The sequence below is a fragment of the Kogia breviceps genome, chromosome 16 (genome assembly GCF_026419965.1).
Source record: "Kogia breviceps isolate mKogBre1 chromosome 16, mKogBre1 haplotype 1, whole genome shotgun sequence".
NCBI classification, from domain to species: domain Eukaryota; kingdom Metazoa; phylum Chordata; class Mammalia; order Artiodactyla; family Physeteridae; genus Kogia; species Kogia breviceps.
Window position 1 is genome coordinate 21,960,556 of NC_081325.1, and position 65,145 is coordinate 22,025,700.

At 40.7% G+C, this 65,145-nt stretch overlaps 1 protein-coding gene across 1 annotated transcript; it reads right to left on the reverse strand.

Moving 5' to 3' along the window:
• Nucleotides 1-1,790: 1,790 nt before the first annotated feature.
• On the reverse strand, nucleotides 1,791-59,958 carry COG3 (component of oligomeric golgi complex 3). The gene is made up of 23 exons (XM_059041863.2): nucleotides 59,632-59,958; nucleotides 50,884-51,030; nucleotides 48,567-48,628; nucleotides 47,348-47,513; nucleotides 46,486-46,560; nucleotides 45,268-45,360; nucleotides 44,474-44,599; nucleotides 43,121-43,201; nucleotides 39,266-39,309; nucleotides 38,678-38,804; nucleotides 37,996-38,087; nucleotides 36,776-36,915; nucleotides 35,188-35,348; nucleotides 32,234-32,345; nucleotides 27,636-27,760; nucleotides 24,354-24,443; nucleotides 20,591-20,711; nucleotides 17,684-17,772; nucleotides 17,440-17,574; nucleotides 12,677-12,752; nucleotides 7,861-7,988; nucleotides 6,947-7,045; nucleotides 1,791-1,906 (listed from the first exon to the last, which is right to left on the reverse strand). Exons 1-23 carry the CDS (start codon nucleotides 59,803-59,805, stop codon nucleotides 1,877-1,879), a joined length of 2,493 nt encoding a protein of 830 aa, XP_058897846.1. The 5' UTR covers nucleotides 59,806-59,958; the 3' UTR covers nucleotides 1,791-1,876.
• Nucleotides 59,959-65,145: the final 5,187 nt, after the last annotated feature.

Sequence of the window (65,145 nt, forward strand, 5' to 3'; positions counted from 1 at the left end):
GCTCTGTACATCAAATTAAATCAGTCAAGTATTGTACAATAATCATGCCCTCATTTCTTTGGAAAGGCTATTTAAAAATCAAATGTACATATAATATACAAAACTGGATTGTACAGTTTTTCATTAAACACATATTTAAAATAGTAAGTGGAAGTAAATATAATCTTCCTAATTCATTCATTTCCTGTTGAAGAATGAATAAGGACCCTCTTTACCTTCTACCTTCCCAAAATATAGAGTATTAAGCTCTATCAAGCAACATCCATCACCAAGTTAAACTGAGCTGAAAAACAAGTGACCTGTTTAAAATGACAGACATCAGGATAGGTAACCTATCTACACATGGCGGGAGTCTGCTTGAAGTGGACGAGAAATGCTACAGTCTCACAGAATGAGGTCTGCTGACGACATACCAGAACCTCTGTCAGCATTCTATCTCTAAAGTAGTGTCTGCATAACTCAACATGCATTGTGAACCAAAGAGCAGGTTACATTTACTATAACATCAGAGGCAAAACCAATCCAATCAGGAAACAGATATTTGTAGGAAGACTCAGAGATGCGCATAATTTTTCGGACGATCGCTGCTATCGTGTGGTTGATTTTAAGGGATGGGTGGTCTTCGTCATCCTCGTCTCTGTGAGTGAAGTGCATCCTGCTGCCGCAGGGTACAGATCCACAAAGCAGGCTCACGGCACAGCCACCAGGAAGGTGCAGGACGTGAAAATGTTTACGGAAACGGAAGGCAGTGTGCGGAAAGCTGGTGACCGTAACCTTCGCGCACGAGAGACACTATTCACCGGGCTTCCGCTCCTCCTTTATGCGCTCGATTGAAGACGCCATAATTGCTACTTCCCCCTCCCAGACACTGCCTACTGTACCATGAAGAGTCTCATTAAAGATACGGCACGGGGCTTCCCTGGTGGCGCAGTGGTTGAGAGTCCGCCTGCCGTTGCAGGGGATACGGGTTCGTGCCCCGGTCCGGGAAGATCCCACATGCCGCGGAGCGGCTGGGCCCGTGAGCCATGGCCGCTGAGCCTGCGCATCCGGAGCCTGTGCCCCGCAGCGGGAGAGGCCACAGCAGTGAGAGGCCCGCATACCAAAAAAAAAAAAAAAAAAAAAAAAAAAAAAAAAAAAGATACGGCACGTATCTACCATGCGGATGCCGCAGCTACCTGCCTACTTTTGAAGGCTCTGCACCTAAGCAATTCATGGAGTACAGATCCTGGGACCTTACACGAGGTCCCTGCATCTTGCAACTACCTCACATCAAACACACAGAAAGATAACACACCGAATTCCCAGGAAAGCAGAACATGTTCTCAGAAGCACCCAATCTATCCCAAACTAAACTTCAAAGTGATGGGAGAAACATTACATTAAATAGGGTGTAGAAATAACATTTCTGGAAGTAAAAAAATAGTCACTGTGGAATGCTCAGTGGTTAAAAGGATTGCAGTGTTTCCCGCTTTAACAAACCTTTCTCTTAGAAGCTTTCTAATTCGCTGTATTTCTGTAAAGTTCTTTGCACTATTTATTGTAATCTATTTTCATTGCACATTTTTCTTAAGAACCATTTCACTGCGTGCCCACCATAGCTTCCTCTTAAAACCTTACACTGCTTGTGACCATTTAAATGAGGCAGTAATCAGCGCTCATAGATTATAGCTTATCTTTGGCATTTTGATGTTTTCCAAAGAGAAACACAAAACATGTCCCACTTTGCTTCCACTTCATTCTGCGGCCAGCCCGGAGCAGCGGCCCCGCGGCTCTCGGGGAGCCCCTCGCACAATCCCCCGGTGTCCTGCAGGCCGTGGCACTCGGCAGCCGGCTCCTGCCGGACCGGCCATTGACGCACACAGCCCGACGGGCCTGGTTATTTAGAAACTGACAGTAGGAGGTTCAGCTGAAAAGCAAAGAGAAAGGCCTTGTTAGTTCTGCTGTGGAATACCATGCTCAAGATAAGTTGTTTAGATCCTCAAAACAGAATGAGAGGAAAGGTCTGATTTTTAAGAAACCAGTAAACACGGCTGTAAGGTCTAAACTGGACCTGCGGGGCTGATTCTGGAAGCAGGCCCGGGCGCCGCACATCGTCGGGGCTTGTGGGGAGGTATCCCCGAACCTGAGCCCCCAATTCATTAAGAATCCAATCAGGAAGACAGAAAAGAACTACATACCAACACTAACGAGAGACAGAAATGGCTCTAAATAACCGACTTCACCTGCCTCTATGCAGAGTGCGTTTCGAAGAGAGTTGTAAGTAAGCTGAATTCTTTAAATGACTCTTAACTGCACGAGAATAGGCACAGCAGGTGACCTTCAATGCTAACTCGGACCAGGAGCCCCCTGTCCCCTCTGTAAAGGAGCTTGAGACCCAGAGCCAGTCGGGGGAAAGCCAGAGAAATTGCCACTGCGACAGGAGGGGTTGGCAGCCTGCGCTCTGCAAATCTGTCACCCTGGCCTGGAGAGACTTGAGACTAGATGAGCCTGGCAGTGCGCCCTTCTATATAGTAGGGTTTTTGGTAATCAAAATAATCACCCCCTAATCTCGTCTATAAATGTGTACTTCCGGTGAGAGGGACACAAAATCCCCTCTGTGTTTTTCCTGCCAAAAATACAAAACCTGAGTCTAATCATGAGGAAACAGACAACACCAAACATTCTACAAAATAACTGGCCCAACAAGGTCAAGAAAGCCCAAAAAGGCTGTGGAACTGCTCCAGGTTTAAAGAAACTAAAGGGATGTGACACCTGAAAGCAACACTTGGACTGGATCCTGGGCTGGGGAAAATAATTTGAATATGGATGGGGGATTAGGCAATAGTATCAATGTTACATTTCCTGTTTTGATCATTGTGCAGCGTGTAGGGTAAGAGAATTCCTTGTTCTGGTTCCTACTCTATGAGCCTGTGGCCAAGTGACTCAGTCAGCAGTCAGTAATATCAGCTGTTGTTATTAACTGGAAAATGTTAACAGTTCTGAAAGAGGAACAAGGAACAGTGAGCATGATGGTCTCTATTAGTGTTTTTCTTTTCTTTTTTTTTTTAAAAAATTTTATTTCTGGCTTCCCTGGGTCTTCGTTGCTGCACATGGGCTTTCTCTAGTTGCGGCCAGCGGGGGCTACTCTTCGTGGCGGTGTGCGGGCTTCTCACTGCGGTGGCTCCTCTTGTTGCAGAGCACGGGCTCTAGCCACGTGGGCTTCAGTAGTTATGGCTCGTGGGCTCTAGAGCACAGGCTCAGTAGTTGTGGTGCACGTGCTTACTTGCTCTGCGGCATGTGGGATCTTCCGGGACCAGGGCTCGAACCCGTGTCCCCCGCATTGGCAGGCGGATTCTCAACCACTGCACCACCAGGGCAGTCCCTCTATTAGTGTTTTTCAAACTCTCGGCTGCAAGCCATTGGTAGGTCATGAAAATAATTTAGTGGTTCATCAACAGGAGAAAGAAGAAAAGCAAAGCAACTGAGCTGCACATAGTGTGTGTGTGTGTGTGTGTGTGTGTGTGTGTGTGTGTGTGTGTGTGTGTGTGTGTGTGTGTGTGTGTGTGTGTGTGATTATTATAAAACTTTTAAGTTACAGACACAAACTAAACCACATATCTCACTGGCAGGAGTCAAGTGGGAGCCCAGCAACTCTGCATGTTCTCAGCCAGACCCCTGCCTCTCCTCCATCAGAGCTGCTCTCCTCACACCTTTATCCATGCTTATGTCACCCACCACAGGAAGCCCAGGCCTCGCAAGTCATTCCTCTACTACCTCAAGGCTCTTTTCCCACCTCATGGCCCACCCCTCTGAAGTCCTGAAGCCCTGCCCCCTAGCCCTTTGCCAGGACAAGCTTCCCCTGCAGCCTTCTCAAGTGATGGGTGTTTCTCATCCACATGCCTGAAACCACTGGGCCTGGAGGCGGGATCAGAGTCCCCTCTGTTCCTCACTGTCATTTCCAGACCATTCTCCTTCCCTCTCCCAGCACCCTCCCCCAGCTCTGGTTTTCATCGTATCAGACCATGCCACACTTCACTCCTCCATGTACGACCCCTCCGCCATCTCCCAGCCCTGCACTTCTTGCACACCTCAGAGCACTATCACTCTTTTCTAAAGCTACTCCTGTAGGATTTCTTGGTGGTTCCAACATCCAGATAGCTCACCCTTCCAGGCTTAGCCTCAGCTCCTCTCCTCCAATGACCTCATCTTTCACCAGCCACGCCAGCTACTCAGGCCGGGGGCACATCCCAGCCCCATCACTACCTCTAACTGCAACCCCTCCACAGTCCCATCATCAAGCAGCTCACTCTCCGATCGCCACAACCCATCTTCCCAGCTCACCTTCCCTCTCACATTCCAACGCCAATGACCGTTTGACTCGACCAGGACCTGGAACCCACGGTTCCTCCTGCCTTCTCACTCCCTTCCCTCAGCTTCCTCCTGCTCCTCGTCTGCTTGAGTTCCACGGCCATCACTACAGCCACTCCTTTCTTTAACTCTCCTGCCCTCACCCGTCCCTGCCTGGTTCCTCCTGGCCAAAGTACAGCCCTGACACAACCCTCCAGCAACTCCACGTCTACACTCATGCAACTGACAATGACTGGGGGAAAAAAACATGAGACACCTATGCTGAATGCTTTTTCTTGGATTCATAACCAACCACTGAACTCAACCGAACCTTCCTGTGGAATCTTTAGCACCTCCTCACTTTCAGTGGTGACCCTGCTTCCTGTTCCCCTCACAAACACACAGCAGTCAGAGGAGAGCTTCCGTGAGCGCCCATCACGAGTGCCAGCTCCCTGCACGTGCGCCCACACGCTGGGCCTTCTCTCCTCTCTCCACGCTGAACCCTGCAGGCCCCTGACAAAGGCCCCACTCTCCAACTGCCCCTGAGATCACATCCCCCCTTCTCTTCTCAAGGACATTTTCCCAGCAGCAATTCTTCCCTCTCTTTAGATCTTCCCCACGAATATACAAACATCCATTTCCCCTATCTTTTTTTTTTTTTTTCTTTTTCTTTTGCGGTACGCGGGCTTCTCACTGTTGTGACCTCTCCCGTTGTGGAACATAGGCTCCGGACACGCAGGCTCAGTGGCCATGGCTCACGGGCCCAGCCGCTCCGCGGCATGTGGGATCTTCCCGGACCGGGGCACGAACCCGCGTCCCCTGCATCGGCAGGCGGACTCTCAACCACTGCGCCACCAGGGAAGCCCCCTATTTCCCCTATCTTTAACAACAACAAAAAAAAGGATGGATGGATAATCCAATAACAAATTAAAATAGCTATCTGAAATGGGAGAGAGGGAAAAGGCTGGAGGGAATGGAAAGGGAAGCAAGACTTCTCCAAATTTACCTTGTTCCATAATTCTGACTTGGGAATCATGTAAACATTTTACATAATTTAAAACAAAATTAAATCGAAACGAGGGGAAAAATGTCTAAATATTGAAAATAAACTAACTACATGTCAAGTTAGTGGTATAATCACATAGAATATAATTGCTTCAAATGACATAAAAAAGTATCCCGACTGGAGCGTCCCTGGTGGCGCAGCAGTTAAGAATCCGCCTGCCAATGCCAGAGACACAGGTTCGAGCCCTGGTCCGGGAAGATCCCACGTGCCGCGGAACAACTAAACCCGTGAGCCACAACTACTGAGCCCGCGCTCTGCAACAAGAGAAGCCACCGCAATGAGAAGCCTGCGTACCGCAACGAAGAGTAGCCCCAGCTCGCCACAACTAGAGAAAGCCTGCACGCAGCAATGAAGACCCAACGCAGCCAAAAATAAATAAATAAATAAATTTTTTAAAAGAAGTATCCTGACTGTCTACAACCCTAGAACTGCAGAGAAATCATTTTAAAATATGACCCATAGAGCCATACAAAGCAATTCATACAGCCATAAGAAAGAATGAAGTTCTGATACAAGCCACAACATAAATGAACCTTTAAAACATTATGCTGAGAGAAAGAAGCCAGTCATGAAAGGCCATGTATTGTACGATTCCATTTAATGCATTGTCCAGAACAGGCAAATCCACAGAGACAAAGGTAGATTAGTAGAAGGGGGGCGGGATGAAGAATCTGCTAGTCTGGTAGGGGTTTCTTTGTTGGGAGGATGAAAGTGTTCTGAAATTAGATAGTGGTGATGGTTCCAGGACTTACTGAATATACCAAAAACCACTGAATTGCTTACTTTAAAAGAGTGAATTTTATGGTATCTGAATTATATCACAATTTTAAAATGACCCCATTTCTTCTCCAGCTACCACCCCATCTTTTCTCTCCCCATGAAGTAAAACTCCTCAAAAGACTTACCACACGCAATGCCTCCAGTCTCTCCCCCTGCGGGCTCCACCTACAGCAATCGGGCTCTCACTAACCATACCACTCTCCCCCAGTCTCTCTCTCTAGTCCTTACCCTACTCAACTCTTCAACTAAACTTAAAACCAGAAATAAAATACCCTCCATAGCACCAACCTACTTCTACTCAATAAAAGCCTGCTGACTGAACTGAATAAACGAATGATAATAAACACAGACTGAGCTCTCTATTTCGTTTTTTTAATTTAGGAAGAAGAGAGAAAACAGAAACTTCTAACACTTATTCTAATCCCTAAAACACTTTCTTTTTCATCTAAAACATGGGCCTCCTATCATACATACTACAAACAAAATTATTCAGCAATCTAAATACCACTATTTGAGTCTCCCACAAACAGGTTCATTCATCTTAAACACAGCAACCTTCAATACCAGAAAGCACTGAAAAGCAACTGAAAATTCTAACGCCATCACTAAATATGTGAGAGAGCAATTCAAAGCTTGAACTCTTGCTCATCAGAATAAAACAACGTACAATTTTTAAAATTACAACTAAAACACAGTTACTCAAAGACATTATCTACTCAAGTAAAATAACTAAAAGGTTATAAAAGTAATAAGGATCTTCAGACTTTGGACTACCTGTTCCATAGAAGGACAAGCAATGATCTGGATATCTTCAGGGCTGAACTCTTCCTTTAATAAGACATGGAACTTCTGGAAGACTTGCTGAATATTATTCTTAGAAAGAAGAAGAGGCAATTATATTACATGAGTCACTGAAAACATATTCAGTCTTCTTAAACATGAAGAACTAAGAAAGTTAAATCTTACTATGTGCCAAAACAAGTGGAGGAAATGTATCTTCTAGGGCATTACCAAAGATGTTCAATTTGCATTAATATTTTACATGCAAGCACTACCTGTCTAAGACTTATCAGAAAATACTTACTGGAAAAACTAAACTCTAGCAAGCCTTGTCCCCCGCAGAGAATAGTAACAGTCTTCTGCAGCAATTTCTTCCACAGAAGATAATAAAGTTCCCAAACACATAAAATGTACTTTAAAAATCAACCAACGCCTTGGGTAAAGATGTAAGCTCAACACAGAGCTGGAAGCTATGAGTACTAAATTTGCTCTGACATTTAATCCCTCCATGGCCGCTGCAAGCCATTTATTTCCACTGCTCACCAGTAAAATGGGACATAATTCCTGAAATGCTGTTCTTTCACAAGTGCTGGGCCCCATCTCATGTGAGGGTCTGATTACTTATTTATTCATTTACTAATTTCTACTTTTAGGTAGAAATTACCCCTGTGCCACAGGTAACCATAAGGAAATTAAGACAAAATGAGGGCTGGGGGTGAGGTCGGGGAGATATAATCAGACAGACGCACGCTTTGTAAGTCTTTAAAGAATCACAGTGCTTTTTAGTCAACTGGTCTAGAATAGTAGACCAACATTTCAGAATGTTTACAGGAAGGGGAAAATGGTACACAAGGCAAGAACACTCCAAGAGACGGGCCAACATTCAAAGAGATGATCACGATACTCACCCTAACTGGCTTAAACAGGATGAACTCAGTATCTTTATTGGACAGGTACAACGACATGCTTCTCAATGTCAGGGGCAGCTTTGCTTTTATTGTCTTGTAGGCACTTGCCACAAGGTCACTGACTTTTGCTGGAAAGAAATTAACCTCCTTAGTATCACAAATAAAAACAGAAGAAACATTTCCATTTTAATTCAGAGGGGAATAAAAGGAGAGAAAAATAGCAAAAGAAGACTCTTTACTTCCCCAAAGAATTTCTTTCACTTTTCTTATTTATTTATCAAGTTTAATCACAAGCCCTATAAACATCCATTAAGTATCTACTGTATACAAAATTCTAACCCCATGGGCTAAACAGCAAAAGAATCCCCCCCCCCAAGCAAGGCCCAGGACATTCATAGGGATAGTATTATGGTGCCTTCAGAATTTGGAGATAAGATATAAGGTAAAATAAAAGGTCATTTGCAGAGAAGCACTAGTAAGATTTACTTCATAATGAATGAGCTTATTCGTTTGTAGAATTGACTCACAGTAAGAGATGCTCTCTGTCTTATGAGATCATTCAGAAAATACCCAAACATATTTAATGGGAAATAAAAATCCATTTGTTACGTTCTTATATTGTATTATCAGAAAAGGAAAAGAATTCCAGAAAATTGTAACTGAAATAATTAGTAGCCCAGGTGTAATGTCTGAAAAGAAGTACAAAAGGAAAAGAAGAGTCGTAATCTGTATGAAGTATTTCAAAGAGAAAATTACCTAGAAAGCTATAAAAGAAAAGAATGATTAATAATTTCAAAGATGCTTGACCTCACTCATAATTAAAGAAACGCATATTAAAACAACTGAAATATTTCAGATTGGTAAAAATTACCAAGGTTGTGAATATCCACGTCTGGCAGGGGTGTGGGGAAACAGGCCCCCTCATCCTCTGTTGACGGGAGTATAAACTGTTCAACCTCTTGGAAGAGATATTAGGCAATCTCTAGCAAAACTGAAAATAAACATGCTCTTTCACTTAACATTTCTACTGCTAGAAATTTGCCTTATGGACATTTACAAAATACCAAGATATGTGTGTTTATTAAAGAGTGTAAGGAAAAACAAAGTAAAAATAATTCAAATATCTATTAATAGAATTATTAAAGAAATTATGCTTTAGTGATATATTTATTCTACACGTCCATTAAATAGAATGGGTAGAGCTGGATATGCTGGTATAGAAAGGGCTCCGAGATATAGAATAAGTGGTTAAAAAAAAAAAAAAAAGTCAGGGATATTTTGTAAGCAGATAGGGTAAGAGGCCCCCGAAGAAGGAGAACCAGCACTGGCTTTCTTAATGTAAGAGAAGCCATTTGGGCCTAAACCATTTTGTGATCTCAGCCTGGCCACAATGCTTGTCCTTGAACAGGTCTCAGTAATTGATGACCTTAAGGGAAGTGAGGGAATGCAGGAACACAGGAAAAGCAATAAGAAACAATAGGTCGGTAATGAAACAGCCCTAGTTCCTCCTCAAGGGATACAGAGAACAATCGGACACACGTCTTTGAGTTCTGCAGGAAGTAAGGCCCCCATTCGGGTGGAGGATGGAATGACTGTTGACCCCCGTGACTTCAATTAACTAAAGCTTGGATTCTGTCAACCATTGCCCCAGTCCAATGCTGAATTCTCCTCTCTTGAAGCCCCTTCATGAATACATGTACCCTTCGCTTAAATTTCGCCAATTTTGCCATTCGGAGAGACACTGCTTTGGGAAAGACCCCTGGTGTTCTCCGTCCTTGCTGCAAGTAATAAATCCTTCCTTCTCCCACTCTTTGCCTTGGTTGTGTCTTTTGGCTCAATACCCACCAAGAGGCAAACCCATTTTTTCCGGTAACAATAGCATAATCTTATTTGTATAACACATTTCAAGTCCATATATGCTAGAATATACATAATTTGGGGAAAGCAGCCATTAATAGTGGTTACCTTTGAGAGAACTAGTTTAGAGGTGGAGAATAGAATTCTCATTTTATACCTTTCCACAGTTCAAATTTTATACCATGTTAAAAAAAATTTTTTAATTGAGGAGGGTTGTATAAGAGCAGGGTGAGAAGGTGCCAATGCTCTCAAGAAGAAAGAACAAACAATCCAAGAATTCCTTATTTTTCATAAACAGATGAAAGCTCCTTTAAGACAATGAATTCCACTGGCTCTGGTCCTACGGTCACTAACACACTTCAGGGATCGCTGGTCAGTCTTCAGAGCCTAGTTTTATGTGGAGTCTTGTAAATCAAGTATCCTAATTCTTAAAAAGGTATATTTCCCAGAGTAATTAACAAATTGGCATCCTAACTATAACTCAATCTCATGAGTTTAGGATGGAATGACCCCAAGAAGGTGATCAAGTCTGCATGAACCACTAACCCTGGGTTCTAGGGGCCCAAGATAAGTTTCTAGACTCCCTGATGCTCCCACCCCAAAGACTTAAAAATCTTTGACATTGGGGCTTCCCTGGTGGCGCAGTGGTTGGGAGTCCGCCTGCCGATGCAGGGGACACGGGTTCATGCCCCGGTCCGGGAGGATCCCACGTGCCATGGAGTGGCTGGGCCTGTGAGCCATGGCTGCTGAGCCTGCGCGTCCAGAGCCTGTGCTCCGCAACAGGAGAGGCCACGGCAGTGAGAGGCCCGCGTACCGCAAAAATAAAAATAAAAAAAAAATAAATAAATCTTTGACATTTAAGTGTGGGCTTCAAGATCAAGAAAAAGCAACTCCATAGCTCCTTGAGGCTAAATGAGACGGAAGATACAACAACTAGGTAAACTGAAGTGTCACTGCTCCATTTGCCAGGATCTCCTCACTTAGAAAGAAACAAAATGTTTTAAATGACAAAACAGCAAGCCCTATTTCATCTAGCCCTCTGTCGGTTTCCTTTCATCTACTCCTACTTTACTAATGACAATTCTAGTAATACTTAAGAGCATAATACACCTAGCACTGGGAGATCTATTAGGACTCCACTTGAGAAAATGACAGCGCCTATTTTGAGCAGAAGAGAGTCTTCCCAAAGGGGAAAGAAAATACATTAATTATGCATCAAGCCCCTGGGCTTAGCTGTACTAACTATACTTATGACAATTTGGTGGTTTCTACCTATTTTAAGAAAGATTTATCGCACCCAAGAGTTTCATTTACATTAACGTTCAAAATAAAATCAGGTCCTATTTCTAAATAAGCTCTGTAAATGACAAACCTTGAGCCAATAGCCCAACTAACCTAGAGGTGATCAGAATTCCTTCTAGAATCAGTGCTGAGTTACAGCCTGACAAGCCTGCTCCTGACCCTGAGGGGTCAGAACAAGCGGTTACCACCAGGCTCACTATGGTTAGAATTTCCAGTATTGTCAGTAAAAGACTGGTTTTCTGTCTCTTGACAGAATATACTACTGCATGAAGGATGCTCTCTGTCCTTTAGTAAGATGGCGAAGATTTCAATCTCATATACAACACAAAGGTTTAAAATAATAAAGCCAGTTAACATTCACTGTCTCCATCGCAGTAAACAAAAGGCCTAAAGCATGTCACAAAGTTTATTTGCAAAATAAAGCAAATCAATGCAAACCGATATTGACATCATCAAAGTTCACATGACAAATTTTTGAAATAAAATCCTGCCTTCCATTCAAATACCAGTGATAATTCTCTATGCTTACAAATCTTCCTAGGAGATAACACAGCTACTCTTACAACTTCTTTGTTCTACTTCATCTTCGAATTAACCTGAGGTGCTAATAAAAAAAACTGAAAATTTTAGAATGGCCTCAATTCTTTTTCCCAAAAGAAATAAATACCTGACAGACATGCATTCTTTCATTATGGGAAACCAATCACGTTAAAAACCTAATTCTAGTTTTGGGTGCCTGTAGACAGTCAATTTTTTATGCATGCTAAACCAGAATCATTCTTTGGATCTCTCTCACTATGAGCAAAAAGCTTCCTACCAACTTGGACACAGCTCACCCATAATTAAAACACTGATTCTTTCGGCATCTTACCCTTCTTAGTTTCAAAGGATCTCTATCACTATATGGGCCAGGGGATGGCCAGAAGTTATCAATCTAACAAAATGATTTATTCTGGTTTAATGACAACTTAAAATGTCACAACATGGACCAAAAATAACCCACAAAACTAGTTGTGATTTTCAACGTCTAATGTTAAAGAGGGAAAAAAACACCTTTTAGCACAAAAAAATTTACATTTAGGAAAGAGTTAAGACTGGAAACATCTCCAGCACTCTGCCAATCAATGATAGAGCCTGCCAACTCCTAAATGACACCACATTTTTATAATTTTTTTCGAACACTCTAAAACATTAAAGAGGATGTAACTTGCTTAAAATGTAATAATATCCAACATTTCTTCATATAATACTTGGAAACAGCAGCATTCTCTCCATTAATTTCATACTATCAAACACAGTATTTCACTCTAAGACAATAAAAATCAAGTGTACAGAAATCATCACACCCAAAGCGTTTCCATCTAAGCAATATTTTATTTTTAACTGGGTGTGTGTATATGTATATGTATGTATTTATGTATGTATGTATGTGTGTGTATATATATATTTTTTAATTCTTCCTTTCTCGGGATGCTTGTTGAAATGCAAGTTGTGTTGGCTCAATTAAGACCTGTCAGCTCCAAAATGAATCTTGCATTAACCTAAACCACAGCAGGAGTAGGAAACCAACTTCAAGCTGTCGGAGCAGGACTATATAAATGCAAATTAACTGATATCCTAAAAAAAAACGAAATCCCAAGCAGTAAAACGTGGGTACCTGGTTGAGCCCAAGGCTGCTGAGAGAGAGTATACTTGGGTCCTCCCTGACTGGCCATTGTGTTTAGTGCTGAAACCTAGTAGAGGAGACAAAAGGAAAAAAGTTTCATTTCACTGATGACAAATTAAACTAGTACTGCTCTCAAAAATACACCATTTGAACGTATGAAAGCCTAATGATAATCAAATGTGCAGCCCTAAAAGAAAATGCATCATATCTCATAGTCCTTTACAACCAATGAAATATTTTAGCAAAACTGCTTCTGTGATTTCAAGGCATACACTGTTTTGCAAAAAGAAAACCATACCAATGTCCTGAGGCATTCAGCCTGAAACATTTCAGGGTAGGAAGACAAAAATGAAGACCGAGAGAAACGTCAACACAAAACAGGCCTCTCTTTCAGTGGACTGTTAGGTTAACATTAAATTACTATCGTATGTTATTAGAAAAATGTCACAGCAGTTGGACAAAATCTCCTTTATATACCTAGAGGCTCCTTTTCCTTGTTACAGGCAGAGAGAATGTTATTTAAAAAAAAAAAAAAAAGATTTTCAGATATCATCAAAAAGCACATTTGACTAGCCAGTGTGCTAGGTACAAGAATTGGATGCTAACCCTCTATTCACCTCTCTTTTCATTTCTCAGCATCAGTACAGAGAAGCAAAACCATACATTTAGTTCTTGGACAAGAATGTTCTTAAGATGGCAAATTACGGTGCGGCTAGGCTGTAGCTAGGGAGGGTGAAGGACAGAAATGCACAATACATCTGTAAAAAATGGACTGCTAGGTGCCCACGGTCCAGGCCATAACCTTGGCCTCAGCAGAGAGTCTCATTAGAAAAACCTGAACACCAACTTTTTAGATTTCTCATAAAGAAGGCCACACAAATATTTAGGCAGAGGATGGGCACAGACAGGATATACTGTTAACTCAGGCCTCTCCAGCCCTCTCTCTATTTCTACCAAGTTCATATTCCTGGACCACTCTAGGCCTTTGCTCATGTTGCCATGTATAGAAAAATCACCCCTTTCCACTGTCACTCAATTCCTCTCTATGTCTTTATTTTTTACTGTGAGATGCAGCTTTTAAAAGTGAGTCACACATATGATTATAGGTTAGACAATGCTAAAGAAAAACATGTTCATGCTTAGTGTATATTATCCCAAATATTTCCCAACGTAAATATATAAACATACTAATGTGTCTACATTACAAAAGTAGGATCACAGTGCTCTGAAAACTTTTTTCTCCACTTAAATCTCAATCCTGGACATCTTTCTGTATCTAACTGTTCTGCTTTAATAGCAATGGCTGCCTGTTAAGCCACTTATTGCTCCAGAATTTAACCAATTTCATAACGAGATATATTGTGTATAACTATTTTTATACTAAAAGCAAATACAAACTTGTATGCTCATCTCTATCTTCTACCTATATACTTATCTTTTTTTTTTTTTGCAGTGGACGGAATATTTATTTTTTATTTTTATTTTTATTTTTAACATCTTTATTGGAGTATAATTGCTTTACAATGAATGGTGTGTTAGTTTCTGCTTTACAACAAACTGAATCAGTTATACATATACATATGTTCCCATATCTCTTCCCTCTTGCATCTCCCTCCCTCCCACCCTCCCTATCCCACCCCTCTAGGTGGTCACAAACCACCTAGCTGATCTCCCTGCGCCATGCGGCTGCTTCCCACTAGCTATCTGTTTTACGTTTGGTAGTGTATATATGTCCATGCCACTCTCTCACTTCGTCACAGCTTACCCTTCCCCCTCCCCATATCCTCAAGGCCATGCTCTAGTAGGTCTGTGTTTTATTCCCATCCTACTCCTAGGCTCTTCATGACATTTTTTTTTCTTCTATTCCACATATATGTGTTAGCATACAGTATTTGTTTTTCTCCTTCTGACTTACTTCACTCTGTATGACAGACTTCAGGTCCATCTACCTCACTACAAATAACTCAATTTCGTTTCTTTTTATGGCTGAGTAATATTCCATTGTATATATGTGCCACATCTTCTTGATCCATTCCTCTGTTGATGGACACTTAGACTGGTTCCATGTCCTGGCTATTGTAAATAGAGCTGCAATGAACATTGGGGTGCATGTGTCTTTTTGAATTATGGTTTTCTCAGGGTATATGCCCAGTAGTGGGATTGCGGGGTCGTATGGTAGTTCTATTATATGCATCTTTTTTTTTTTTTTTTTTTTTTTTTTTTTTTTAATTGCGGTACGCGGGCCTCTCACTGTTGTGGCCTCTCCCGTTGCAGAGTATATGCATCTTTAAGTTAAACCTCAAGGAGCATTTTCTTCAAAAGTTTTCTCCAATTAGCCCCATCTTTTTTAAAACTCTACAGGATGAAGACAGACTCATTGTCTCATAATGACACTGTTGTATACATCTTAATGTTTACCTATTTTCTATCTTTATTTCCCATTAGGTTATAATTCCTTGTGAACAGAAATTAAATTTATAGGTCAAATTCTATTACACACACTATGCCGAGGAAAAAAAATTAATTTATAGTGTTGCTGAGGAAATTAGTAACACTTCAGAGGGAACATTAAGAATAAACTTGCAGGGCTTCCCTGGTGGCGCAGTGGTTGAGGGTCTGCCTGCCGATGCAGGGGACACGGGTTCGTGCCCCGGTCCTGAAAGATCCCACATGCCGTGGAGAGGCTGGGGCCGTGAGCCATGGCCGCTGAGCCTGCGCGTCCGGAGCCTGTGCTCCGCAACGGGAGAGGCCACAGCAGTGAGAGGCCCGTGTACCGCAAAAAAAAAAAAAAAAAAAGAATAAACTTGCAATACTTTAGCAAACTGCTTGAAAAGAATACAAGTCTGAGTTTTTAGCATAAACTGGTCCCACGAGGGGAAACACTTTTAGCTTAGCTATAAACATGAAATTATACTTCCTTTAAAATGCCTTCATTCAGATTTTTTGCAAAAGCAAAATCTTCACTTCAAATTTGTCACATTTTACTATAAAATAACACTTCTTCAAGCACTGACAAAGTATGTTTACATATATAAGATCATCTTTTGGTCCTCATAATAACCTTAAGTAGGGAGGAGGGATGCAAGAGCTATCTGCACTGTAGAGATGAGCAACTGAGGCTTGGAGAAGCTAAGTGACGACTACCGTCCCGGTCAGGAGGTGCAGAGCTCAGCTTTCCCGCCTCGAAATGCTGCTCTTTCTACTACACCCATGGCTACTCCAAGCCCTACTTAAGAGTTTGTCTCAAGCAATATTCAGTACAATAAAATTCTGGGACATAAAAAAAAGTATCAACAGTTTTTTAGTTTTAGAAAATAACTGACTCAAATGTTCTGATATGAACCGCCACCCCCAACACTTAGAGAACAGTATTGCTCTCCCTAGGGCCATTCAAATACTGAGAGAAAAGGTTATTTTTCAAGGAGCAAGAAACAAGGCAACAGTTCTTCTAGAACCATTTTTTTGTTCTCAAGAAACGTCATTATTTTATAAAATAAAATTTTATAATTTTATTGTTCTCAAGAAATTTCATTAACTGTACCAAAGAATCAGGAAGGATGTTTACACCAGACAGATTAAAATGCTGTAGAAATGTTTATCTCATGTACACATGAGGGTGGGAGGGAGGGAGACGCAAGAGGGAAGAGATATGGGAACATATGTATAGGTATAACTGATTCAGTTTGTTGTAAAGTAGAAACTAACACACCATTGTAAAACAGTTATACTCCAATAAAGATGTTAAAAAATTTTTTTAAAAAGACAGAACAGAGCTAACCAGAGGTCTGCTATAACTAACTTTGCAATATTTGCACACTTTCTCTTAAAACTGAAAAACTCTGCAAGCATACTTAAAAGTCCAAACCAAAAAGCTTCTGTAATAGGAAACACGGTGATTTCTTAGACAGAATCATTAAGACATGGGTTTACTGTCTTCTTTTTTTTTTTAAATAAATTTATTTATTTTATTTATTTATTTTTGGCTGTGTTGGGTCTTTGCTGCTGTGTGCAGGCTTTCTCTAGTTGCAGCGAGCGGGGGCTACTCTTTGTTGCAGTGCACAGGCTTCTCATTGTGGTGGCTTCTCAGTGCAGAGCATGGGCCCTAGGTGTGCAGGCTTCAGTAGTGGCGGCTCACGGGCTCTAGAGCGCAAGTTCAGTAGTTGTGGTGCTCGGGCTTAGTTGCTCCGTGGCATGTGGGATCCTTCTGGACCAGGGCTCAAACCCGTGTCCCCTGCATTGGCAGGCGGATTCTTAACCACTGCGCCACCAGGGAAGCCCCTACTGTCTCCTTCTGCCAAGGTTTTCATAACAGGGTAATTCAGAATGCAATCTAGGGGCTTCCCTGGTGGCGCAGTGGTTCAGATCCACCTGACAATGCAAGGGACATGGGTTCGATCCCTGGTCCGGGAAGATCCCACATGCCGCGGAGCAACTAAGCCCGTGTACCACAAATACTGAGTTTGTGCTCTAGAGCCCGTGAGCCACAACTACTGTAGCCCGCGCGCCTAGAGCCCGCGCTCCGCAACAAGAGAAGTCACCGCAATGAGAAGCCCACGCACTGCAACAAAGAGTAGCCCCCGCTCACCACAACTAGAAAAAACTCACGTGCAGCAATGAAGACCCAATATAGCCAAAAATAAATAAAATAAATAAATTTTAAATGGATTTCTAGTAAAAAAAAAAAAAAAGAAACAAAAACAAAATGCAATCTAGGGAAGAATTCACAATTACCAAATATGCACCAAGGTCTATACCTTTGTCAGGAACTCCTCCAGCTGCTCTACGAACAGCTTGGTCTGTTGCTGAATAAACTGCTCACAGGCCGATTTCAGATGACGGTCTACGTCTTTTTTAGAGTCAAGATAATGTTCTCTTATCTCAGGAGTACCCTTAAAGAGAAGATGACAGTTTCCTCCTGTTTTTATGTGCCTAGAAATTACCAGACATGTAAAGAATATTGTTTATCTCCCACCACCAAGAAAACAGACTCTCTCTCACCTCCAACAAGAACTCTATCAAGGCATTGTTGCTATTCAGCCTAAAAAATCTTGGAACTGTCATAGGATTCAGGATTTTAAATGCTGCATCTGTGAAACAAAATTACTCATCCAGTGAACATGTACAGTTTCAACAAGAAGCCAAGTTACTATTTCAGTGTGTAAACATACACTAGTTCTCTATCACCACAGAGCAAGAGGGGTTTCATTTCCACCAAGTCACCTCCATGAGTGGATAAGGTTAGCGCCAACAGTGGCTACAGCACTCACACATAATTATCTTCTAGAACTCAGAATTGCAAAATGACTATTAATCACAATTATTCATTTATAGGAAAAAAGAAAAAGGATAAATGGTAATCAATACCTTAAAATTTCACTGCTTTACTTTTATGATGCTAAATAGGTTTTTAAAGAAAGATTCATATACTTACCCCGCTTCTTTTGCTTAAGATCTGGCTGGCACAGAAATTTATTCATTTGAAGCAGAGAGAATAAACTAATGTGTCAGCCAGAAAAAAAACACCAAAAGGACATATTTACCCCTTAACCTCCAGACTAATTAGAATCTATGCAAAGTACTAACAGGTCTCATTGATGTTCAAATGCAATAAGGTATAAGGTTAGTCATGAGAGGTTAGAGGATTAAAAGTAAAGATAGCAAGTATTATTAAGTGATAGTCAGAAAAGACCATTTCTTTGCTTTGCCTTGTTAGGCTGGAGAAAGCAAAGCATAAAATGCTTCCAACCCTGGTTTTACAAGTACACACCAGACTGTACTCCCTCCCTTGACCCTGATCTTACTGGGAAAACAAAACACAAAACACACCTCTCTATCAGATTCAGAGTAAAGCTTTAGTAAATGACTCTTTGTTTCTGCTATCTTTTCTATAAGAAACCTGAACAATTGTAGGTGATCGTATGGCAGGATTACATAACCTTCATAAGGTTTTAGGGAAAACATACTTTACACCAAAATTTGCCAAAATTTCAGAGTATTTCATTTTCTCACACCTCAGTGGATCTGTAGTAGAACGAAGCAGCAACAAACTATGAATTAGACAAAAATACGAAAGAAACTAGATCAGCCCTGCTTCATCCCATTACCTAAATAAAGTAAGGACTATCAGTGCCTGGCATTCCTCAGGGTTAAGGCACTATTTCCACACCTCACACTGAAAGGAAAGCAGGAAATCAACCAGAAAGGTTGGGTGATGGCAGCCTCTGATGAGAATAAACTAAAAAAATTATGCATTCTATAAAGGCAAAAGCCAGGAAATCTGGCTGCTGTTTAAAAAAAAATTACAAAGTATATGAATAACATACAGCTTTACTATCTAAATACCACCAGAGGGCTTCTATGGTGGTGCAGTGGTTGGGAATCCACCTGCCAACGCAGGGGACGCGGGTTCGAGCCCTGGTCCGGGAAGATCCCACATGCCGCGGAGTAACTAAGCCCGTGCGCCACAACTACTGAGCCTGTGCTCTAGAGCCTGCCAGCCACAAGTACTGAAGCCCGCGCACCTAGAGCCCGTGCTCCGCAACAAGAGAGGCCACTGCAGTGAGAGGCCTGCCTGCGCACAGCAGCGAGGAGGAGCCCCCGCTCACCACAAATGGAGGAAGCCCGTGCGCAGCAACAAAGACCCAACACAGCCAAAAATAAATAAATAAAATAAATAAATTTAAAAATAAGTAAATAAACAAATGCCACCAGAACCAAAAGGTATTCCCCGTGGTGAAAAGGAGAGTGCATTAGGTAAAGAAAAAGAATAAGCTGTTTTAATACGACTCATGATGAGACGACTTGGCTCTCAGGTGAGTTAAATCAAGTCCACTATTTTATAAGCACAGTCGTTAAGAAAGTAACAACCTGCTCCTCTTGGAAATCCTATTATGTGGAGTTCCTCTAAACCACAGAATACAGAAAGTAATTTGAATGGCTATGAATTTTCTCAATTCCCCCAATACATAAGCGAGAAATTCATTCATTCCATAAACAGACGGCTTAAGGTGTTAGAGCTTAATTCTCTCGGAAATGGTTAAGAAAAGACAAAGTTTAGATAAATTTGTAAGTAATTAACGGAGATGGATATTTATGGTATATCCTTAACTGTTTAAGATCAACATCTTAGAAAATAACTACTTTGACCTTTTAGAAATCATCACTTGTTAATTCAGTCAGAAACAAACCATCAGGACCATGGATCACCTTCCCCAAGACGATTCCATGTCTATTACCAACGCAAAGACCCTATCTACATGATTACTTAACAACCAGCTGATTTAATAATAATACAACATGAGTTTATTTAAGCACCTTAAGCTTACAAAAGCACTTTAGTATGTATTTTCACTCTTAATGATCTTGATACTCTGGTGAAAGCATCATGACAAGTGGATTCTGCTCGTTTTACACAGGGTAGGGAAGCTAAAACACACATTTAAGATCACAAGAGCCAGGAAATGATGGGCCAGGAACAGAACCTGTCTCAGACTCTTAGATAAGTACTCTTCCTGGTTTACCCAGCTGGCTGTCTCAGCTTCTATGAACTAACAAACCCAACTCAATGTTTAAAAGCACTCCAGTTAGCTGACACTCTTAAGTAGTCATTATAGTGATTTTTCATTTTTTAACTGGTTATGGTAATATGTGGCAGAGTCTAAGAGAGGTAATACTCTTTTGCAAGTTGAAATGCTCAGATATAGTTCTCTTCATAAAGAAAATACAGCAAGTTAGATGTAATTAGGATGCTGACAGCTCAGCTTAGTATGGACAAGTAAGTAACATGCTTAGCAAGCAGAGCATGCAAACAAATTGCAGATGAACATAAAATAAACCTATAACCTGTGCTGACACATCTGGACAGGTCAAACACACCCAACTGTGCCAGCCAGGACAATGAAGTACCTCTAGTTTTCTTGAGGTCCAGGGAAATTTCCTTAATGGTGAATTCAGTGTGAAATGGAGCAATTTGTTCACGAAGAATCAAAAGGTGCTTTATTAAGAAAAGTTGTCCATCAATCTGAGTCTAAATTGAGAGACAGAAAAATGGATATTATCACAGATTAAATAAAAATAGGAGCACATAAAACACATGTTATTAATCAACATTACTCTATCTAGGTCTACGGCCCTTAGCCTAACTATATGGTACCACTACTCCTTTGTTGTGCAATGAACTCTTCCCATATTTCCATGTTAGAATTATCTGGAAAAATCTTGCTTCAAAGTCTTACTAACTCTATCACCTGTTCTATTTAGTAAACTCAAGAAAGTAAATCAGACAAGAGGTTGTAAAGCAACACATTTAGAAAGCGAAGTCAAATCTATTCCAAGCTGGTGCAGAAACAGAGGAAACCATGTGGTCCAATATCAGCACAGAGCAGGAATTACGAGTCCTAAGTATGAGCACAACTCTGACCCCTCAGGCTTCCTAGTTCCTCTCAGGAACCTGGCTTTCACTATTTGGTCCAAGCGGTTTCAATATACAGAGTATCAGAAATACTCATATTTATATAAAAGTACAAAAGGAGCCTCCACATGTAAAATGATTGGGGGTTACCATTTTGGATTTTCCTGCCAGCAACAGAGCACTGACTACCTACACCCCCGAGAGTCCCTGCATTTCCTTTTACCCTCTCAGGACTCACCCACAAGAGTCTTGTGATTCAAGCTTAGTTCTCAAGCTCTGACCCAGTCCCCAAATAGTGAGTAATCATAGCCCTCATTTCAGAAAAGAGTCTGTATATTAAGAAGAGCTAGGCTATGTTTGCTCCTTCTTGCTGCTACTCAAGACAGAATCTTACTTTGAAAATATTTTTAATGAAATTATACTGCATTAGGAAATGAATAAAGTTGTCCTTCAGTAAGCAATACAGGCATACCTCAGAGACATTACGGGTTTGCTTCCAGACCACCGCAATAAAGTAATTATCACAACAAAGCTAGTCACATGAATTTTTTTGGTTTCTCAGTGCATATAAAAGTTACATTTAGGGCTTCCCTGGTGGCGCAGTGGTTAAGAATCCACCTGCCAATGCAGGGGACATGGGTTTGAGCCCTGGTCCGGGGAGATCCCACGTGCCGCGGAGCAACTAAGCCCGTGAGCCACAACTACTAAGCCTGTGCTCTAGAGCCCGCGAGCCACAACTACTAAGCCTGTGCTCTAGAGCCCGCGAGCCACAACTACTGAGCCCGCATGCCTAGAGCCTGTGCTCTGCAACAAGAGAAGCCACTGCAATGAGAAGCCCGCACACCACAACTAACAGTAGTCCCTGCTCACCACAACTAAAGCCCACGTGCAGCAACGAACACCCAATGCAGCCAAAAATAAATAAATAAATTTATTTTTTTTTAAAGTTACATTTACACCATACTGTAGTCTATTATGTGTGCAATAGCATTATGTCTAAAAAAACAATGTACATACTTTAATTTTAAAATATTTTATTGCTAAAAATGCTAGCCATCTTTAGCAATAAAGTATTTTTAAATAACCATCGTCTGAGCCTTCAACAAGTCGTAATCTTTTTGCAATAGTAACATCAAAGACCACAGATCACCATAATATAATAATGAAAGTCTGAAATATTGAGAGAATTAACTAAATTTGATACAGACACACTAAATAAGCAGATGCTGTTGGAAAAATGGTGCCAGTAGACTTGTGCAATGCAGGGTTGCCACAAACCTTCAATTTGTAAAGAACAAAAACAAAAAACCCCACAGTATCTGTGAAGTGCAATGAAGCGAAGCACAGTGAGATGAGGTGAGCCTGTATAAACTTTAAAGAGGTCATTAAAGTGACTCCTCTCTGTCCTCTCTCTTCGCCTCCCTCCCTCCTAAAAAAACACATAATCAACATATAAGTACGATTTATTTGATGGAAACTCACTTTGTACTCTGGAACACAGAACATTAGGTAAGTAGGAAATGCTACACATTTTGAATGCTTGCTCTATTTTCAAATGAACTAACAGCTCCGATGGAGAAAATGATATAATATAGATTGAATCTACTGAAGCTGTTGTGATCCAGCTTTGTGTTAGTTTACTAATATACAAGGTACTCAATTTAATATGCAAGAAGAATTTCTTGCCTTAAGAAATTCTCTAAGACATTAAGCCATTTTCATTGATCACTTTTTTAAAAGTTGAAAGGCAAAAAGCATATGAACTCAATCATGAAAATAAATTAGCTAATTCTTACTAAATTGAGGGCTTCCTCATACATACTTAAGCACCTTAAAATATGAAGGAAACCGAGTTAATAAAAGAGCCTTATAGGCAATGAGGGCAAAAGACTGAATAATCAAAAGGCTTTTCATTCCCCCCTTTAAAAAGAGGACAGTGGTACAAGAGGACATAAGCATATGAACTTTTTTTTTCAATTAGGTCATTTTTTCCTTTGATAATCTAAGAAATACATACTCATTGTACAAAATGTGGAAAGTAAAGAAAGTATAAAGAAAAGAAAGAAAAAATCATCTATAGTCACCCAAAAGTTTTCACCACTACTTTTTTTTAACACATATGTTCATTATATAAAGTCATAGTGTATATCTGATTTGTATCCTGTGCTTTTTTTTGCCTTAACATATTTAAGTTAAATTTTATTATTTCATTTTTTAAAATTTAATGTCTGTGTAATATTCCACTATATGGAATATACCACAATTTACTTAACCATTTCCCTAATATTAGACGAATGTTTCCTAATTCTACCTACCATACCATAAAACAATGTGAGAGCTCAAACTTGGAAATACTTGTTAAACTTCAACCTGCCTGTCTATAACTTAACTTTCCATTCTCTTCTAGTCTGTCTGTCAAAATTTCATTTCAACTCTCGATTTCATGAATGGGAACATAGGGTGGTCACAAAGACAGAGCTTTTCTAAGGTCCCAAATTCTTTTATGAGGAGATTTCTGTTTTTTGGTTTTAATTTATCAAAAGTCTTGAAGTTAGAAACCAAGTTTATAAACCTGGAAGTCCAGAAAGGTTCACAGCAGCTATGAAATTCTGGCTGGACACACCCCGGACAGGTTCCTCCCTGTAGGTGGCAACAGGTATTCTAAGTGGAGAGCAAGGCAGAGCAGCACCCTGAACCATACTTTCTGAAAAAAGTCTCAGGGGCGGTGGGAGAAGCACATGTCAACAGCCTTCAGCCCCAGATCCCTTCTTCTTGATTAAAAACTCTAAGTTACAAAATCATGGCAACTACTTCTAGTCACATAACCCACGGGCCACAACTGCCTGTCTTCCAAACTGACTGGCTGATTTCCTCCAAGTGAGGCCATTCAACTGTTTAAAATGTCATCGCAGGGATGATTATAAATTGCTACATTTCCCTGAAAACACTGTTTTGGTATTCCGAGGAAACAGCAGTCCAGTCAGTACCTCCCAGTTGCTAAGGCTAGAACAAGAAACCTTCATCCTATAGAATTTATAACCTAAGTATCACTTCTGGTACTTAGGCAAAGCTGGCACTCTCATATAGAGCAGTCTTTATTGAGCACTAAAATTAGCTTCTCTCAAAGGGCCTCAAAATTAAATCATATTAAACAAATCCTACTGCCAAAATGGCTTTAAATTTCTGTGCCTCTAAATTAATGCTGCATCCCACAATATTACTATAGGCGATAAGATTTCATCTAACACTCCATCAAACCTTCTTTTTGCTGATAGACTCTGATGCTCCAAGTAACGACTGAATGCAGGCCGACAAGGCTTCCTGTGATAATCCTTGGAATACTGCCCTCTGGTGAAATAAAAGAGAAACATCACCTTGCAACACTTCAAAAACAGAAAGAAGGAAAATCGTAGGCTGTGAGTACAGCTTGCTTGCCCTCATCTGGTAGATTAATTTATTACTACCAGTATTCCTCCTGGAGTTTCCTATTCCCATGCAACCTTTCTAAGACCAGCACATAATTTCCTAATTTGCATCTCCCAAAACACTCATGTGACCATTCAACAGTATTTCCTGAGCACCTATTTCATGCAGCTCTGTGCTAGATGCTGGAAGTACAGTGGTAGGTTCACAAGGCAGATGTGATTCTGACCTCATGGAGCCCTCACTCAAGCATGATCTCATGTTACAGGCTGTTTTTTAAATACATAAAACCAACTTTATAACAAGGCCTCAGTAGGAATTCCCTGGCAGTCCAGTGGTTAGGACGCTTGAGCTTCCACTCCCTGGTCAGGGAACTAAGATCCTGCATGCCATGCAGCAGGGCCAAAAAAAAAAAAGAAGCCTCAGTAAATCCACTTCTAAAAATGTACCCCAAGTAAAATCAGTACTGTATTCTAAGATTCATGCACATGGCTCTTCATCACAATATTATTTAAAACAGCAAAAAAACCTGGAAATGACTTAAATGTTCAATGATAGGGGGCTGACAAAATACTAGTAAATCTAAATTATGGAACACTGTGCATGAAATCAAAGAATGCTAAATAGGAGGTGGTGAAATTCTTATAAAACATAATTAAGTAAAAACAAAATCAGGTTACAAGATAGAATGTGAAGCATGATTAATTTAATTCTGCCATTTCTATATCTTCCTAGAGGTGTGGGATGTTGGTCTGAGCAGGGACTCCTGTCAGTTCCCTTGGAACTGATGGATGGGTAGGAGCAAAACTTTTATTATTAGGCCCCGTTCTGGGCTCTGGGCTCATACCTGATGCTTTATTCTCTTTTTGTACTGCTTCCCTAACTTCTGTTTCTCATGGAGCTACTGTATAGTAAGAAGAGATGAGGGCTCCCTCTTGCTGGGAGGACCGAATGTGTGCAGCTTAGGTTGAGGCCCTCTCTTTCCCCTGCTCAGTCTGAATGGGGTCTTCATTGGATTTGTCTCTCCTCACCTTTGACTGGTAAGCTAGAGAGGGAGACGATTTGGATGTAAGCTAGGTGAAAACGTAATGGGCAGGCCTAGGGCAGAAAATAAGAACAGGCAGAGTAACGTCCTTGGGCCTACCTACTGTTTGGCTAAAATTCCTGTTAAGCACCTAAGAGACTTCACCAGGGCCTGTGATGACAATGGGTTCTACGTGGAATGTGGCTCTGCATTATTTCCCGTGGGATCCTGGCTCCACTGTAGGAAGTTTCTGAATCCCAACCTAACATCATCATTCAATACACCTCGTGGGGGGACCTGGGGAAGAAAAATGGCCAATGTCCAAACCCGCCTTGGGAAGAGATCTCAGCAGCTGGGCATCTAACTTAACTCTGCAGAGGTGATCTGGCCTCACCCCTGAAAGTCCCAGAACTGAGCAAAAGGCACTTTCTGGTTGAATTTCAAAATCTCCAAGCACGAGCTCCAGTAACGATGCAGTTTAAAATAGACACCAAGTCGTGAGCACTCCCACGAACCAATGAGTCAACTGCTCAGGCCCGAGGACTCGGGGGCACAGAGCACCTCAGAGTGGGAGGAGATACACACGTACCCTTCTGAACCATATTCTGAAGAAACACTGGCATCTGGACAATTAATTACATGACCATTATATTTAATCACTTCTCTCTTTATATGCTGTTTCAGTTGTAACTATCAAATTAATTTTTTAAAAGTGAATTAGGGAATTCTCTGGCAGTCCAGTGGTTAGGACTCCACGCTCTCACTGCTGTGGCCTGGGTTCAATCCCTGGTCGGGGAACTAGGATCCCACAAGCCGTGTGGCATGGTGCAAAGAAACCCCAAACCTGGGCTTCCCTGGTGGCGCAGTGGTTGAGAGTCCGCCTGCCGATGCAGGGGACACGGGTTCGTGCCCCGGTCCGGGAGGATCCCACATGCCGCGGAGCGGCTGGGGCCGTGAGCCATGGCCGCTGGGCCTGTGCATCTGGAGCCTGTGCCCCGCAACGGGAGAGGCCACAACAGTGAGAGGCCCGCGTACCGGAAAAACAAAACAAAACAAAACCAAAAAAACCCAAAACCCCGAAAAACAAAACAAAACAAAACAAACAAATAAAAGTGAATTAAAATCACTGATTTTTATAAACTATTTGGGGTTTAACACTGACAATAAATAAATGTAGACAAATCTGATCATTCAGGGATTGATATTCATATCATTAAACTGGAATGCTTAAAATAAATGTTACCTAAAATAAATGCACAGTATAAGTTGGGGCTAAAAAAACTAAAAGGGTACTGCTAATTTCAGCAAATAATTAAAATTAGTCCAGGGTTAGAAACACATAATCTGACAACTACTTGTTAAGGAAGCTGATTTAAATTGAGTGCAAAACTAAATTAAAGTAGTTGCATTTAGTACTAAATGTATATTATATCTATGTGACATTGGACATAAGCTTTCTGCATCTCTTTTTCTTCATCTATAAACTAAGACAGATGAATTAATCAGTAGTTTTAAATGTATTTGTAACCACAGACGCCTATAAGAAACAATAAAAGCTATAGGTCTTTTCCTCAGAAAGACACAAATACAAACATACAGACAAAATTTTACACACAACTTCAAGGTGTTCACAGACTACCCAAAGCCCATTAGAGCAGCGGTCCCCAACCTTTTTGGCACCAGGGACTGGTTTCGTGGAAGACACTTTTTCCACGGATGGGATCGGGGGTTGGTGGCTCCGGCGGTAATGGGAGCGATGGGGAGCCGCAGATGAGGCTTCCCTCGCTGGCCCGCTCGCCTCCTGCTGTGCGGCCCCGTTTCTAACAGGCCGCGGACCAGGACCAGTCCCCGTCCATGGCCCGGGGGTTGGGGACCCCTGCATCACAGGATTCTGAGGGTCTACAGAATGCTCAGGTTAAGAATCTCTAAATTAGACTGATCTTAAAGTTATCTCTGTATCTAAAAATCTTATTATTCTCATCTAATACCGAACAAAATATATTATATCAAGATCTTAAAATTTAAATTAAACAAATATTTTAAGTGAAAGAGCAAGCAATTTACAGTAAAGATACAAGAATTTACACACGTACATCTATACATCTGTACAATTTGGAGAGACAGACGAGAGTTCGTCGAACTGTAGGATACCACATTCCATGAAGATCTGCTGGAGAAATTGTGGTCTGCGCCCTAGGACTGAGAGATTCGGTTGAACCTAAAATCCCAAATGGAGAAGAAGACATTTCACACGCGGAGGTCTGTCTTATTTGCATAGCAATTATAAACTGTTAGTTCTCACTAGCTATCAATGGCTGGAGGTATCCATTTTCTCTAGCCTCGCCTTTAATCGAGAATGCCAAAGGAAACCTAAATCAGCGACAGGTGAGATTTAACACACCGAGAACACGTGTGACTACACACATATGTATACTCCAGCCTCACACACTCAGCCCAAGTTGCTTTCTCCAAACTGTGATCAGTCATCTTCATGGACTACATGAGCAGTATACACATCCTGCAGAATACCATGCAGCCGATAAAAAGGAGACGGATCTAGATGTCGTCACGTGGAAACAAGCGTGAGGTGGGCGAGTGACAAGAAAACAAAGCGTGTTAAGCAGGAAGATTAATAATCAAAGCTGGTCTGCCTGACAGCCTGCCTTCCATGTGCTGAACTCCATCACTTATAGGCCTACTTAGTACATCTAATTCCCAAGTGACCAGAGCAGAGTGTCCACCCCCCACGCACCCCACCCAAAAGGCAGCACCAGCAAGCGTGAGGAGGAGCGTGTGGGGAACGTGCCTGAGCAGAGACACGCACCATCACTCTGGTGGAGGGACCAGAGTTCACACGAGCCAGGAAAGCGCAGTTGGGACCATACTTTAGGACAAGAGGGGATACTGAAATATGGACTGGGTATTAGAGCACATCAGGAAACATTACTAAATTTTTTAGTGCAATAATGGTTTATGGTTATGTGAAAGATGCCCTTTTTTTTTTTTTTTTTTGGAGAGGTGCTGAAATACTCAAAGGTAAAGTGGCAGTGATGTCAATAACTTACTTTAAAATGATTAACAAAAATATATACATAATACGATAAAATGTTAAGTATTGAATCCGGGTGGTGGGCACAGGTGTTCATTGCATCATTCTGTTTATTTGAAATTTTTTTAATAATAAAAAAAGAAAAGTAAAGCCAAGCAAAACAGAATTCCTTTTTTAAAAAAAAAAAGAGCTAGGGCTTCCCGGGTGGCGCAGCGGTTGAGAGTCCGCCCGCCGATGCAGGAGACGCGGGTTCGTGCCCCGGTCCGGGAGGATCCCACGTGCCGCGGAGCGGCTGGGCCCGTGAGCCGTGGCCGCTGCGCCTGCGCGTCCGGAGCCTGCGCGTCCGGAGCCTGTGCTCCGCAACGGGAGAGGCCACAACAGTGAGAGGCCCGCGTACCGCAAAAAAAAAAAAAAAAAAAAAAAAAAAAAAGAGCTAGAGGGAATTCCCCTGGCAGTCCAGGGGTTAGGAATCTGTGCTTCCACTGCAGGGGGCCCAGGTTTGATCCCTGGTGGGGGGAACCAAGACCACACAAGCCATGCGGCGTGGCCAAAAATTCTAAAAATTTTAAAAGAGCTAGATGTGCATAAGCTCAGAAGGAGAACTGGGGCTTGCGGAATGGATTTATACAGGAAAGGGCAGAGGGCAATGTTGAGGGCTGGTGCTTTCACTTCACAGTTCTGTAAGCTTAGTTGTTTTTCAAAAGCATGTAATACTTGTAGAATTTTTAAAAGCTCTTCCATAAGGCCTTACCTTAAACTAAGATACCTACGTTATAAAAAATTTCTTAAGGAAAAAGAATAAACTGGACAAATTATATCAGGGTATACTCAGGAGGTTAAGTATCCTTAGTTTCGCTAAGAATTAGGATATCTGCGGTATTCCTCCTTCAAAATAAAGAGCCAAAAAGGTACTCCCAAATTAAAGTTTAGTGAAATAAGTGTATTTACGTAGTTCAAAGCCAGAAGTCAACTTATTTGTTCATTTTTTCACTTTCCTGAGAAAAAGAGTTAATAGTTAAAATAGCTGACTGGGGAGAGTTTACTTACACAGCAAGTCGCCAAGTAAGGTGCCTACTGGCTGCCTGTTCTGAAGAGCCGAGCAAACCCGGTAGCAGGGCTTCTGCATCGGCTCCTGCCGCGGGCCCCCACCACCCTCCCTCTGTGAGCCTGCCGCTGCCCTCGCTTCTCCACGCAGAGAACAACAAGGCCCATGCGTTCTGAAGACACTCATCATCGGCCTCCTCACCCAGTGGGCCCTCCACCAACTTGGCCTGCACTACTCCCACGACATGAACATCACATCACTTAAAGGCCTCACTTCAGAGCAATCTCATTTTCTCACTTCCGACATACCCTGGAACCAGGAGAAGCGATTACACTCTTTTCTTTTTTGCTCCCCTCACCACCAGACTCAGAGCCTTGCTTCCCGTTCCAAATTCCATCTCTATTCTGAACAGCGTCAACCACCACAGGGATGACCCATATGGTTATATCCCTGCCCTTCTCAGCTCCGAAGACCTTCACTTCCACCCCTGCACCCCCTACTCCAGACACAGTTTCTTATGACTTTCTTTCAGAACTACTTTCTTATTACTTTCTACAGACCTTCTTATTACTCCAAACTATTCCATCTCTTAATCATGAAAACTCAGCATCCCGCCCTCTAACCACGATATCCTCCCATTTCCTATTTCTCACCTCTTCACTCAAATCACTCTGCCAAGCCCTCTTCCTTTGGCTTAACCACACCCTCTTCTCTTGCGTGCTTCTGACGCCTCTGGCTGTTCTTCCCCTGTCTGGCCCAGCGCACCCTCTCCCTCCATCTGCCCCTTAATGGCACCACCGGCTAAGACGCTCTCCCCAGACTCCTGTTACTGTCACTCTACTCTCTGTCCTGGCTGACCTCATACAAGTCCGAAGCATCAGCGACTCCTCGATCTTTACCTCTGAATCAGCTGCCTCTTTATAGCTCTAGAGCAGTGCTGTCCAAGAGGACTCTTCTGTGAATCATAAATGTAACACATTAAAACGCCACATTAAAAAAGGTAAAACTAGTGGAACTACTTTGAATATATTTTATTTAATCTAATAGATCAAAAATCTCATTATTTTAACATATAATCAATATAAAAATTACTAATAAGATACTTTTTATTCTTTATTTCATACTAAGCCTTTGAAATTTGTTGTGTATTTACAAACAGCACATTCAGACTAGCCACATTTCACATGCTCTACGGCTACCGTACTGGACAGCATAACTCTAGATCCATTTAATACAGGTCTCTCAGTTGTTCCACATGGACCTTACTCAATCTTCCTGAGACCCCATATCTAGCGTGTCACCAAATTCTACTGATTCAAACTTCTAACTATATCCCTCATCTATACACTTCTCTCCACCCCCCCACCCATCAACGCCCTGGTTCAAACCACCTTTACCTTTCAGATGGAAAAACACAACAACATCCTAACCAGGCTCCACAGTTCTACCAACAACACCTTAATGTAATGCCAGGCATGAGTTAAAGAATAAGCTTTACTGGGGAAAGGCACAAGGCCAGGGTTGCTAAGACAGAAGACAGAGATGTACTCTAGTCTCTCCAGTAACTCTTCAAGAGGCTAATCAGGACCAAGATGTATATTAGGACATGGCATGGGCTCTATTTCAGAGGAGGAAATTTCAGCTCCCTATGGGTCTCTCTTCCTATAGCGCAGGCATGATAAAATGGCTTTGTCAGATGGGGAATACTGAGGCTGTTTGGCAGTCTGGATTTGGGGTGTCAACTGTTACGGAGTTGACTCAGAATAAACTGATGATGCACTAAGCCTGGGGATGTGGGGGCAGCTGGGGCTCTTTAAAGCCCGTGGAGTTACAGTACCCCCGACTCCCAGTCAGTCCCACGTGGAGCTGAGTTTGCGTGTCACTCTGACAGCTGAGGGGTGAGGAGAAGGGGTGCCCTACTTCTCATCTAGCCTGTTGTCTAGATAACTCATCAGTTATCCAGGGTGACTCTTGGACAATTTTGTTCCTTGCGTAACAGGTACCCTAGTCCAAGCTATCCCATACGTTTCTGTCAATTTTTTACCCGAGTCCTAGGCACTCAATACATTTTTAAAAATGCAAATCTGATGGTACAATTAGGTAGAATTTCGAAGTCCATGAGATTATCACCTGACACCTATCACAAGCTGGCCTGTTTTGCCTGCTCTTTCCTACAGGAACGTGTACCCAAACACAGCAAACCACCTGACATCCGCAAAGCAACCATGGTCTTCCATTCCTGTGCGCCGTCCTCCACGCAACTCTCTCTTAAAACAGGCTTACTTCACCTGGCTCTCTCATACTCATCAACACTACAGCTTTCAGATTCCACACCTCTCACTGAATCAGCCCTCCTGCACTCAAAGTTCATCCCCCTTCACAATTCTGATGCCCTTTTCCCATGGTCCAGGAGTGCCCTGTGCCCACCTTTACCCTGTCACCCCTGAATTACGCCTGTGGCTTGCCAATCTCCCCCTGCTAAAGTGTGGGCTCCTCAAAGGCACAAGCTGTTTTTCTTGCCTGAGACATGACAAGTCCTCAATAAAAGTTCATTAAATGAATGAATAAAAGCTGCAAGTTAAAACATCATAACATACCAGATTTGGTTAGATTACCAGGAGGCTCTGCTTCCTCTAACTGAACATCTGAAAACAAAGCTTCTGAAGGTGGTACCTTCTTCTGCTCATCTTTTAAACTCTGTGCAATTTGCTGTATAAAGAAATCAGAAGGAACATTAAAGTGCAGTTTTCAGCTGTGTTTAGCAATATGAACACATTCTTTCTATAAGGTAAAAAAATATATACTAATTAATGGATAAACAAACTAATTAAGAGAACTATGCCAAAACAACACATGGAGGGCTTCCCTGGTGGCGCAGTGGTTGAGAGTCCGCCTGCCAATGCAGGGGACACGGGTTCGTGCCCCGGTCTGGGAAGATCCCACATGCCGCGGAGCGGCTGGGCCCGTGAGCCGTGGCCGCTGAGCCTGCACGTCCGGAGCCTGTGCTCCGCAACGGGAGAGGCCGCAACAGTGAGAGGCCCGCGTACCGCAAAAAAAAAAAAAAAAAAAGAAAACAACACATGGAGACGAAAAAGTTAAATTGGTATAGAGTGTCTCTATTCTCCTAAAGGCATACATAGCTTTTTCTGAACCACTAATTTCAGAACCATTACAAGGTATCTGCTGAAGAGAGTCCAATATACAAGGTTCAGATTAGAAGCTTAATTTTCAATTTTACATTTAGAAGCAAAGTATTCATATTAAGATTGGGTACATTCTAGATGTCAGAAATGCTTCTATCAGGGAGGTGGCAAACTCCAACTACAGGTTTTCTCTTTCTGTGAGAACAGCTGCAGTTTGTTATTTTTTAAGCAGATATTTTTAAAATTATCTTATGGACTGAGACTATTTAACTCTTTTTCACTACCTAAAGAATATATCATCAAATATACACAGGTCACTGACTACTAAGTTAGCAATGAAAATCCCACTAATTTACATTGGTTATAAAGGGGGAGATATACAGAAATGAAGGCCTAACACAGCGGTCCCCAACCTTTTGGCACCAGGGACCAGTGTTGTGGAAGACATTTTTTCCAGAGATGCGGGGGACGGTGGCTCAGGCAGTCATGCGAGCAATGGGGAGAGGCTGTAAATACAGATGAAGCTTTGCTCGCTCACCCGCCGCTCCCCTCCTGCTGTGTGGCCTGGTTCCTAACAGGCTATGGATGGGTTGGGGACCCCTGGCCTAACAGACACCCACCTACTGCCAAAAAGAATAGCCAGAGGACTGTTTAGGAGACAGGCTCTGTATCAATCAGTCAGGCCCATCCTTTCATTCTGCAAAAAAGAGAAACCAGAAAGTATCGCTAATCCCTAAATGGCACACAGATGTCACAGCCAGATCACCTTAAATCCCTGAACTTCACCAAAAGAAAAACAAAGCAAATAGATTTATTGGAAGCAGTACACTTAAAACAAGAGGTCTACACAAGAAAACACTCAGGGGACTTCCCTCGTGGCGCAGCGGTTAAGAATCCGCCTGCCAATGCAGGTGACACGGGCTCGATCCCTGGTCTGGGAAGATCTCACATGCTGCGGAGCAACTAGGCCCGTGCGCCACAACTACGGAGCCTGCGTGCCGCAACTACTGTGAAGCACGCGTGCCTAGAGCCCATGCTCTGCAACAAGAGATGCCACCACAATGAGAAGCCTGCACACAGCAATGAAGAGTAGCCCCTGCTCACCTCAACTAGAGAAAGCCTGCGTGCAGCAACGAAGACCCGAGGCAGCCAATAAATAAATAAACAAATTTTTTGAAATAATAAGAAAACACTCGGGATACTGGCCATGTGTTGACTAAATAAACATACCAAATGTATCACTCAATTAAACTGGGAAGGGGTATATAGTAAACTCAATCACCTCACATCCTATCAGACAGCACTATTAAAACAGGTATTCTATCTAGAATGTAAAAACTGATACAAAGGAGACAAGGAAAGGAGGGGAGGAAGGGGAGAGAGCACAACTCCCTAGATCAGGCTGACAAACAGACCTGTTTATACCAGTCTGCCCAAGAAGCTGGAGCTGCTGAAGGCCCCCACCAAGAAGGGGGCAGCCTCCTCCTCCACCAAGATACCCTCCTAAGGATGCAGCCCCAGCAGAGGCCATCTCCGCAGACCCCTCCTCCGTGCTCAGACCTGTGCAGGTGACCCCATAGGGAGGAGGGATATGCTCCCCAGAGCCTTGGGTTGTGCCTCAAACTTTACTGTGTGCCTGGCCCATGAGCAGGTGATCAGCAGGTCTGAAATGCACTGACTGGTTGGCTTCCCAGGGTACCAAGAACTCAGCATCGGCCAAGGCCAGGAGGATGCCTTCACCAAGTTCCTGTGTTCCCCCCTCACCCTTCCCATATCCAGTCTCCACTGGTTTAACCTGGAGCAATAAACCTGATTTTGTCATTCAAAAAAATTAATAAATAAAAAGAATTTCCAGGTTCTAATTCTGTTTAAGCACTAATACCCTATGCATTATTTTAACTCTGTACAGCACTCAGAGAAAATGAAGATACATATGTAACTGAAAGATTACTGAGATATACCTAAGTCTTCAAACCATAAACTGGACACCAGCACTGTGTAATTTTGAGGAGACAACCACCAGAGTTTTTAATGAGAAAAGGCGACACATGGTTATGTGACCATCAACTCTGGTGGCTTATATGTCATTAATCCTCTTCTATGCCACTTACCAAAAAAAAGAGAAATCACAGAAAGCACTAATTCTATTTAAAAACTGAGAAGACACACTTCCTGGAAAAGGACAGAAAACCGAATAGAATGTTATAAAATACAACTTGAAGGAAGGACAATCTAACGAATTATTTCTGTTCAGTTTTTAAAATTTTTTATTTCCTATGATTTCATGGCAAGTTTATCATGATTTTTGCATCCTGAATGAGAATTAAAAAGAAAAATCCTATTTTCACCAGTATAAAATATCCAAAAGTTGTGTGGGGTAGGGGAAAAATCAAATAATAAGACCCTACCTCCATCATTACTAACTTATCGGGATACGCTAGATCTCCAGGAGCTGGTTTATAGCCTGTGATGTCTGTCTGAATGTAGATGTGGGTTCGGTAAACAAGTCGCTCCTGCACATCTTCCAACATCTGCTTTACTCCAGCTGCAAATGCCCCCAACTGTTCAGCTGATTAAAAAAAAACAGGTCAATCACCCATTCCTTCAGATTTAAAAAATTCTTTCTTTAAACAAGCAAAAATATTACAAAGTTGTCTAGTAATAGTATAAACCACTCTTGCTTCAGGGACTGGTTGTATTCTATCTTGGTATGACTTGATGACCTTAGAAAAATTTAATAAATGTCTTCCAATTTCCTCAAATTTAAAATTGGAAAATAAATTTGCCCTTACATCTTCTTCCTGGGACTCTGTGAAATAATTTCCATTATTAATATGAATAATAATCTTATTGTTAAAGTGCTTTGTGTTTTTTAAAAGGTATCTCATATAGCTTCATACCAATCCTGAGAGATAGCTGAAGCAGCTCATTAATTAGGTTATCACCCCCATTTTACATATAGAGTCCCACAGACGTTAAATAACTTGTTAACATTCTCACAAAGAAAAATGAATAAAAATATAAAATGATGGAATTCCTCAGCGGTCCAATGGTTAGGACTCCACACTTTCACTGCCGAGGGCCCGAGTTCAATCCCTGGTTGGGGAACTAAGATCCCACAAGCTGCGCAGTGCGTCCAAATAAATAAATAAAATGAGATATGCGTTTGTATAGAATTTCTTCATTTCTAAGATGCCATCAATGTTAAGACATACCAGTGATTCAGTATCAGCTTTCCAGGGGCTGCGGAGTTGGAGGCATTACACACTCATATAAATATTTACATTAATTTTTAAAATCATCTTTAATTCACAAGCATTAAAATGGGAGAAAATATACATCTTAGAATGAACTAAATGCAATGAAATAAGAAACTCTGGAAGAGTAACAAACCTATAGTGTCTCTTAAGGAAAGTCAAAGTAAGGACAATAATTTCTGCCAGTAAAATGATTACCTGAAGGGTATTTTTTAAAGGTACCTAAGTATCACTAGGAAAATCATGTTTTTTATGACAATCAAACCAATTGTTAAAGCATGTATTAGATGAATAAAGTAGAGCTACTCCAGATAATTGCTTTTCTTTATTTGTAATTTCAAAACAGATGAATTATTACTATGTATGTATGCTAAAACAATTTCTGTTTTTTAAATTAAGACTATGCAATACAGTCAATTACTTTATGTACTCTGGTAACAGTGTACTAGAAATACCCAACCCCAAACTGATGGTCAGTTCTCTATGGATTTCAGATGCCAGAAAGAATAGTAACTATAATTATTTTATTACTAATTTTGCCCAGATTTAAAAATTCTTACCCCATTATTATTTAGTCACAGAATAAGGCGCATCTTGAATCAAAAAGAGACAAGGCATCAACCCAAGTTTTTAAAATATTGTTTATATAGGGATGGGGGGGGAGGTATTAATCTTTTTCAAATGCATTGAGCCATAGATATAACTTAAAAGACCTTTGAAATGATTTCTACTTATTTACCATTATTCTGTACATGATCTTCAAGCACCTCATTTTTAAGAATCCCACAAAGTTCCGATAACGTCTCTAAGTGAATAACGTGAATGATCAATGGCCTGAAGACATCATACAATGACACACACAATTTCTCCAAAAGTTCACTAAAATGAAAGCAGAAAATATGGTTATCAGCAGTAATCCTTTCAGTATTTCCTAATAGTTTAAAAGTCACCCTTGATTGCTTCCAGCCAAAAAAATAAATAAAAATCTACTGGAAAATAGTATGTGGGAACATTATATAATGAGAAGTGAAAGGCTGAAAGTAATTCTGTGAACTGTTTTTGCTAGAATCAATAATCAAGCTCAGAAATTAATAAGCAATCCTCAACAATTAGCTGGCCCCAGCCGAATGTCAATTTATTACAACTTCTACTTATGTTAGCAGTAATTTTGTATATGTCCTTTCAAAAACAATAAAAAATATTTCAGTAGACTTAATTTTCCTTTTATAACCTACATCACTATGAATCAAATGGTGACATTCTCCCCAGGAAAGATAGGTTCAAAACTCTGGAATACTTACAGACTTAGATAAACAAAACTCAAAATATTCTAGACATACACCAAGTATTTGACAATTTTAAACATTTGAAAAGAAAAACATTAGGCTGTCTATATTCTTCATATTGTCAACAGTACTCTTCTATATATAGTATTTCATCAAAACCGTAAGATATATTTGTCTCTTCCCCTTTACAAGAGTCATAATCTTGGAATTTTTTAACAGTCAAAATCACCAATATGAAGAACCCAAAAGTGACTGACAGTGGGTTTGAAAGACAGTTTGAGAAAAATAAGGAAAAAGATTTTAAACAGTATCTACGTTTCTAAGTGTCCTTCATTAGAATCATAGAATTTTTTAAATAGAAGGAATTATTACACTTAGTGTAGATAAAGGGATCTAGATACCACAAAAGTTCCCTATACAGGAGTCTTACTATCATAACTTATTGTCTCCATAATTATATTATAAACAATATAAAAGCATCTTGGCCTTTAAGCTGCACATTTATTTCAAAATAAATAACCACTGTCCCATCCAACAATATTCTGTTCACATACCCACAAAAGTTAAAACTCTCCACAGTTAACTTTAGAATACTCCTATAATACAATAAGCCATCACAGCCATTAGTGAATTAAATCTTAAAAACAAGAGTTAGATTCCGTGTACCACCTACTCTAATTTTGATGTTGGTTTTGTAAAAAATTCGTTATAAAGTTGGTGCTCATCCTGGCATACGTGAACCATAAAGGCACAGCCACTGCGAATCTGCGGGAAACAAACACACACCATCTATAGTTAGAGACAACAACTCCAGCGTTTAGGAAATAAAGCCAACATTTTATTTACAAAGAGACTATGCATATATAATTCATAAAACAACTCCCTGAAGAACAGAAAATGGTTCTCTGCACAGTGGAACTATCGACGATTTTTATTTTCTTCTCTATGCTTTCTAAGCTTTTGACAATGAAAATTACTCTTCGAGTTGAAAAGTATTTAAAAAAATAATCTTTATGTATTTTTCTATAATCTGAATTTAAATCACACTAAACAAAAAAGCACTTCTGCAGCAAAAGCTAAGATTAATTTGTCTACATAAATCCAGAAACTTTGAAACTTCATCTTTCAAAACACAATACTAATTTGTGAATCTTCATACTTCAAAAAAATCAATCAAAATGATAATATTTTGCCAAATTGAATGCTAATTACTAAACTAGAATTTTCATATCAGAAAGAAACATTCTGTAAGTTTGTTGATATGGGGACCAAAACTTATTTACCCAAGTATAGCTTCTAGGGTATCATAACAGCTCAAAAGGTTTAACATTAAACCACAACAAGCAGAAACTCACCAAGGCACAGTGATCTCTGTTATTCTGGCTGGTTAACTCTGTTACAGTACAAGTAATACTAGGGCCCAGAAGGAGTTCCCGCTGATCAAGGTAACACTGGTGGATGTCATTTAGCAGTTGTTGGTATCTGATGGAAAGCAAATGAGATTACTGTATAAACTTCTGATTTCAGATATGTAAATTAAATCCGATCTTAAATCCCAAAATAGGTTGCCAAACCTCCAAAGCTATATGGTTACTGCTCATTTGCCCACATTAAATACTAGAAATATTTATGTATATAAAGAAAAAACAAACCATAATCAACTACCATAACCTTTATCTTTTAAAGGCAGATTTATCTTCCACGAGTAGTGATGTTACATCTACCTAAGTGAGAAGGAAGTCCTGCTATATGGGAAAAAGATGCCTTACAAACTCACCAAGTCAGGTCTGTGACCTTGCTCCCCAAAATGAGCTGTGTGCTACAAGGAAAAGCTTTATAGCATGCAAGGTAATTGCTCAGAAAATATCAGGGACATAACAGACTTGGCAAAATAGCACTTCAAGGAAGGTAATTTGGAAATTGAAGAACCTGTGGGTACTCACTCAGGTATTTTTTCAGATCGCTGTTCTATTTGTTCAATGAGAGTCTGTGGAATAAAGAAAAGTCCATTAACTCCATCTGTTTTAGTTATATTTTCAATTGCTTTCTGATTTTAATAGTAATACAAGCTCATGTTAGAAAATCTGTGACTACAAAAAAGTTGAAACATGAAAATCACCTAAAACACAAAAAAATTAATCACAGTATTTCAGAATATTTTCTCAGTTTTTGTATGCACACAGTTACTACATTTTTCTTTTTAAACACTGGAATTATACTACATATTCAACTTTGCAATCTGCTTTTTTTTAAGTTTTTTTAAAAATTTTATTTATTTAATTTCTTTTTGGCTGAGCTGGGTCTCGTTGCTGCGCAAGGGCTTTCTTCTAGTTGTGGCGAACGGGGGCTACTCTTCGTTGAGGTGCACAGGCTTCTCACTGCGGTGGTTTCTCTTTTGAGGAGCATGGGCTCTAGGGGCACAGGCTTCAGCTGTTGTGACACACAGGCTCTACAGCACAGGCTCAGTAGTTGTGGCACATGGGCTTAGTTGCTCCGTGGCATGTGGGATCTTCCCAGGACAGGGATTGAACCTGTGTCCCCTGCACTGGCAGGCAGACTCTTAACCACTGCGCCACCAGGGAAGCCCTAGATGTACTCTTAAGTCGACCATTCTTCTACTGTTAGACATCTAGGTTGTTTCCTAAGAATATCAGTCCAGTGGTTAAGAGCCATGAGCCTGGAGGGAAACTAGAGTGAATGCCGACCCCCAGTAGCTGTTTGCACCCAGGAGAGCTGGTTCACATCACTGAGATTCCACTTCTTCCCTCGTAAAGCTGGTATAATAATAATACCTACTTCCCAGCCAGGGGCCCCCATCACTGGGTCAGAAGAGATAAATATTTTTTGAGACTTTTGTTCCATTCTGCTAAAATGTCTTTGAGAAAGAAATTAATTACATTCCTATCAGCAGTATCACCTGTCTCACCAAACTCTCAAAAGCACTGACATTACACCTTAATTTGTCAATTTCTAAGATGAAAAAACACCACCTAACCTTAAATTGAATGTATTCTCCACTAGAGGCTGCACATGCACTCATATTTATTAACCGTTCGTATTTTCTGAGTAATTTGGTCATTTTTATATGAGATATTCATCTTTCTGACTTGTAAGCTCTCTTAATATATTAAAATTATTGGGACTTCCCTGGGGGTGCAGTGGTTAAGAATCCGCCTGCCAATGCAGGGAACATGGGTTCAATCCCTGGTCCAGGAAGATCCCACATGCCGCGTAGCAACAAAGCCCATGTGCCACAACTACTGAGCCTGCGCTCTAGAAGCCCCTGAGCCACAACTACTGAGCCCACGTGCTGCAACTACTGAAGCCCACACACTTAGAGCTCGTGCTCCGCAACAAGAGAAGCCACTGCAATGAGAAGCCCACGCACCGCAACAAAGAGTAGCCCCAGCTCGCAGCAACTAGAGAAAGCCCGAGCACAGCAATGAAGACCTAACACAGCCAAAAAAAAAAAAAAAAATTTATCTTCTTACTTATCTGCTGCAAACATTCTCTCCAATCTCTGCCTTTTCTTTTGCTGTTTAAAATTCAGAAATTTTTATTTTTATATTCTTAATCTTTTGTTTGTTTTTGTTTTGTTGTAGTTTTTTTTCCCAGTACGCAGGCCTCTCACTGTCGTGGCCTCTCCCGTTGCGGAGCACAGGCTCCGGACGCGCAGGCTCAGCGGCCATGGCTCATGGGCCTAGCTGCTCTGCGGCATGTGGGATCTTCCCGGACCAGGGCTCGAACCTGTGTGCCCTGAATCGGCAGGCGGACTCTCAACCACTGCGCCACCAGGGAAGCCCTATATTCTTAATCTTTTATGCTGTAATTTTTTTCCAAGAGATTTTTTGTTTTGGGGGGTCTGCTTATCATTTTTGCATTTAACTCTTTAGCTCCTTAAAATGTATTCTGGTAGGGAATTCCCTGGTGGTCCAGTTAGGACTCCACACTTTCATTGCCCAGGGCCTGGGTTCAATCCCTGGTCAGGAAACTGAGATCCTGCAAACCACATGGTGCAGCCAAAAAAAAAAAAAAAGTATTCTGATAATGTTACAAAGTGAAGAGCTTACCTTTTCCCCCCTCAAATACTTAGCAAATCTTCCCAAACAATGCAGAAAACTCCAGCCCTTCCTCTAAGATTTGAGAACTTTCTTTACATATAAAGTTATAGAATTTTCCATTCCAATGATCCATCAGTAAATTCTTGAGTCAGTATCACTGTATTTTTCAAATTCTTCTTGCTTAGTCTTGCTTATTTACTATACCATATGAATTTTAAGATTATCCAAAAAGAAATTCCATTGGAATTTTTTCCTAAAATTACACTTAACCAATAAATTACACTAGGAGGAACTGACATTTTTTTAAATAAATTTATTTATTTTTATTTATTTTATTTTTGGCTGCGTTTTGTCTTCGTTGTTGTGCGCAGGCTTTTCTCTGGATGCGGCAAGCAGGGGCTACTCTTCGTTGTGGTGTGCAGGCTTCTCATTGCAGTGGCTTCTTTTGTTGGGAGCACGGGCTCTAGGTGCACGGGCTTCAGTAGTTGTGGCACACGGGCTCAGCAGTTGTGGCTTGCGGGCTCTAGAGTGCAGGCTCAGTAGTTGTGGCGAACGGGCTTAGTTGCTCCGTGGCATGTGGTATCTTCCCAGACCAGGGCTCGAACCCGTGTCTACTGCATTGGCAGGCAGATTCTTAACCATTGCGCCACCAGGGAAGCCCAAGGAACTGACATTTTAAAAATTAAGTCTCCCCAACCAGGAACCTATTGTGATACGTTTACCACTTATTCAAACTTTTATGATTTTCTTTCTAGTTTTGTTATTTTCTTCATCCTTATATTTCCATTAAGGTTATTTCTAGGTAAATATTTTATGCTTTCTGTCACTAGTATAAATGAAACCCCATCATATATACTAATTGGTTACTAATGATATGTAGGAAAGCCACTGATAATTATATAATCATTTTATGTTCACCCACCACTGAGCCCTCTTATCTACACCATTTCTTTTCTAATCAAAATTTTACCATTGCTAATTTGACTAACAAGCAAAAGCAACCAATTAGGCACAATCTAAACCTCAAACCATCAACTAACCACTGTATCTTCTCTAAACAAGACCAAGTTCCTATTTCAAAAAACAAAAACTCCTTTCCACTGACTTTCAAGAGGGTAACAAGGAAGAGAGTGAGGTCAGAGTCAGCAAAAGCAGACTACTCTTTCTAGTAGCTTCACAATAATAAAAAAAAAAGATACATGTACCAGCTCCAGTCAGCTGTATCTGGGATTACACTGATTTAAAATATTGCACTGGCTGTCTACTTTTCCTGAATTAGCATGATATGCAACATCCTCTGTGAGATGGTCTTTGCCATCTTTCCTTTCTTCTTTCCTGTCACACCCTACTGAAAGTCTTGTGTTGCAGTCTTAAATGAGGTCCTCCCAAAATACAAGTCTTTTATGTCTCTACAACTTTCCCTATACATGCTGCTCTCTCTGTATAAAATATCCTTATCAATCCCCTCAAGTCTGCTATAAATCTATGTTTTTTTAAGCTCAAGTATCACCTTCAACTGGAAACCTTCCCTGAGCATCACAGGAAGAGCTAGGTATTTCCTGCTCTGTGGGCTTAAAGCACCTCAACATACACTGCTATAATGTGGAAGGACAAAGCCTACCTTTCATTCAGGTTCATTTTCCTGGTATAAACAAAGGACCTAACATACCTTAGCATTTCAAAAGTGCTGGCTAAATAAATTTCATAGCATTATCTTATTTATGTCAATAGACTTACTCTGACTTTGGGGGCAGCAGCTCGAAATTTCACATAAAATAATGTGAAGGCATTGTCTGCATTAGGTACAGATGAAGGATCCTAAAGAAACATGGGGGAGGATAGGGAAGGAAGATAATTAGCGAACAAATAATTATTCAGAAAATATAACACAAACCATTTCATATGGCTACTGCTTGGCCTATACACCAACCAAAAGCTTACAGAGAGAAAGATTAAATACTATTATTGCTATAAATGAGAAATAATTATGGGGAGCTGTCATCTCTCTCTACTTTATAATTAAAATTTATGCTATGTTACATGAATTTTGGTGGTAAAAAGACTGAACTCAGATTCACACTCAGTCACTTTCTGAGTGTAGGACTTCGGTCAAATTACTTAACCTCTCTGAGATTCAGTGCATCCATTAAATGGTGATAACACATATGCACAAAGGTTTCACACAGCTCAATTATAAAGCACTAACACGTAGTAGGTACTAGTACTTATTAGGTATTAGTTTCCTAAAATAAAATTTTACAAAATAGAAAAATTATATAGTCTGTTATGTCAGCTAAGAGCAATGTGAATGGTAAAATGCAATACAAAAATCAGTAGCTTTGAACTAAAAGCTCAAGATATTCCATATTCTTTAGAAAGTAGGCTGAAAAAATAAATTATCTTTAAGGTTTTATTTTCTTAGGAGAGATATGTGCTCAATGATCATCTGATCTAGCTCCACTCTTATTTTCTAACCTAACACGATGCTAATTTTCCACCCAGCATCTACTAAAATCTGCAATTGATTAATTTGTCTTTTTCCTTCTTTACTGATTATTTCTCCTGAACATAAGCTCCATGAGGGCAGGGACCTTGTTAGCTCCTTTCACTATTGTACAGTTCTTAGTACAATGCCAAGCATTTAGAAGGCATTCAATAAAAATATATTTGCTAAATACAGAAAATTAAATTCTCCATCATTTGTAAAGAAAGAAATTCAAATTATCTATCATATGTAATTCTACCACTCAGACAGAACCACTTTTATTATTTTGGTGTATTTCCCCCTAATATTTTCTTTAAAAAGATAGGAAAAGAAAAAGTTTAAGTGAGAAATAGTTTGAATCTTATTTTATTATTTATCATATAGTACTGAATATTTCTCACACTGTTATATATTCTTTGAAAATATGACTGTGACAGACATATATAATATAGGCATTTTTTCTTATTTTAAATAAAATTGCAACATATTTATTTAACAAAAGGTAAAAAAAAAAAAATTGGAGTTACTAGGTACTAATCTCAGACTAACATTATGGAAAATAAATGAATTAAAAAAACAAAACAACACCTCACCAGTTAACTCACCCTTTTTAATAATTGACTTGTGAGGTTCTGTAGTGTGTTCACAGTGTATGTCTTCATGAGGTGCAAAGCTTTAGAAAGACACTGCTTAAACTTCAGTAAATATACAGGATAATCTTTAAAATTTGGCTGTAAAGGAAAGGGAAAGATTTACAAAGATGAAGCAAACTTTTAATGAAAACCAACCTGTCCTTTATGTAAAGCTATATAGAAAGTTCAAAAAAGATCTTATGTAGATTGTAAGCTCCTTGAAGACAAATACTATGACTGTCTTGGTCATAGCCAAATTCCCTGTGCCTGGCACAAAGCAAGGGCTCAATAAATATTTACAGTTTTTAGCAAAATATATTTTCAGTACCCCACAGACTTCAAGGCTAATATGTGAGGCCCAACTAAGAAAAGAACAGGAGTTGGGTGAAGTAAATACAGCTATAAATCCTTGGAGGTCCGAAAGAGACGGTAACTACACCAAAGGACTTGTCCTTTTATCTCCCCCCCCCCCCCAAGTAATACTTTCTGTTTCCAAGGAAGTATCTAGCAAAACAGTAAGTCAACAGTCTAAAACTCACTAGTCCTTTTAGATGGGAAAGTGTTGTGCCAGCCAGCTGCTTCTTCTATCCCAGGGGTTGCTGCAGCAGCTGAAAGCACTGTTTACATCACTACTGACAATGACTAAGAATTTACTCTAGTTTTTCTTCAAGTATATTACAGAAAGAAATAATTAGTTTACTGCATAAGAAATGATATAATAGGGATGTTAAGATTTCTTTAAAACATACAGAAATACCATGACTTACATGAGATGATATGTATGTAATACAGTCATCTAACTTGGCCAGCATTGGTATAAATCCTTCACTATTCACAGACAGCGTGGGAGAATTCAATTTCTTTAAGGGAAAAAAAAAAATTTTATATTTTATGAGTCACCAAATATACTCAAATGCAGCCCACGTGTAACAATACAATAAAGAAAGGACAAATTTAAAAGAATATGGATTGAATTCAGTTTACTCCTAATGACCTTTAATGGGGCTCTTCACGAATTAGCAAACACTTTATACTCCATTGCACAATGTTATACTAAAATAATACATCGTGTACCTAGATTTCCCACTTTCTAGCACTTTACAACATAAATTTTCCACTTTCAAACACTGGCGATCTTCTCAAGGTTAAAAGATTAACTAGCAGTTATCATGTTCAGCAGTCATACTGAAAGTAAAACATAAGTAAACATATACAAGTAGTACTAATATAAGGTAATATATAATATAAACATGATATTTAATATTTAATATAATAGAATACATGATAAATATTAAAATATATAAAATTATTTAATATATATAAAATATAAGTATAATGACCCAATTATTTCTTATCTTGATATACAAATAGTTTGGCAATGATTTATATTTCCCATTGCATTCCACTGTTAACTGGCTACTGGTTTTATTTCTAACTCTTTAGTAAACTACAATAATTTAGATTAATTTAATAATTTTAATAACATGATTTATATGCAGTTATTATGATTAATTTATGAGCCAGAACACAGAGAAGTATAATTTACACAGAAGTCTTTACTGTGGCTACCTCTTTGGGATCCGAGAATCCGTTAGGAGGACTACACTTTTCCTCAAACTAAACATGAGATTAGCTTAAGAAATAGTTTAATTACTATCATAGAAGCACAACCACAGCAAGATTTAAAATGGAGTATTTCTTCTTATAACGTTCACAGCTTACAAATATGATACTATCAGAGTTAACCAACAAAGAGATTTTAATAGCAAAAATACAATTTAAGAAGAACTATTATTTAAATCATATTTGGAAATCTGAACTGTTAATGGTATGTCCATCGCTCACAAATAGGAATATCTTAACAACAAGCAAACTATTAAGTTAAAATATCACTCAAGCCAATTTATAAGGTTAAAGATTATACGCAGAATGGGAAATATAAAATAAAGCCACTAATTCTAGAAAAAATAAAGAACAATGCTTACTGTGTTAATAGTTTCCAATTCATTAAAATAGGAAAGCTTTTGTTGGATGTTTTCAGCCAAATCAACAAGTTCCGACTTGAATTTTTTTAAAGAGAAAAATCAATTATTATGAGAACATAAGAATCAACACTCCAGTCTCAAAATTACATTGAAGAGATTTACACTAGACATACAGGTTTATATTAGATATATGATTTCAGAATAATGCCCAAAGATTTCTGCAATCATGGGCTAAAATAAGCAATGATTATTACAGTAAATTACATATCTTTTTATAAAATAACAGATGATTACCTTTTTTAAAACATATAAAATATACATAGATAAAATTCTGAGATAAGTATAGTAACTTAAATATTCTATCTTTAAGTCACAAGTTTAAGTGCAACCTAGATCTGTTCATCTTTTCATAAACCCCACCATTAGTATAATCACTATGCCTTGTTTGAAAAGTGTCAATAGGGAATTCCCTAATGGTCCAGTGGTTAGGGCTCAGCGCTTTCAGTGCCAAGGACTGGGTTCAATCCCTGGTCGGGAGCTAAGATCCCGCAAGCCACACAGCGCAGCCAAAAAAAAAAAAGGGAAGTGTCACAAATGTGAATACACCCTCTTCACTCTGAAACTGTACTGAGACCTAACAGCTCAAAACATACGAAAGCTTGCCCGTGCCCCTGCTGACATAAGCTTAAAAGCAGGCTGTCAAAGTAATAATTTGCATACTTAGCACAGGGCCTTCATACAGAGAAGTGTTCAAAATATACTTGGAGAAATAAAGGAAATTAGAATTAAATTGTATTCATCTATTTAAAAATAAAATATTAAACACAATCAGTCACTGACACTCTCTCCTACTCCAAATCACCTGTTCTTTCAGGAGCTGTTCACAGGCTTCATGTAGAGTTCCTGTCTTATTGGACACAAAAAGATACTGTTTCTGCAATGATTCCAGATGCTGAAGAGCATTGTTGACATCATTCAATATAGCATCACACTGCTCCTGAAACCCAGACAAGTAATCCCTCATCTGTCTAGAAAACAGAACCAAAAGGGGATTGGCAATAATATTTTCCCCCAATAAGCATAGACAATAAACAACAAAGTCTCGTTTTCCCCCAAATGCTTGCATTTCAGAAGGAAAGTCTGACCTATTCAAAAAGTTTATTATATTCAGAAATATAGCAAAAACTATGTCACGAACTGTTTCAGTACTTAAGAAGGAAAATGACTGAAACTATGAGCAATAAAAGGAATCAGCCTTAAAGCCATAAACTGGCTTTTCACAGGTAGGGCAATAAATCACGGGCTCAACTTTCAAAGACTGGAACACCAGGCCCAGCCCAAGGGAACAAGTAGGTCCATCCTTCAGGTCATGTCTGCCTTTGAGAGATGGTATGATGTCATGGAAAGAATTTTGGACTTGGAATTGGACGACCTGAGTCCAAGTCCCAGCTCTGCCCAAGTCTCCATGACATTAGGCAAGTATTTAATAGTTCCAGGCCTCAGTTTACTCATTTGTAAAATGGGAATAATAACACTTTTCCTTATAGAGCTGCTATGAAGATTAAATGGAATCATACATCAAAGAGCCTAACACAATGCCTAGCAATAGTAGTCACTTAATTAACGTTAAATGAATACAAATGTTCAACCCACGGTCCCCAAATCAGCTAGAAACAGTACAGTCACTTCCCCCATGCCGTCAATATACACAAACAAAACAACATAGGTCACCCCCAGCCTAGTTGGCCATCCCTAAAGTCTCTTGGGTCTCTCCTTCTAAAGAAAAGCAGCAAATACCTCTTAGAGTTCCTGACAAAACCCCCACTTGATTCCAAGCCTTTCTAGAGTTATCTAAAATCAACCTCTGCCCCTCCTAACCTATTAATTACAATGTGACTTTTTAAAAAATCACACAACTTCCAATACCAGTTGGAATGACCCACATCCTTTCTAGCTATTCTTAAAGAAAATGTTGCTGTTCAAGTTTTCTTTGTACCTTAATTTTGTTTAAAGGCACAGATAATGAAATGCTTAAGATGATCTAAGAATTAGGACAGCTAACAAATATAAGAGCCACATACCTATATTTAGTTCCTTCATCCTGATCCATCTGAGTTTGTAGCTTTGCAAACCATGAGAAAAACTGGAAAAATAGGGTATTATGTTGTCAACAAAACTAAAAGAGACAAAATGAAAAGTGGCTACATGCCAAACAGCAAGTCAAAAGGGGAGACACTAAGTCTTACTGTTTGCCGCTCAGACATTAATAGCTTTAAGCCAGGAGATCATAATTTAATTGCATGGTCAGTGTCTACATTCCAGGAAAAGCAAAGTATCTTAAAAACATGGGCCATTTTCAGAGTTAAATAAGAAAGAGTATTAACACGATAATACGTAGAAATAAACATTTCTTCCTAAGAAGCTAATGCCTACTGCTAGTTTGCCAAATTTGAGTAGGTAACACAGGGCTTTGGGTAAATATTAATGTAATCTAATAATAATTGTGAGAATATAAGCTCAGAAATAATATAAAGGAGTGGTTTAAAAATATAACTTTTGCATCAGCTAAACCTGGGTTTGAATTCTGGTCCTACCATCATGTTGTACACTTAAAATGAGTACATTTTATTGTACGTAAATTATAACAATGTGTTAGATCTTTTTTTTAATTTAAAGAGAGATATGCAAGTGCAAATTTAATCCAGAAGATCTTTTTTTTTTTCAAATAGTCCAAGTAAATTCACAGACGTGGTACAAGATTATCTTCTAGAATTCTCAAGTGGGATTCGAAGTCAAAGGTATGCTTTATGCTCTCAAGATACTACTCTTGCCAAGTACCTTGGCTTTCGTTTCCTGAACACTGATTGTGTGCTTGGCACACACTGCATTTACATGCATTATCTAATTTAATTCTCACAAAAGTCCTATGAGATAAGTATATAATTATCTTTGTTTTACACGTTAGGAAACAAGAGACCTGAGAAGATAAGTAATTTGCCTAAGCTCACAAAGATGGTAAGTGATAGAGGTGACCTTCAGATCCAGGTTGGTCTAACTCAAGAGCCAGAGCTCTTCATCACTTTGCAGCACTGCCTCTCTTGACTTAGTGCAGAGGTCCCCAACCTTTTTGGCACCAGGGCCCGGTTTCATGGAAGACAATTTTTCCATGGACCCGGTGGGGGACAGGGGGGAATGGTTTCGGGATGATTCAAGTGCATTACATTTACTGTGCACTTTATTTCTATTACATTGTAATATGTAATGAAATAATTATACAACTCACCATAATGCTGACAGGAGGCGGAGCTCAGGCGGTAATGCGAGCGATGGGGAGCGGCTGTAAATACAGATGGAGCTTTGCTCGCCCGCTGCTCACTTGCTGCTGTGCAGCCTGGTTCCTAACAGGTCACGGATCACTACCGGTCCGTGGCCCGGGGGTTGGGGACCCCTGACTTAAGTGTTTATGCAACTCAGCACATTTGCTTTATGTTTCACTTGGTAAATGCCTTAGCTTTGATTCTTCTTTTTTTTTAATTGAAGTACGGTTGATGTACAGTGTTGTGTTAGTTTCAGGTGCACGGCAAAGTGATTCAGTTTTTGTGTTTTGTGTGTGTGTGTGTGTGTGTGTGTGTGTATCTGTTCTTTTTCAGATTCTTTTCTCTTATAGGTCATTACAAAATATTGAGTATAGTTCTCTGTGCTGTACAGTAGGTCTTTCCTCAGCTTTGATCCTTAAGAGGACAGAAAGATGAGACAGAGGAAGCAGCAGAAGAAACTATTGTACATTTAAGTTTATAGTTGGGTGGGAATAAGCAAAAACCAAGAGGTTTCACATGCTAAATTTCAGAAAAATAACTATAAGCGTTCATCTAAAGAGGATATTGAGGTTTTTAAGAAAGAAATTACCTAGCACCAAGCAGTGAGGGATGCGCTGGGGGGTCTGCATGTGTGCATGTGTCCACGCACATGCATGTTGGGGGACACATTAACACAGACACGTACTGGGAAGAGGTCTAAAGGGCATAAAATATCAAAACCTTAATAAATATAATAGTCTATCCAAACTTGTAATGGCGTATTTTTATCTGTACTGCAAATAAGACTGGGCAACAGGTTCATTTAAAACACTTAAGAAATAACCACAACTAACACAAAGTTAAAAATGTTCTAGAAAGAGACACAGCTTTGGGAAAGATCACTGGTGTTCTCCTTACTTGGTGCAAGTAATATATCCTTCTTTCTCCAGCCCCCCCACCAAAAAAAAAAAAAAAAAAAAAAGATGTTCTAGAAAGACTTTATTTTAACTACAGTTTCAAATGTTCAGAACTTTTAATTAGGACCTCTGTCTTGAGACATTTAAAACAATCAAATATGCTTAGAAATAATGCTGCCATTCACCTGCTGTGCAGTTTCAATTCTTTCTTCTTCCATTTCTAAGGAGGTGAATCCCTTCAAGAGAATGTCTTCTGTAGATTCAGGCACTATTGAAGCCTGTGCAATGGGCAGCGACTGGGATGTTAAACTGCACAGGTCTTCAATTGGGAGCTTGAAGAAAAAAGAGCCACAGAGATATTCAAATAACTTGAAAATTCTCTAAACTTAACTCAGGATTGGTATTCCATCTCAGGTGTTTTGAAAGAGAAAGAAATGTTTTCTGTTAAATCATTTGATGTTAACAAGTGCCATATAATTCCAACACTTATAACTAGGTTCTCTCTATATTGAATGCTGGTCTCAACAAACATGACATCAATACCCAACCATTTGCAAAGTATGGTTTTTGAGTTACCTTTTGAAAACTGGTGGTGAATCTGTACTAACCCACACACCTTTTCCTCCTGGAACCTCTTGTGAACTAGTACCAGTCAAAGGCAAAACCTGGGAGCCAATGAAAGTAGCTGGCCCTCTCCATTATCAACACGAAAGCCTCATCTCATTAATATGAACCAACAGAAAAGAAATCGTACCCAAGAATCAACTACCAACAACTATATCCCCTTCTACTATTTCTACACTGCTGCCACACTTCACCCACATCTTCTTGCTGACAAATTCTGAAATTACAACTGAAAAGAAAGAATTTCAGAATTTCCCATCAGCTTCAGAAGAGCCTCACCTTGAGGCCAACAGACCTACAATACTGTCTAGTTTGCCATTACTGAAGATATTCCAGGTGTTCATTTACCTAGGGTCATACAGACAAGCTGTTTTTGGACTTAAAAGAAAGGGAGTGTGAATGCTGGGAAAGGTAAAAGGGTGGAATTGTTTCGTTTCAATCCCAGTTTCTGCCCTTAAGGCATGACATCTAAGGTCCAGCAATAAAAGACCTTAGTCAAGGCCTTAGGAAATTGCCTGCTGTCTATTTTTCTAGATACAGAAATTTCAGCTGAAGACAGTATTTTCTCTTCAAAGCTAAAATAAAATAAGCTAGATGCAAAACGCACCATCATGAATTTAGAAATACAACCCTTTAAATATGGGGGGAGGGAATTCCCTGGCAGTCCAGTGGTTAGGAGTCAGTGCTTTCACTGCTGTGGGCCCAGGTTCGATCCCTGGTCTGGGAACTAAGATCCTGAGAGCAGCGTGACATCAAAAAGAAAGAGAGAGAGACAGAAAAAGAGAGAGAGAAAAAGAAAGAAATGAAGAAAGAAAGGAAGGAAGAAAGGGGGGGAGAGAGAGAAAGAAGAAGGGTGGGAGGGAAGAAGGGAGGAAGGGAGGGAGGAAGGAAGGAAGGGAGGGAGGGAGGGAGGGAGGGAGCTTTGTGTCTGGGCTCCGGGCAGGCGTGGTAAAGCACATTAGAGCTCAGCCCACTTTGAACCCTGCTCCAGCTCACTGAATGAGCTGCGTCACAATGGGCAAATTACTGAACGCTTCTAAATCTCTATTTCTTCTCTGTAAAATAGGAATTACATTATTTGTATCATGAGGCCATTACGAAATGAAGAAAACACAGGTGTAAGAAAACAGGCTCCTTGGACCACTCGGAAGCTGCAGACAGAAAAAAAAGTGCTCAGAAAGGTCCTCAATCTGCTTTCTCCCCACAAATGAGTCTGACTCAAGAGGAGCCAGGATGGTCCTGGATGTACAGACATATGTCTTACTAAGGCATCACTCGTTCAACATAAACTCTTCCTGAATGGTGACACAATCCCTGAATAGAAAAGGACTGCTGGGCAGGAAGAATTAAGTTTCTGAAATCTGATGAGACTCTATCTTGACTCTAACGTGTCACCAGCAACTGTGCGCTGCCACCAGAGGTTCTGAGGACAGAGGAAGCTGAGCTGAGCTAAGCCTACCTGCCCATGCTCTGCGCAACCGTGCCAGTTACCAACAACAAGCTGTCTCCATGGAGACAGTGCTACGTGTATTTAGCATGATGCCTGCCAAATAATAAACACAATCAACCGGAGCCGCTTCTATTTATCATATTATTATTATCATTCCTACTTATTAGTAGTAATAATTTATAATAATAAATTATTTCTAATTTATTTATTTTTATTGAAGTATACTTGATTTACAATGTTGTGTTAGTTTCTTGTGTTCAGCAGTGATTCAGAAATATGTGTGTGCATATATATATGTAGGTGTGTATATATATACACCTATATATATGTGTGTATAATATATATATTATATATTATATATATTATATTATATATATAATATATATATAATATGTAGGTGTATATATATATATATTCTTTTTCAGATTCTTTTCCATTATAGGTTATTACAGATATTGAATATAGTTCCCTGTGCTATACAGTAAATCCTTGTTGTTTATCTATTTTACATACAGTAGTTTGTACCTATTAATCCCAAACTCCTTATTTATCCCTCCCCCACTTTCCCCTTTGGTAACCATAAGTTTGTTTTCTATGTCTGTGACTCTGTTTTCGTTTTGTAAATAAGTATTTGTACCACGTTTTAGATTCCACATATAAGTGATATCATATGATATTTCTCTTTCTCTGTCTGACTGACTTAGTATGATAATCTCTAGGTCCATCCATGTTGCTGCAAATGGCATTATTTTATTCTTTTTTATGGCTGAGTAATTGTACATATACCACATCTTCTTTATCCGTTTCTCTATCGATGGACACTTAGGTTGCTTCCATGTCTTGGTTATTGCAAATAGTGCTGCTCTGAACGTTGGGATGCATGTATCTTTTCAAAGTAGAGTTTTCTCCTGATACATGCCCAGGAGTGGGATTGTTGGATCAAATGGTAACTCTATTTTTAGTCTTTTAAGGAACCCCCATACTGTTTCGCATAGGGTCTGCACCAATTTACATTCCCATCAACAGTGCAGGACGGTTCCCTTTTTACAGTAAGTAAATTTACAAATTAGAATCTATACTGCTTCTTGGGAACAGAATCATCTAAGTTACCTTTATAAAATTACAGTTTATTAGTAGTAAAATTTAGTTATATATGAACAGATCATGACAAAATTCAAACACATAATTCTATCAGCACTGTTTACACAATACCTAAGGAGGAAAAGGGAGAGAGACATGCATCAGGTGCAGATTTGAAAAATATACCAGAAAGCACATGGAGTTTAGGCTAAAAGAATGCTAGACAGAGTGTTGCTTGCACCCTAATAATAAGAAAAAGACAAATAATCTACAAAATCAGGTTCTTGAAGCAATCAGAGAGTTGAGGTTCCAGAGAAACCAAGTAGCTTAAAATCTAGAAAAAGATGGGTATCTCCAGGCAGAGACAGAGTGAGAGCACGGGCTTACCTTGGCAGATTATGGAAAAATAGATGACAAATGCCACACAAGTAGGTAAGAATTAGGCTAAAATTTCTTTCAAATTACTAAATGCTAGAGGATGGGTGAGTACAGAATGCTTGGAAGTCACAGACACAAGGGGAGTTTGCACCCACTCACATGGTCTTCACGGACCTCCACCAGGTGCTCATGAGCAAGAATGAGGACTGGTGGTGCAGGCTTAGAAGAGGAGTGGCCTGGGGAAAGTGGGGCACAAAGCCCCATCCAGACCCTTCTCCCCAGTGGAACAAAATCGTAAGACACTAAAAAAAGGGCAGCAAGACCTATCAACCCTAGGGCACAGAGGAGAACACACTACAGCTGGGGAAAGGGAAAAGAAAACAACCATTACCCCTGGAGGAGAAGCAAGAAAGAACCCAAGACCCAGAACATCAGAGGTCTCCTGCTGCCGGAGGGCAGAGTCAGTAAGAAACTCCACCCGAGTCCCTGGGTCAAAAGGCCTGCCTAAGACTGACACTGGACGCAGATGACAGAAAACGCCCGCCTACCACCACCAGGCTATAGAGCACCAGCGATGCGCTCCTGTGGAGCGGGGGCAAGAGCACAGACACTCTCTGAGACACAGGCGCTCAGCACACCAAAAGCTGAGGGTTGAGAAGGTTTAGAAGACCCTGTAGCAGCCCAGCCCCAATGCTAGGCAAAAAGTAATGAAAGAGAAGTTTGAAGCCAGTGGTAAACTAAAGGCAACCAGAACAAAAACAAAACCCAAACCTAGCCCACTAATCCAAACCTCCACACTAATGACCTAACAGAGTAAGTGTATTCATTTCCAGGCATTCACGCTATTTCCCTCATTCTCAAATGTCCTGCATACAATGTACAGTATTCGACCAAAAGTTACACTAAACAGCAAGGAAAAAAACCTGGCTCATTGTCAAGAAACGAAGCACTCAACAGAGCCAGACTCAAGAGATGATCTGGATACTGGAACTATAAAATAAGGAATTTAAAATAACTGCGACTAATATGTCAAAGGCTCTGGTATGAAATATAAATAAAATGAATGAACAGATGCAGAAGTTAAGCAGAAAAATAAAAACTATACATGTCCAACAGAAATGCTGGAAATAACCATTATTGTAACAGCGATGAAGAATACCTGCAATAGACTCATCAGTACACTCAACACAGCTAAGGAAAGATTCAGTGAACTTGAAGATAGGTCAATAAAAATCACCCAAAATTAAACATAAAGAAACAGAATGGACAAATAAAAACTGAACACAACATCCAAGAATTGTGGGATGGTATAAAATGATCTAATATATGTGTAATCTGAATCTCAAAATAAGGAAAGAGAGAACAGAGTAGAAGAAATATTTAAAGAGATAATAGTTGAGAATTTTCCAAAAATAATGAAAGACACAAAGCTACAATTCTGAGCTCAGAAAATCCCAAGCAGAATGCACATGCAGGTGTGTGTGCACACACACACACCACCCCTGGACACATCACATTCAAACTCAGAGAGAAAATCAAAAGTCATAGAGAAAAACTTAAGGCAGTTAGAGAGAAAAAGATATATACAGGGGAACAAAAATAAGAATTAAAGCAGACTTATCAGAAATCATGCAAATCGGGGGACTTCCCTGGTGGTCCAGTGGGTAAGACTCCGAACTCCCAATGCAGGGGGCCTGGGTTCGATACCTGGTTGGGGAACTAAATCCCACATGCATGGCGCAACTAAGAGTTCACATACCACAACCAAGAAGCCCGCATGCCACAACTAAGACCTGGCACAGCCAAAATGAATAAATAAATTTTTTTTTTTTAAAAAGCTGCTTTTTAAAAGTTTATGAGGGAGTTCCCTGGTGGTCTAGTGGTTAGGACTCAGCGCTTTCACTGTCATGGCCTGGGTTTAATTCCTGGTCTGAGAAATGAGATCCCGCAAGCCACGCAGCATAGCCAGAATTTAAAAACTAAATAAATAAATAAATAAAAGTTTATGAGAAGATGCCCCCATTAGGTACATTTGCCCAGCTGTCTTCTTTTCTCAAAGCACCTGGAATAGAATGGCAAATCAAGACAGGTGTGTTGCAGGGAGATCAGCTCGGTGCTTTATGACCACCTAGAGAGGTGGGATAGGGAGGGTGGGAGGAAGACGCAAGAGGGAGGGGATATGGGGATATTTGTTTATGTATATGCTGATTCACTTTGTTATACAGCAGAAACTAACACACCATTGTAAAGCAATTATACTCTAATAAAGATGTTAAAAAAATAAAATAAAATAAATGATAGAACTATTTAAAAAACGGGTGTGCTGGTGTCACAAACTTTCCTGTTCTGACTACCCTTTCACTCCTGAAGAGGTGATGCTGACCGAATGCCTCTGGCTTACTCACACTGTCCAGGCTTCCAGATGGAGCAGACATTTACCACCAGAGAGAGAAGAGCAGAGACGTAGGCTCCTGGTTGGTCCTGGATAGCTACTGTACAGCTTACACAAATGCGGACACTAACATATTAAATACTAATTACAATAAACTATCAAGCCTTGCCTGACCAGCTGAGCAGCTCCAGGAAAAAAAAACAAGCAAATATACCTCTCTCTCCCAGACTTTACTTCTTGCACAGTTCTGGGTTGGAGAAAATCACTTTTGTAATCAATCTAATAAATTCATTCCCTAAATGAAACCTGATGTTACCTACTCTGTTTGGAGCAAATCATTGAAGAGGTATAGATGGAATCTCAGAACCTTCCTCCAGGCACCTAACCTCTTCTTTTCTTACCTTTGGTCTGAGTGACACCTACACAGTACCAGCTCAGGATCATAACATTCTAATCTATTCTTTTAAGGTAATAATCATTTGGGGAGAAAAGCACATGAATAATATAATACTGGAAAGTAGCTTGCTGAGTGCACTTTATATACTTGATTTAGTTCTCACAGCTCCCTGTGATGCAAGTACTATTATAATCCCCATTTTATAACGAAGAAAACAGGCTCAGAGAAGTTAAGTATCCTTTCTAAGGCCACACAAACTTTAGGAAAACAACAACTGTAACAGTAAATTACAGGTAAAATTTCAGGATAAATTATCTCAGCATTTTATCTAGAATTACTAAACTCAGCAGAAAGAAAAAGGCCCTCACTACTAAAAAATTTGCCCTGGGTACAAGAAACCAGTCTACTTAATATTCTACTGCAAATTTTCTTATCTAACACCAAATAAAAAGGCATATAAGACTAGCTCTCCTAAATAAAAAGGAAAGCTATAAACAGCTTCATGATATTTGCTGAGTTAGCTGGCCTCTTGCTATTCAACTAACTTGCCCAGTTCCAGGTGTTCAGGATGTAATTTATCTCCTGAAAATTGTGAAACACTAAGGAAAATCCTTTACAGGTTTTTATTTTGGTTGGACAAAATAAAAATTGAGGCATTCTTTCTCAGCGCCAGTGTTAAAAGAGTGGTAACGGGGATAAAAATTTCAATTCCAAAGTCCTCCCACCAGACATATAAAGGAAAAAGAGGGCTGTCAAAAGCTGAAGAGCAATGATAAATTCCCCCTCAAAGATTCCAGGATGGGTAAATAACAGGCTGGTATTTCATTTTCACAGCAATCCAATGCCAAGGCTGCATGTACCAGAAGACCCTCACTGAACCCTTGAACTTATCAAGCTCATCCCCTACCCAGAGGTTTGCACTGCTTTTTCCTCCAGCTGGAAGGTTATTTCTCTAGTCTTTGCAAGACTGGCTTCTTTTTTCCATCATGAGTTCTCGCCTTAGGCGGTTATTTTCTTACAAAGCCTTCCCTCTTTATCTAAAAGGGCACACCTCATTCCTTGTTGTCATACCATCCTGTTTGATTTTCCTTATATCCTGGAGGACCGTCTGAACTTACATTCTTTGTTCTTTTTCACATGCTCATAATCACCATAATTATGTCAGCTCCATGAGGCTAGGGATCTTGTTTTTCTTATCTTTCCGTCCCCCCATTCCTAGCCCCAGGTAGGCACATAATATATGTTAAATGACTGCATGGGGCTAATGGTAGGTATTATGTTGCATAAATGTCAAATAATGGGGTGAAAATGAAGAGATCCCATTTACTTCACTCCAAACCCTTTCCTTCATGCTCAGTGGGAATAATAATATTTTATGACCCAAGACATTAAAAATAAAATGGGCCACTTTTCTTATAGAATACATTCACCACTGGTACTGCGATGTCCAAGCATCCTGCTTTGGTGAGAGGCCAAATCAATTATAAACAGACTGAAATATTTATAGAGCAAACAACTTCTATTGCCCAGAGCATAAAAGACTCTGATAGCCATGCCAAACAAATTTCCAACTGCTTCCTCATTTATTTCAAACACACTTCCAGCAAAGAATCCTAGAGGTGGACAGAGAAACCCAAGAAAGAACACCTGTAACTTTATGGCAGAGTGCGCAATGGCGAAAAGTGGCGAGAACTTTCAAACCAAAGTCCTTAACCTCTGAAGTGTGAGGGCAGAAAAAGTTTAAGTCTCTAAACTGTCTGCCTTTGGACACAACTGTGTAAAGAGAATGCTTCCAACATCAAAAGTAACCATCAGAGCTAATAAAATAATAACCGCCTAAACCTAGCCCTCAAAACTAGAAAAAGTTTTGTCAAACATCTGACTACTCATAAAATGTACTTTTTGCTATTATAACTAATTGAATTGAATCACACAAGCAGTAATAGGGATATCCCAATGACAATTAGGATTAAAAACGTTGACACTAAAACCGACAACCAGCATTATCTAATAATGTACTGACCCAGCTTTCAAAGAAAAATTTTTATTGCTCTGTTATAAGTCAAATATAAATCGGATCTCCCACAACCTGCACTTGATCGAGAGCTCATTGCTCAATGTGCGATGACTGAAGCTGTCACCCGGGATCAACTTTGGTCTCCCCAAGTGCCCCTCTGGAAAAAGGAAGCTGGGTTATTCATTAAGGTGGTAAACAAATACCAACAGGAGGCTGTCCTGAAGCAAAGCACTTCGGGTTCAGCGTCTTCTCCTTCCGGGAGAGCAGGACTATGCCACGCTGACACCAGGGACACCCGGGCCAAGATGCCCGGGACGAGGCTCCCGGACAACCGCCCCACGCCGCAGGGGGCGGGCTGGGTGCAGGCGGCCAGCAGCCGCTGGACGCCCCCACAGCCGTCCCCACGCCGGAGGGGAGAGTCGGCGGTCCGGGACAGCGTGAGGCCTGACAGCCCGGGAAGGTGAGGGGCCTCCCCCACCGGAGCCGACACTGTGATCGGGGAGGAGAGGAAAGACCCTGGACAGGGGTCTGCAAGGTCGGGGTCCGCCGGCGCGCCCGCGGAGTAGCCCAGCCCAGCTCCCGCCCGTCACCTCACCTCGGCGGGCACGGGCAGGTCCTCGGCCGCCGCCTTCAACTCCAGCACCGAGTCCGTCTGCCGGTCGGTCAGCGGCGCAGTCGTGTCCGGTCTCCCATCCCAAAGAGCCAGCTTCTCCCGAGCGTCCCGCTCCGCCGCCGCCTCCGGCTGCAGTAGCAGCGCCGCCTCCGCCATCGCCGCCGCCCCAGCGGCCCGCAGCAGCAGGGGGAAGATGGGAACCCCGACAGAGAGATGTCCGGGCCACTTCCGGGAGAGTCGGGGCTTCCAGCGCCGCACCGGCGGCGGGGCGGGGCGAACCGGAATACCCTGACCCCGGAAACGCTTCCCCCCGCATGGGCGGGACTGAGGCCAGGACTGACGTGGCTTTAAACGGGGTACAAGTATTTCCGGTTGGGATATAGACGGAGAGGGCGAAGGATATAGGCCCTAACGGAAATAGACGTGCCCCTACCAGGAGTCCCTTCCTCAACATCAATAACTTTATTGTTAATGTTGTTACTGACAACTGTGCTCAGTGACCCTGCCGGCAGGGGCCTTCGTGAGCTCCGGCATCTACTGCCTCTTTCTGCTCACAGCCTGGTAGTCTGGGTTAGGTGTGTGGACTGATTTCCGTGTTGACATGCTGCCAGTTTTCACAACTTTTCCAACATCCAATAATTTCGCTGTTAGAAACCTAATTTATGAAAACACACAAAACCTCAAAGATTTATGTATATCAGACATCATAAATAGTATCAAATAACCACCTGAACGTCCAGCATTGAAGAACTGGATCAATAAATAATTCATGGCACACACGTGTAATTGGAATACTGTTTTGCCTTTTAAATCATGCTGTAGATTTCAGCAACAAAATAAATAATGATTGCATTGGGTCATAACCAGTAGAATAGAATACCCATGAGTATAAACAAATGACTGAATAAATAGGGGAGAAGAGACAACTCCACCTGACTGAAGAATTCCAATCAATAAATGTAGAAAGAATGAGGGGAAAGAAATCATTAAGGATACTACAGTAATGATTATAGCGGGCAAAATCTAAGGATGGATGCTAAAATTAGTGGGTGAAAGTCTGAGGAGAAACAGAAATTTGCATGGTATCTCTCCAAGGTATTTATTAATGGGGGGGGGAGGGGAGGGTGGCTGTTAACTTTACAGTGGAGAAACCTGGAAGACGTCCCCCCTTAACCAAGTGATCAAGGTCAACATCATCACCATGAAACTCCTAATATGATATATCAAGACGCACACAATATTTCTTCTGATATTCTTGCCAGACATGCAAAACCACATTCTAATTATGAGAAAACATCAAACAAATTCAAATTGATGGACATCTTACAAAACAATTCACAAGTACTCTTCAAAAGTGTCAAAGTCAAAAAAAAAAAAAAAGTGTCCAAGTCATAAAAGACAAGGAAAGACCAAGGAAATGTTACATTTGGGGGATGAGGGAGACATGACAATTAGATGCAATGTGGGAGCCTGGATTGGATCTTGGGACAGAAAAGGGAGAACTATAGAATAAAATATAGATATCCAAATAAGGTCTACAGTTTAGACGATAGTAGTATACCAAAAAGTTAATTTCCCAGTTTTGATTGTTGTACATGATATAGTTATGTAAGATGATAACATGAGGGGAAGCTGGATGAAGGGCACATCTGAATTCTGTGATACTCACAGCTTTTCTAAAGTCTAAAATATCTCAAAGTCAAAAGTTAAAATTCTCATGTTATAGAAAATATTTATCTCCTTGGAGAAATGATATAATTAAGAATGAAAGTGTATCATCCTATTGACCAAAGGAAACACTTCCAAAATATTCACAGATGGTTAGCATTACTAATAATTATTTTCTTCCTTTTCTTTTTCTTTTCAATGAGTTTTGCATCTAAGCATAAGGGTGTTTGTTTGTTTGTTTTAATTAGTATACCTAAAACACACTTCATCCTTTTCAGGCCAGGCTGATTCCAAAAATCTCAGAAATAAAGTTTATCCTGTTGAGTTTTGTGATCATTCTTCACCAAACATCATCCTTCAAGGGGCAAATACAAGCATCTTCTCTCACAAATACGCTTCTACTGCAGATATTCCTAAACCTATAATCATGCTACTGCTAAACATTATGTTTAATTTCTAAAAATATTTTTACCAACTGGTGATTCATGATGCTAATGGGATGCAGTGCAGGTCATGGTACTCACAGAAAATATTTGGGACAAGGCTGAATGTCTAATCAGCTGCTGTGAGGGCAAATGAGGGGAGAGAAGGGTAGATATTCAACACAATAATGCCTGGACTATTACTGAATTGAAGAACTGGAGCTAAGAGAGGACAGCAAAGGTCCAGCAGTCACCAGCTGGCTCTGCAGGGTGGGGGAGAGACAAGAGCAATGAAAGAGTAACTGTTCCTGGGGTGTTTTCATTGCAGAACACTAGCATAGAAGTATATACATTTAAACGATACACTGGTTGCTCAAAATACAGTGGAAAGTGTAGTATAAAATATGCTGAACTCTGCTTCAGACTCTAGGGCTCTTTTCTGTATGGACAAATATTATCTAGTGTGCCCCATTCCCCAGAAGAAGTACAAATTTCCTATAATGGATCCACTTTTATACTCTGTATTACAAATCAAATTTCTTCCTGTTTCCAGCTGGTGATTAGCTTATTCCCAGAAGCACTAGATGTCATGACAAATACAACGGCAGCTTGAATTTTCTACTGTAATTTTTTTTTGACCGCACCTCGCCGCTTACAGGATTCTCAGTTCCCCGACCAGGGACTGAACCCGGGTCACGGTGGTGAAAGCACCAAATTCTAACCACTAGACCACCAGGGAACTCCCTCTACTGTAATTTTTAACAATATTATTTATTTGATTCAAGTATTGATAAATGTTCCCACAGAAATGTTCAAGTTGATAAACACTCATATAGCATGTATCTGTACATATGCATGTACATATAAGGCACACATGTATCCACATCGTGTGTGCATGAAAAAAAAGAGAGAGGGAAATGAGAAGACAGGATTGCATAGGCTATCTCAAGAAAAGGCTGAAGATGAGGTTAGAGGGGTCTCATTCCCAAGTGACCAAGGTCCCATATCACAGTAGATGACATTTTGTAAGGTTAATACCTTTTGATCTCTTGATTGAAACCCTGTAAGGCAGGTTATTCTCCCATTTAGATTTAAGCAAATGAAACACAGGATGATGAAGTGAGACATCAAAGACATTTGGGAAGGTGAAGGAAAAGACCACTTTTCTACACTCTTCCTAGAAGGAAACTTGCCAACACCTATCAAAACACAGGCTAGGGCTTCCCTGGCGGGGCAGTGGTTGAGGGTCCACCTACCAATGCAGGGGACACGGGTTCGTGTCCCGGTCCGGGAGGATCCCACATGTCGCAGAGAGGCTGGGCCCATGAGCCATGGCCGCTCGGCCTGAGCGTCCGGAGCCTGTACTCCGCAACGGGAGAGGCCACAGCAGCGAGAGGCCCGCGTACCGCAAAAAAACAAAAAACAAACAAAAAAAAAAACCACAGCCTAGACACAGGGAGATCAGCTCGGTGGTTTGTGACCACCTAGAGGGGTGGGATAGGGAGGGTGGGAGGGAGGGTGACGCAAGAGGGAAGAGATATGGGAACATATGTATATGTATAACTGATTAACTGTTATAAAGCAGAAACTAACACACCATTGTAAAGCAATTATACTCCAACAAAGATGTTAAAAAAAAAAAAAACAGGCTAGAGAAATGGAGTGAGAGAGGATAGCTCTTTGATCCAGCAATTCTAAATCTGAAAATCTATCCTAGAGAAATTTACATATTAAAAAAAGTTTTTAATAGTAGTACATGCACAGGATAGTTTGCAATGGAGAAAAAGTGGACACAACCTAAATGTTTTTCAATGGGGAAATGGTTTAGTTCCTATTATTTATTGCTACCTAACAAACTAACCCCCAAATCATGCCCTAAATGAACCAACCACTTTGTTCTTATCTTTCATAATTTTGCAGGTCAGGAGTTTCTAGAGGGCACATCAGAAAAGACTCCTCCCTGCTCCCCATGTCTGGAGCCACAGCTGGGGAAACACAAATGGCTGCAGGCTGGACAGCTGGGGTCTGGCTGTGCATCTCTGCAACCTCGTGAAGTCTCAGAGCTGGCCCACCGGGTCTCTCCATGTGGTCTCTCAAGTGTGAAGACCTCAGAGTATTTGGATGTGGCCCAGGGCTGGAAGAGACTGTTCCCACTTCTGCCCTTGCATCAGAAGTCACAGAAGGTCATTTCTGCTGCACTCCACCAAGCGAGTCACTATAGTCAGGCCAGATTCAAGGGGAAGGATTGACTCCACTTTTCTTTTGCGGTATGCGGGCCTCCCACTGTTGCGGCCTCTCCCGTCGCGGAGCACAGGCTCCGGACCGGGGCACGAACCCGCGTACCCTGCATCGGCAGGCGCACTCTCAACCACTGCGCCACCAGGGAAGCCCGACTCCACTTCTTAATGGGAGGAGTAGTTAAGAATGGGCAGCAATTTTTTTTTTTTTTTTTTTTTTTTTTTTAGGCTGCACTGCCTGGATTGCAGGACCTTAGTTCCCCGACGAGGGACTGAACCTGCACCCTCGGCAGTGAAAGTATGGAGTCCTGCCAATGCAGGGGATACGGGTTCGTGTCCGGGTCCGGGAAGATCCCACATGCCACGGAGCGGCTGGGCCCGTGAGCCATGGCCGCTGAGCCTGCGCGTCCGGATCCTGTGCTCTGCAATGGGAGAGGCCACAACAGTGAGAGGGCCCGCATACCAAAAAAAAAAAAAAAAAAAAAAAAAGAATGCATAATGTTCTACAACATATGTGCAACTATTATTGCAGACCTGTCACAAAGAAACAGAAAAGTTTGCTTGTGGGATATATTAAAAATACATACCTTGTGAGGATAGATAGATAATCTTTCAATGGTTTGAGGAGCCTTTCAGAAAAGGGTAGAGGAAAGCAGCTTTCCTGACAGGGATTTGTGGCTGTCTGCTGACATTAAGAACATGAGCGTAAACATCTCAGGAGCCTGGAAACTGAGCAACAGCTGGGCCAAATGCAGAGGAAAGAAAGGAAATTTAGGGATTCCCTGGTGGCACAGTGGTTAAGAGTCCACCTGCCGATGCAGGGGACGCGAGTTCGTGCCCCGGCCTGCGAGGATCCCACATGCCGCGGAGCAGTTAGGCCCGTGAGCCATGGCCGCTGGGCCTGCGCGTCCGGAGCCTGTGCTCCGCAACGGGAGAGGCCACAACAGTGAGAGGCCCGCGTACCACATAAAAAAACACGTAGAAAGGAAAGCTAGAGGCACGGAGGACTTCAGGGGATTGACCAAGTGTTGGAAACCACTCCACTGGCCTCTGCTGGTATTAATTTCCCACGTGGTGCTCATTCAGCTTGCGAGGCCCTGCCAGGAACCAGGTTACACGTGTAGAACGTGTAAATGAATATGTGCTAGCAGCAAATCTAAGATAAACAA

Bases quoted from the DNA above. Each gene is read 5' to 3' on its own strand.
- COG3 (XM_059041863.2), bottom strand. From the start codon at position 59,805: ATGGCGGAGGCGGCGCTGCTACTGCAGCCGGAGGCGGCGGCGGAGCGG. The intron at 51,031-59,631 runs GTGAGGTGACGG...TTTTTCTTCAAG, and splicing joins ACCTGCCCGTGCCCGCCGAG to CTCCCAATTGAAGACCTGTG. The intron at 38,088-38,677 runs GTGAGTTTCTGC...TGTTTCCCGCAG, and splicing joins ACAGAGATCACTGTGCCTTG to ATTCGCAGTGGCTGTGCCTT.